This window comes from Schistocerca nitens, chromosome 9 (genome assembly GCF_023898315.1).
Source record: "Schistocerca nitens isolate TAMUIC-IGC-003100 chromosome 9, iqSchNite1.1, whole genome shotgun sequence".
Taxonomy (NCBI): Eukaryota; Metazoa; Arthropoda; class Insecta; order Orthoptera; family Acrididae; genus Schistocerca; species Schistocerca nitens.
Window position 1 is genome coordinate 173,688,953 of NC_064622.1, and position 72,089 is coordinate 173,761,041.

A 72,089-nucleotide genomic window follows, 5' to 3' on the forward strand; every position below is an offset into this window, starting at 1 on the left:
GTACCAAATTTTCTAATAAACGTGCTATGTGAACTGGTAGCCCAGAACTAACAAAAAAAAACACTAACTATTCTAAACACAAATGTTAATGAAATACAATTACACTTGCTGTCCCTTCAGGAATGAAACATATAAAAAAAATTTACACAATTACAAGTACAAATATATTATTCCCTATCTTGCGAGTCACACGGAATCATTTCATTCTGTGATTTTCTTGGGGTCAAAAAAGTTGCTGACAGGTTCCCCAGAAACACTGTCTCGGTGTCAAAGCTCTCCCATGGTTACCCGGACGAAAGTCTTTAAGTCACTCAAATTGGCATTTTGAACACACATTGAACAGTAAACTGTATCTCACATTAAACACAAATGTCATAGTCACTCTCAGAGTACCATCCACACGAATCTGGTCGTCCAAAAATGGCCCTACAACTACTATTACCCACAGTTCTGTCCTTTCAGTTCATGGTGTAATTAAAAGTCGTAAGTTCCAGCAAACAGCACTTATTCCCACACCAATTAAAGAAATGTCTCCTACTACAAATGCAAATGTCAATGTCCCACTTTAGTTTCTTGCATTCATACAATAATTAGTCACCAAACGACAACTGTCCTCTTTAAGTATACCAAGCGTCCCACATGCAATTCACAAAGCACACTTAACAAGTCACTGCCAAAAGTTTATGGATCCCACCGTTCAGTGGTCAAGACAAAACAAAACAATCGTCCTGTCTGCTAAAGACAAAATCTTTTCCACCACTCACAACGTGGAAACACCAGTCCTTCACTTTCCACCTTATGGAGACATAAGAGCAGTCATCTTGTTTCACGGCTCCACAGTCCAGTACTAGTTAATAGTTGCTGGTAAAAAATGCCCGCTGGACTCTGCCGCGCCTCGTTCATTCTGCCGTGGCGCCGCCGCACGAGCCGTTGATCAGAAGAAACCACCCGCTGTTGCCTCTGCGGGATACTTTCCTCAGTCGTAAGGGTGGTGGAACTTATGAATGGCCAGTGGTACGTGCGTGTCACCCCAGGCTGTTGACCTGCTGTAGTGGGCGCGTGGAGTGTACCCCGACCGGCAGTGGAGTGGGGAGTGCACCGGCTCTGTTGCCTCTCCCATGGCTACGACACCCAATCAGTCAGACCCTTCCGTGCATATCGCAACGTTACAGACAAAAGGATATTCTTACAGTATTTAAATGCTCATTGATTACATGTATGATCTATTAGATACACTGGTAATAAAAGAATCTTTGTTCCAAAAAACGTAAAATCATACACCCTAGTTTTCTACACATACAACATCAACATTTATCCCTTTTCTATATACGGCCCACACTTGTGCTATTGATTGTACCTGTCGTCCCTCATACAAAACATGAAAGTCTAAAAAAAAAAAAAGGAATAAGAAACAATCTATACAGCTCATAATTACAATATCATATAGTAGACTACTCTAACATCCTATCACAGTGAAAATATTAGAAACTGTTTATTCTAAAAATACAATATACAGTGAACCTTTGTGCTTGTGACAGACTGAAATTAATACCCCTTGAAAGTGTTCTAACAAAAAAATAAGAAATAATCTACACAGCTCTCAATTACCTACCACATGTTATTAAATAGTAAACTACTTTAACATCCTAACACAATAAACATTTTAGAAACTGATGACTCTAAATCTACAACATACAATGCACCTTTGTGCTTGTGACAGACTGAAATTAGTATCTGTTTATATATTTTACCTTTTTATTATATATATCAACATTTCTAGGACATGTATGTACCATCCACATAATGTCAGATCCTGACCTGCCATCGAGGTTCATCCAAATCAAACAATAACACAATAATGTTTTAGTTATGGATCGGTAGCATCCCCTTTACAGGAGTGTGCGTATTGATCACACTACTCTACGACTCTCACTTACCAGACATCACATTTTCCTTCTCATTCAATCCATCAATACACTAACAGAATAGGTCTAGAAGTCAGCTAACCTTAACACCACCACAGTCACGACAACATACCATACCTTTGCTCCCTTATACTCAACCACGTAACACATGAAGCTGTTTCGGAGATAGCGTTCCAGTCTCCGAATTCGTCCTTTCACTCTGGCACCTCTCTCCATCGGCTTACCTCTGCATTCACTTTACCGATTATTCATCCTGCTAAATATCAACTTAGAATTGCGACATTTCATCTACGAACAAAAAATACACAAATTATTCATCCTGCAAAATAACTGTACACATTCTTGGTACCGATTTGATTAGTCATACTGGTACCAGGCTTCAACAACAACAACAAAAATTATTTTTTTTCATATTGCAAATGTTATGGTAAGAATTAGATTTACACTTATATTACATCTTACGTCAGTATTCCACAACGTTCACCATCTGGATCTCATACTCCCTTTATGTCCCTTCACGTTGTGCAGTTGTCCTCATCTCTTTATTCGTATTTCGGCTCTCCGTCCATCCATTACTCCATCATTTCCTGGTCTTCCTTCGCCATTGGCATCAATCTCTATTGCAGCATACACAGGCCTCTCTGTAACATACATCTAAGACATCTCCACATTATTAATTCTACTCACCTTTATTTGCCACTGTTTCATCACGTCGAATCTCTCTTTATTAATCACACTGCTTCACGTCGCTTTTCTCCTTAAATATCACCTTTATCAACTACTATTTATCACGTCGCTTCTCTCACTATCTACCATCTTTATCCACTCATTAATCACCACGTCGTTTCTGCTTGATCCTTATTCATACAACAAAAAATACGTACATTCACCACTCTGTCGACTCCTGTTCATGACTCATTCGACCAGTCTATTCCGTCATACTTCCTGACATCCCGCCTGAAAATTGCTATGTTCGATTTGACCCTGCACAACGTTACACACCACAAATAAATACACTGACTATCTACCATAAATTGCCTACTTTCGATCTATCCTTAACTTTTCCATAATTTGATGTTAGAAATGTGATGAAGCCCACACGATTGTTTTCCCTTGATCGTCTCAATCAGTACAGCATTTTCATGGACAATCAGCCACACTCTGAATGGTCCACTATACACAGTAAAGAATTTGCTAGTTAGGAATCTAAGCTTACATGAAAATTAAATGTGTGCAGAGAATACAAGCTGGGAGAAATGGGCAGCCCAAGTGTTAGAAACTTTGGTGCTAGTGGCCTCTTTCCCTAACACCAGATTCCGAACAACCATACACAGCACCTCATTATAACTGTCACCACGAGAATGACATACTATATGTCAGACAGCAGCTAATCTAAAAACTTCGATCACATTGCTGATATTACCTGTAACAGCAGTATAAACGTACCCTATTCCATACAGATCACAATGTTTACTTTTTACATTACGTGTTAAGTACCTGCAATAATCAAATCACACTAATTAAACTGGACTCATTGGCATTATTACAACACATTTTTTTAGCAACTGGTTTGTTTTGAGGAAACAGTCTTTTACTTTAGTGTTCGAGATAAAAATTTGCAAATTTTGCTCTGAGAGACCAGCCTAACAGATGCCATTACTGGTGTTTTATTCTCTGATCAGAAGTATGATATTTGCATTCCTACATATCAGTAGAGTATGTCTGTTACATAGACAATTTTCAGTGCCAGCGGCATGTGTTTTAAGTCAAGATGCTAAGGGCTGATATGTTGGATTAGTTTCTCCTATTCTTCAATCCAATATGACAAGAATGAAATGCCAGGATTCCATGCTCTCCTGTCATTCTGATAGTTTCTGCCATTCCCATCCTCGACTCTGTCTGACCTATGAGTCGTGTCTCCATTTACGATGTTGCTCTCATTACCAAGTTCCTGTAACAAGTGCTGAAATGACGAAGAATCATCTAAGCCTCTGCCTGCTATCACTATATCCCTGCGCAATTTCACTGGCAACTTCGTTATACAAATCCTAAAGAGCTCCCCAGGTTCGTATGGCACATCCAAATACCTATTTCGTCTCAGCATTTCCTGATAGCACGCCACTGGATCTCTTATACCACCTTCGTTACAATTTGGCATCATCAATATGCTTTGCGTAACCTGGTCCTGCTTACTTCTCGACCAGAATTCATTTAAATAGTTACTAAAGTCTTTAATAACTTCCTGCATTTTCGCTCTAGCCTCGTCCCTCAAATGGTTACACACAAACTTCATTTTTAGGAGGAGTCCCCACGATGAAGGTAATGAATCTTGAAATTGAGACAGCCTTGGACTATACCCAGTTGGGTTTACCACCTGTTTTATCCAACAACCGTTCTTCTAACTCTCTGAGTTCGTCTTCCTCTTTCTGCCTATTTTCGTTTTTTGAATTTATCTCACTCTCCCTCTGCAATCTACCTGGTGGTGTGTCACCTTCGCTACTGCACGCTAATTGCAACTGTGCTAGTTCTTCCCTATGTTTCCTACTTATTTCTAATTGCGCCTCTTTAAGTTGTAACAGTGATTGTATCTCCCCCTGGTTGGCATAAACCTCTCGCTGCGTACTGTCAGAGCCTGTCTCGCCTCTTATACTGAGCTTTTCTACATCTGCACTAATCGTATTCATTCTGACCACTACCTCTTTGATTCGCTCGTCTGGCAACACGTCCCTATGTTCAGTAGTATCACTCTCTATTGCAAATATTCGTACCTCCAAATTATTAGCTTTTTCTTTCACGGCGTCACATACTTCCTTCAACGCACCCAGATTCTTCTCCCCCTCATATAACCGATTATTAACGGCGGGCAGATGCTCATCGATAACTGTGTGTAGCTTCCTCATTACCACTTTATTTCCCTTATCCAATGCCTCCATACTTTCCTTACTATCTTTATCCATCGCTTCCAATGTTTCCTTAATCTCCCTATCTCTCTCCTTATTACCTCTATTCATCGCTTCCAATCTTTCCTTATTATCTTTATCCATCCTCTGTAAAAACAGCAGTAGCATTTCACTGCATACCTGACCTAGTCCCGGCTCGCCCGCATCGTCAAGAAAAGCCCCCATTTGTGGACAAAGCCCACCGCATAAAGGATCACCTAGCCGCAGTCCGCTGAACAATTCAGCCCCTTCCGAGTGTTTGCCGTTTTCGCTCATTAACCCATGGTCGACAGCTACTTCCTGCCGCACTGCTACGTTCACGCCAGAATCACTATTCTCCATGGTGACTACACTTTTCGACTACGACCTAGTTACTACGGACATTAGGCAAAAAAAATTATACAACGATCTTCCAACCTTACATGACGTAGCAAGCGATTACATAAAACAAATAAAAGATCCTCACCAATCCAGAAAGAAAATGCAAACAAAAAAATTTTACTTCTTAGCGCTATCACAATACATTAAAAAAAAATCTTCAGCAAACCCTAACAGCAGAATCCTGTCAGGGTCGAAATTATGAGAGGCACCCACATGCCTTGCTCATACTGTGGCTTCAAGCAGTCAGGACTGCAAGATGAGTGGTCTGCCAAGCGAGTGGATTCATTCTTATGTATCGAGTAACATGAACTCTCGTACTCACAATTCAGTTACAAATTATCCTCCTGTGTGAATAATACGCAACGGAAACGCACATCTGACTATCAGTAATTTACAGAACTCTGACTGTTCACTACGCACTGGCAATACCACATTTTCTTTTTGTCTTTTATTTAACGGCTTTTATCAACACGTGGCCATCGCACTGAATATGAGTGGCGCACACATTATAAATTCTGGATATCATGACAACATACAATTCGAAGGAAAAGGCCACCAATCTTTTTCTTTTCACTATCTTATTTATTCCGATAAATTCTATAACCTAAACACACAAATTCTATAACCTACAACAATAACACATGAGAAATTCCGCCCAGTGGGCATGGCTTTACATTGGTGAATCTCTATCTTATGGTCTCATAACTATTTAACGCTACAGTGCACTTTCTGGATAGGATGTTGGATCTTTTATTATTTCTTACACTTCGACTCTCACAATCATCATCACGAAACTTTCCTCCAGACCGAGCAGTACAAAAGGAACACGCATAACCCACTAATCTTTTGAAACTACCTTGCTACTCTCCCATGCAAACCACACATACCCAAATTACATGACATACACCACACTACAACATGGAATACAATACAATAAATAGTCACAACACTATCACTTTCAGCTCTCCCACTTCAATTAGTATTTATCCCAGTTTCACATGACACTGCCCCACTTTGTAATTCTACTTTCCTACTATGAACTCTGGAGATATATGCACGTCTTCCTGTGCAATGCAAGCCAAGTGGCGTTGCTGGATAGACGGCCGACTCACCTTGCTTCTCTCTCAGAGTTTGAATCTAGCGTCACACGGAATCATATCACGCAAAGTAATATTAAGAACATATTCATCACACACGCGAGTCCTCAACTGATACCATAGACGAGTACTTCTCTTTATCCTTTGTCTCATACACAGATTGAGACTCACACAGTACTCACCACGTGGAAGTACTCGCCTCTAATTTCAAGTCCTGCACACGCCATTTCTTAAATATTTCAACTTATGGTACACACGCTATTTCTTAAATATTTCAACTTATTGTACACACGCTAGTAATTCAGCTAACTTAAGCACACGGAAGTATTTCAACTTATTGCTACACGTGGTTTCATTGTGACCATTGGTCACTTCCGAAGATTACTACAATCCCATTAATATTACCTGCCTGACATTTAATTCTCCCCACAAAAGTTCCTGAAATAGAGAAATTATTATTTCAAACTACTCTTAAATATTCCACATGCATACCATGTCTCCACTCTCTTGTCTTTACGGAGCACAACTAAAACAGGTCTTAACAGCACAAGATCCAGTGGCAGAGTGCTGAAACATGGCCGTTCTTCAGGTCCTCTCACACCTCTGCTGAAGTGGGGGAGTACCTTGCTACCGTATTGGTCAGCCACATTTCAGGTGCTCAAAGCTCAGGTAAATTTCATCTCTTTGGTCCCACCAAAGGTGGCCAAAGGATCGTCTCAAGATGATCATATATTCACATTCACTATCTGTGGTTAGCAGACGACCATACATTCATTCATTTCACAGATCTCACCAAACTGGATGTAGGGATTTATTTTGTGGGAGTGCACATGAGATCAATTAAATAATTAAATTTTCATTCTTTCCCACACTGGTATCCGGCTTCGCTGTATTAATTGAAATAGAGTTATTTTACAAAAAAATGTGTTGTTCTGACAAAAATAATGAAGTATGTTGTACCTATTTTCAATGTCGGGCGGTACTGTACCCTTTCAGCCGTTTATTTGAAGGTTTTTAGATAAGCATTCTTCCTAATTGATATTGTCAGTTACACTGTAAGTTCTCTTTCCACCATATCTATGCTTCCCTCTATAGCAAATTATCACAAAGAGTTTTCTTCTCGGTAGTGTTCTCGCTTCCCGTGCCCGGGTTCCCGAGTTCGATTCCCGGCTGGGTCAGGGATTTTCTCTGCCTCGTGATGACTGGGTGTTGTGTGATGTCCTTACGTTAGTTAGGTTTAAGTAGTTCTAAGTTCTTGGGGACTAATGACCATAGATGTTAAGTCCCTTAGTGCACAGAGCCATTTTTAGTTTTCTTCTGTTGTTCCCCTCATATATTTCGGCTCCTTTGCCTTTTCCATTGGGTGGAAATCTGATCATAAACAATTTGTATCACTTTATTTTACACTATTTGAACAATTTATTTTGGTAATGAGTAAAAATAAAAATCTATAGTTTTCTTTCCATTTAGGACGATTTTCTCGAACTGCTGTATTTAAAAAGTACTCCGTCCGATCAGAAAGTTTCAACACCGATTTTAGTCCTGGCGTATTAGCGACTTCAGCGCAGTAGCTACGATTGGGACTTGAACTGACACCTGTAAAGAACTGATGTGTGTTCTACCAGCAAGTCACGAGCAGGCAGGGTTAAGCAGAGAACGTGCGATCGTAGTGTGTCAAAATTATTGTGTCAAACCGCAATGGAGAAACCACTCCAGAACAAATATTCAAGACATTTTCCACAAACAGAGAAATGTGTTTGCAAAGTTTTTCCCGCACACACTGATTGCCGAACAGAAACAACGACACGCCTCAGCTTGTTTAAACTCGAATACAAACTGGAAAAAAATCACCACGAATGACGAAACTTGGTGTTATCAGTACAAACCAATCCCAAAATGACAAAGTGCGGAAATTAAAGAAGCACTTTCCTGACTATTTCAAATTCTACTACGAACGTTGTACTCTGGGAGAGCGTCTATGTACGAAAATCTTCCGGAAAGTAAAGAACTTTTGTTTTTCTACGGAGATTTTTATTTTATATAATTAAACGAAACTATATTCTATACACAATACGATATCCAAGCTACTTTTTCACGTCGTGACCATCAAAATTTAGCCACTTGTCATACCGTTGTACCTGTTTTCCTATGCCTTCTGCATACTCATCTGCCGTCTAGTTGTCGAAGCATCGATTAGCGGCTGCTTTGGTTCATCACCACTTTCGTAGCGATGTCTATACAAAAACATCTTTCGGTTTAGGGAGTAAGTAATAGTCTCTGGGAGCTAAGTCCGGACTGTGTGGTGTATGTTGAAACGTTTCCCACTGAAATCACTGACGCAAGTTCTGCGTCACTACCGCTGAATGCGGACGTGTATTATCGTGAAGGGGGTTGACTCCAGTGATTAGCATTCCGCATCGCTTGTTTTTGATGGTGCGGCGAAGCCGTTGAAGAGTCTGACCGTAGGCTACTGCATTTATGGTTTCATCTCTAGGCATGTGATCGATTAACAGGACGATCCCACAGTACTGTAGCCATAATCTTTCTTGTGCTCGATATTTGTTTCGCTTTTTTCGGTTTCTTTGGGTATTGCGAATGATGGCATTCCATTGACTGACACTTTACTTCTGGTGTGAAATGTGATATCCAAGTCTCATCACCAGTGACACTGTGATTCAAAAATTCATCACCATCCTTTCTACAGCGGCTCAGAAATGTCACACCAGCTGCCATTCGTTTGTTTTTGTGTTCGTCTGACAAAATTCAAGGAACTCATCTGGCATACACTGTTTCATAGCACAGATCTGCACTAACAATCTCGTACAATACAGGCCCTGAAGTGCCTGGAAGGAATGAGTGCAGTCCATTAATTGTAAAACGCCTATCATATTGGAGTTTAGTTTCAATCCTTGGTCTGAGTATATCAGTGTACCTGTAGTGAACGTTTTCAGCCCGCCATTCAACATGATACACCACTTACAAACAGAAGCTCCCTTAAGCACGTTACCTTAAGTATAGTTACCTGTCTTTGAAGGTGCTGTATCCATGTTGATTTATTTGGACTGGGTTTGTGACTGAAATTGAGGTTTCGGTTTGGTTAAGCTCAGAGTTCCACTTCTGAGTTTTATAGATAAGCCGCCACTAACATGTGGAACAGACGTAGCAGGGTTACCGCCACTAACCTGTGGAACCGTCATGCCCTTTGTCCAAATAACCTTGGACGATAGCTTTTATAGTATCCCAAAAAGCAAGGTTGCCTCTTCCGCTAGTTCCGCCGTAACGATGATCTTCATCTCCGCGTTCACTGTCGTTGAGAAACACTCACGGAGACCAAATCCAAAGTAAAATTTATGGGAGAATTGAGTACAGAATTGAAATAGACACAGGAATACGACCTGTGGATGTATTGTTCCCAGTGCTCTTCAATTGTGCTCTTGAAAAAGTTGTTAGAGAATGGAGAAAAGCAGGTGCACCAGCACACAAACTGGGACCAAGACGTAAGGGCATAGAATTAAGACCGTTTAGCATTTGCTGATGACATGGCACTGATCGCACAAGACATTACCGATGCACAGAAACAGCTAGAATTATTACGAGGGCAGGCAGCAAAAATAGGATTACAAATTTAATTTGAAGAAACAAAATTTATGACTGACATCAAAGATGCACCTTCTGATGTCAAAATTGGTAATAACTACATCTCTCGAGTAAAAGAATTTAAATATTTAGTTGAATGGATTGCAGAAAATTGTAATGAAAAGAAATCTGTCAGATCAAGAGTCCAGAAAATGGAGACGGCGTTTCAATTAACAAAAAACATTTATAACAAAAAGAGTCTCTCGTGGAACTGCAAAATACGACACTACACAACAGTAATTAAACCCGAAGCTCTCTACGCCTCTGAGACACTAAACCTTCAACATAGAACACAAAAAAAGGAATTAGAAGTGAAAGAACGTAAAATAATGAGGAAAATCCTAGGACCAAAAAGTAAAGAAGGTGTGCATTATCCAAAACCCAATGCAGAAATATATAAAAATATCTCCAAAATAACAGACACAATGCGCATGGGAAGAATTCAATTCATGGGGCATTTAGAAAGAATGGACTCAAACAGGTTAACGCACAAAATCCATACATTTTTAAAGAACAAAACTACAAGACCGAACTGGTACAAACAGACGGAAAAAGACCTGAGAGAATTATGGTCTCCAAATCTACACGACAGAAATGAAATCAGAAAAATCACAAACACACGGGGTTTTGTGGAAGAAGAGAGAAAAACTAACCGACATACGTGGTCTACGCAACGAAAGCTAGCCCATTCGTTGTTTATGAAGGAATACTGGGCGAAAAGGAAAGCCAACAAATGTTGATTATGCGTGGTACTAAGTGATCCATCCGCGAAGAAGAAGAAGTTACCTGTCTGTAAATTTCTACGAGTTGGCCTTTTTCGCGTGTTTAAAAAGCGGTTAACATTTCGCATTTCATACTTGGTTGGATCCTCAATTTTGTCACACAACTAAGCTGTAAGCAACCGTATTGGATCGTAGCTGCCGTCAAACTGAAGCGGATGAGTACCAAGTTCAGTGGTCGGCTGACGATGGTAGTGGTGGCAGTGGGGACGCGGTCGCTGGTCGCTTGTCAAAGTATGTAAACTGGAGGGAGGGAGAAACGAAAGGAGAGGGAAGGAATTACTGATGTCAGCTACATAGGGACATTAAGCGACATTAGCGGCAACAAGTGAAAATGTGTATCGGAGTAGGATTCGAACCCGTGATCTCCTGCTGACTGGGCAGGAGCGTTAACAGCTGCCCTACCCATTTCACAGCGTTATCGCCCCTAAGCAGACTACACACATGCTCATAAATACGACACAGATCTGTAAGTCCACGGTATTGGTGATAAGTTGAGAAAACCGTCCCGAAACATATGTGCTACAAAACTCCACCGTTTCCTGCGTATGTACCCTGACATCAATATGGGATATAATCACAATGCACACGTACACAGGCCGCACAACGGGTTGGCATACTATGGATCAGGTGGTCGACCAGTTGCTGGGGTACAGCCTCCCATTCTTGCTCCTGTGTCGTCGGAGCTCCTAAAGTGTCGTAGGGGTTTGAAGACGTGCAACGACACGTCGACCGAGAGCATCCCAGACGTGCTCGATGGGGTTTAGGTCTGGCGAACAGGCAGGCCACTGCATTCGCCTGATATCTTCTGTTTCAAAGTACTCCTCCACGATGGCAGCTCGGTGGGGCCGTGCGTTATCATTCATCAGGAGGAAGGTGGGACCCACTACACCCCTGAAAAGGCGGACATACTAGTGCAAAATGACGTCCCGATACACCTGACCTGTTACAGTTCCTCTGTCAAAGACATGCAGGAGTGTTCGTGCACCAATCATAATCCCACCCCACACCATCAAAACACGACCTCCATACAGGTCCCTTTCAAAGACACTAAGGGGTTGGTATATGGTTCTTGGTTCACGCCAGATGAAACCCGTCGAGAATCACTGTTCAGACTATACCTGGACTCGTCCGTGAACATAACCTGGGACCACTGTTGCAATGGCCATGTACTGTGTTCCTGACACCAAGTTTTGCGGGCACCCCTGTGACCAGGGGTTAGTTGAATGCACCTTGCAGGTCTCCGGGCGCATAAACCATGTCTGTTCAGTCGTCTATGGACTGTGTGTCTGTAGACAACTGTTCCAGTGGCTGCGGCAAGGTCCCGAGCAAGGCTACCTGCAGTACTCCGTGACCATATGTGGGCACTGATGGTGAGATATCGGTCTCCTTGTGTGTTGTACACTATGGACGTCCCATACTGTAGCGCCTAGACACGTTTCCTACCTGCTGGAATCGTTGCCATTACGTTGAGATCACACTTTGTGGCACATGGAGGGCCCGTGCTGCGACCTGCTGTGTTTGACCAGCCTCCAGTCGCCCTAGTATTCTACCCCTCATAACGTCATCAATGTGTGTTCTTTGAGCCATTTTCAGCACACAGTCACCATTAGCACGCCTGAAAAATTCTGCACACTTACTCGCTTCACCTTACTCTGACATGCACCAAGACAGCTCTGCGTATGTGTACTGCTGCCAGCGCCACTGTGCGACGACCCTAGGTCAAACGCACCGCATGGGCATACCCTGAGGTGATTTAAACCGGCAAACGGTCCACCAGAGCATTGTTTCACCATGTATCAGCATTATCCTTAATTTATGAGCATGAGTGTATCTCGGCTCGTCACACGGCCGACTCATATTCCCATCGAGCGTCACCTTCATACGTGCCACTCAAATTCCCGCACAATGTTGGACGTACTTCCCCATCCGCACTGAAGAAGGTGGATCTATTGTCCATCTAGGAGAAACAATTATATGAAAACGTGGTGTCTGTAACACTTATATCGATTAGAAGTGGGCTTATATATTATAACTGTGTATCTGCAATTATGGAGTGTGTATTCTTTGTTATTCAAAGTCCTTGATTTGTGACAGGTTTTGTAGCGTATATATGAAGAAAGCAAAACGATTTGTTAAAATAATAAATTATTATAATATTTGTATGTTCATAAAAAAGAAATGTTTATTGAATGCTGGTTCATGCTTAGGGCACTCGTATTTGTAATATACAGGGTGTTACAAAAAGGTACGGCCAAACTTTCAGGAAACGTTCCTAATGGCTCTCAGCACTATGCGACTTAACTTCTGAGGTTATCAGTCGCCTAGAACTCAGAACTAATTAAACCTAACTAACCTAAAGACATCATACACATCCATGCCCGAGGCAGGATTCGAACCTGCGACCGTAGCGGTCGAAACGTTCCTCACACACAAATAAAGAAAAGATGTTATGTGGACATGTGTCCGGAAACACTTAATTTCCATGTTAGAGCTCATTTTATTTTCATCAGTATGTACTGTACTTCCTCGATTCACCGCCAGTTGGCCCAATTGAAGGAAGGTAATGTTGACTTCGGTGCTTGCGTAGACATGCGACTCATTGCTCTACAGTACTAGCATCAAGCACATCAGTACGTAGTATCAACAGGTTAGTGTTCATCACGAACGTGGTTTTGCAGTCAGTGCAATGTTTACAAATGCGGAGTTGGCAGATGCCCATTTGATGTATGGATTAGCACGGGGCAATAGCCGTTTGTATCGAGACAGATTTCCAGAACGGAGGTGTCCCGACAGGAAGACGTTCGAAGCACTTGATCGGCGTCTTAAGGAGCACGGAACATTCCAGCCTATGACTCGCGACTGGGGAAGACGTAGAACGACGAGGACACCTGCAATGGACGTGGCAATTCTTCTTGCAGTTGACGATAACCCTAATGTCAGCGTCAGAGAAGTTGCTGCTGTATAAGGTAACGTTGACCACGTCACTGTATGGAGAGTGCTACGGGAGAACCAGTTGTTTCAGTATCATGTACAGCGTATGCAGGCACTATCAGCAGCTGATTGGCCTCCACCAGTACACTTCTGCGAATGGTTCGTCCAACAATGTGTCAATCCTCATTTCAGTGCAAATGTTCTCTTTACGAATGAGGCTTCATTTCAACGTGAGCAAATTGTAAATTTTCACAATCAACATGTGTGGGCTGACGAGAATCCGTACGCAATTGTGCAATCACCTCCTCAACACAGATTTTCTGTGAACGTGTGGCAGGCAATATTGGTGATGTCTTCATTGGGCCCCATGTTCTTCCACCTACGCTCAATGGAGCACGTTATCATGATTTCATACGGGATACTCTACCTGTGCTGCTAGAACATGTGCCTTTACAAGTACGACACAACATGTGGTTCATGCACGATGGAGCTCCTGCACATTTCAGTCGAAGTGTTCGTACGCTTCTCAACAACAGATTCGGTGACCGATGGATTGGTAGAGGCGGACCAATTCCATGGCCTCCACGCTCTCCTGACCTCAACTCTCTTGACTTTCATTTATGGGGGCATTTGAAAGCTCTTGTCTACGCAACCCTGGTACCAAATGTAGACTCTTCGTGCTCGTATTGTGGACGGCTGTGATACAATACGCCATTCTCCAGGGCTGCATCAGTGCATCAGGGATTCCATGCGACGGAGGGTGGGTGCATGTATCCTCGCTAACGGAGGACGTTTTGAACATTTTCTGTTTGAAGTGACGCTGGTACGCTCTGTTGCTGTGTGTTTTCATTCCATGATTAATGTGATTTGAAGAGAAGTAATAAAATGAGCTCTAACATGGAAAGTAAGCGTTTCCGGACACATGTCCACATAACATATTTTCTTTCTTTGTGTGTGAGGAATGTTTCCTGAAAGTTTGGCCGTACCCTTTTGTAACACCCTGTATAAAAGATGATGGAAGTCCTTCCGCAAAGGAAGTGGCACGCCGGGATGTTGAAGGTGGTTTTGGCGGTGGAAATGAGCGGCTCGTTGGTGTGAACGGTACGCAGTATGTGGCTAGCCGTAACACAGTACACTTCGGCGATGCCAAGAGAGGCAATTTGAAGCTGCTTTGTAAAGGATTTGCCACGAACGTGGATCTGGCTATTATTTGATATTCTCGGCATAAAGAAATGCCTCTTATACGTTGAAAATCCGACGCCAAGAGGAGATTTATATAGCAATCGAACATTAAGAGCAGTCAGTACATTCAGCCACCTTGTCGCTTCCCACTAATCTTCGCCACTGCTTCACTAACTTTATACATTCAGTAATGTATATGGGTATGGGGCAGTCAGTTTGTGTGTTTCTAGTAATAAGCACAAAAACATATTTGTGTCCAGAACCATAGTTTTTATCCTGATCACGAACCTATGCAGAGTCCTCACCTAAGTGCTACTGAAACCGAGTATCCTGTTTAAAATGAACAATTCTTGCATTCAAGTGTTTAAAAGTGATTTTTTTTTGTCAAATGTAAGAGTAGTAGTAAAAGTAAAAGTTAAAACCACAAATGTGAAGCTGGATAGGATTTTGCTAAAGTATCATTGGTTTATTACAAAGTCTAGTTCTGCAGGAATTCAGTGCAAGAGTGTATAAATATCATTGTCTAGAATACAGGATTCACAGGTGATAAAAAGGCAAATAAGCTAAGCTTATTTTAAAAACAGTGTGGTTTTGATTTATAACGTGAATGGTTCCTTTTTTGAGGTTAATTAAGCCCAGTGTTGCATTTATTGTCTTGTAAAGTAGTTTATGGAGACCCCATCATATTCTACACTTGTTCGAGAAAAATTGAACTATTATTGTTGCTGAGGAAAACCGATACATGTAGAAGAATTTAAACAGCGTATTTATGATATTATTCACCTTTATTTGTTTTCTTTTTTTCATATCTGTTGAGGTAAAAGCCCCCTAATGTCCAAATTTGGTTCTGCACTTCATGCAGTAACATTTCAGTATTTAATTAAGTGATGATCTTGAGTGTAGTTGTCATTAATATGAGGCTAGCACAGATTTGCTTCCTATAATTCACTGGTGTGTGCATTGTTGGTGCTACACACAGTGCAGAGTGCACTGTATCAGTCTGTATCCTGTGTGAGATTCAAAGGGAAATATTAATGAAAGTAACCTCAATAACCAACATTCAATTTTCTTAAACATATATTTGCAAATTAATTTGCCTAATTGGGCTGGCGACCGTTCATCTTTTTTCATTCACTTACGATTTTACCACTTTCATTAACTCCCAAGGTTAAAGTACGTTTTTTTCTGTTAATTTCAACACATTCAAAGTTATAGTCCGATACCTTTGTCCATTAGGCGTACGCGCGGTCAAAAATCTTAAAAATCTTCCGAGAGGGGAACGTTAGCTTGTTTCACGGCAAGCTTGTGTTATATGTTGTTTCGGACATGTCCCAAAAGATTAGACACCATTCATTCACACACTTGTCAAAACAAAATGTTCTTTACTTTCCGTACGACCCTCGTAGATCACCTGAAACATTACAGCCGCTACCTTAATGGTTCAAATGGCTCTGAGCACTATGGGACTTAACATCTATGGTCATCAGTCCCCTAGAACCTAGAACTACATAAACCTAACTAACCTAAGGACATCACACACATCCATGCCCGAAGCAGGATTCGAACCTGCGACCGTGGCGCCCACGCGGTTCCAGACTGAAGCGGCTAGAACCGCAAGGCCACACCGCCCGGCTCTACCTTAATGTTTGTCTATTTTATCTGTATCCAGTCTTTAAACTTTTTGGACTGACGGGTTTAACATACCTCAATATGGGCTGCGAATTGTGCTACAATAGCTTTCGACGTTAGTCAACGTGCATGCGGACACAAACGAGTATGTATGGCAGAACAGAGGGTGTTGCGTGAGTACCTGAGGTGTGCGGTAACGAGAGAGTATCTGATGTCAAATACATCTCAGCCATGCCCGCATTCACGAAAGATTTATCCTGAGCGGAAGCATGTGGAACAGTGAGCTGCCGTGGCATAATTACTGAGAAATGTATGTGTGATTATGGCGCCGTGAGGGAATAAATTATTTTCATGGACGGAGCGATACGCTGCACGTGATTGTCGGCTTCCGGCCGACACTCCGTGGCGTGCGTGCGAAGCCCCCACCCCCCTCCCCCACACATACATACATACATACACACACACAAAGACATTCAGTGCCAAGGGCTGGTAGTCACTTGGCATGTTATCTCCTTCTGATCAGTTGTTAGGTCCAATCGATGTACCCTGGTGGCGTTGAGATCTATTACTTTCCGTTAGTGCAACATACATTGACATGTTAAAAGTCGAATTTGAAGGAATATAATAGTCGCAAAAGTCGAAGACGAAAAATGAACACATCTAAAATAATGACGAATTAACTTCTTATTTACTCTGACACAGGGCTGTAAAAGGGATGCTTTGAAGCGCCATGTTGCAGGCGAAGGCGATGTCATGTTATTTTCGGATCAATAGGATCCGGAAACGAATTTCTTCTGAGACACATGAGTAACAGATTTTGATAACATCGGAGGCTTTTCCTGCTTATTGTTGAAGTGCGTGAAGTTACACAACAATTCAGTCGCTTATTATGTTTTAATTATCAAAGTGTTTCGTTACCAGTAACCCATCATCAACTGTTTTATGTGGACGCAGTTGATGTATCTAACGTAGTAATTTTTATGTAACTATGACGACGAAACGATTTCATTCCGACGAGCAGCTGGAAGAATTTCTAGGTGCTTCTGACTGTGAAGGAAGTTTTTCCGAAGAAGAAAATTCACCTTTGACGACAGAATTCATACTACACCTGAATCAGAAAACATTTCAGACTTTCATATCTCACGTGGAAAAATGCAAGTGCCTCAGTCAAAAAACAAAGAACCGTTCCTGTACATTGGAAGAGCATCCAAGTATGAACGTCGTAAAACTATCTCCTGGTCCAACAATATAGGCGACGATGGAGAGCTAAAAGTTATGCCTCTGAATTAAAGATTTTTAAATAAAACAACGTTTTTAACATTCTACATCTTTTTTCTTAATTTTTAAATAGTTATTTCTCAACATTGACATACTGGCGGCGCTCACATACACTACTGCCCATTAAAATTGCTGTACCAAGAAGAAATGCAGATGATAAACGGGTATTCATTGGACAAATATATTATACTAGAACTGACATGTGATTACATTTTCACGCAATTTGGGTGCATAGATCCTGAGAAACCAGTACCCAGAAAGGCCCGTACAGGCCCTGCTACATGCGGTCGTGCATTATCCTGCTGAAATGTAGGGTTTCGCAGAGATCGAATGAAGGGTAGAGCCACGGGTCATAACACATATGAAATATAACGTCCACTGTTCAAAGTGCCGTCAATGCGAACAAGAGGTGACCGAGACGGGTAACCAATGGCACCCGATACCATCACGCCGGGTGATAGGCCAGTATGGCGATGACGAATACACGCTTCCGATGTGCCTTCACCGCGATGTCGCCAAACACGGATGCGACCATCATGATGCCGTAAACAGAACCTGGATTCATCCAAAAAAAGACGTTTTACCATTCGTGTACCCAGGTTCGTCGTTGAGTACACCATCGCAGGCGCTCCTGTCTGTGATGCAGCGTCAAGGGTAACCGCAGCCATGGTCTTCGAGCTGATAATCCATGCTGCTGCTAACGTCGTCGAACTGTTCGTGCAGTTGGTTGTTGTCTTGCAAACGTCCCCACCTGTTGACTCAGGGATCGAGACGTGGTTGCACGATCCGTTACAGCCATGCGGATAAGACGCCTGTCATCTCGACCGCTAGTGTTACGAGGCCCTTGGGATCCAGCACGGCGTTCCGTATTACCCTCCTGAAGCCATCGATCCCATATTCTGCTAACAGTCATTGGATCTCGACCAAGGCGAGAAGCAATGTCGCGATACGATAAACCGCAATCGCAATAGGCTACAAATGGTTCAAATGGCTCTGAGCACTATGGGACTCAACTTATGAGGTCATTAGTCCCCTAGAACTTAGAACCAGTTAAACCTAACTAACCTAAGGACATCACAAATATCCATGCCCGAGGCAGGATGCGAACCTGCGACCGTAGCGGTCTTGCGGTTCCAGACTGCAGCGGATAGGCTACAATCCGACCTTTATCAAAGTCGGAAACGTGATGGTACGCAATACTCCTCCTTACACGAGGCATCACAACAGCGTTTCACCAGGCAACGCCTTTCAGCTGCTGTTTGTATATGAGAAATCGGTTGGAAACTTTCCTCATGTCAGCACGTTGTAGGTGACGCCACCGGCTCCAACCTTGTGTGAATGCTCTGTATAGCAATCATTTGCATATCACAGCATCTTGTTCCTGTTGGTTAAATTTCGCGTCTGTAGCACGTCATCTTCGTGGTGCAGCAATTTTAATGGCCAGTAGTGTATTTGCCAACAAGAGACCAGTTTGTCGATACCGTCGCTGTACAATGTTTGATGAAGCCACAACATCTTCAGTTTTGCTCGCAGCGCTTCGCCGGTATCAAAGTGAAGTTCTCGAAGACGTTTCTTAAGTTTTGGAAACAGATGAAAATAAGATGAAGCCAAGTCGGAACTGCATGGAGGCTGATCGATGACAGTGAACCAAGGACTCGGATTGTTGCAGGTGTCGCTGCGCTCGCTTGTGGCCTCTCACTGTCATGCTCCATGTGTTGATAACCTCTCCGTATTCGAAACTCGATTACAGCAAGCTACAATTTGGAGCGTTCTAGCGGCAGCGGGCTGCGAATATGTAGAGACGGATAGTAAGAATATAGAACGTTAATGACGTTTGTTTTATTTAAAAACCTTGAAAAGTTTTCACATAAAAAAATCGGAAGCATTAGTTCTCAGCACGCCCTCGTGTATCCAAAGTACGTGCAAAAAGCTTATGTTGACTGCTGGGAAGAACAACACCAAATTACACTTGAAGCTTATACTGGTTTGTTATTACTAGCTGGAGCGCATAAATCGTATGGTGAATCAACAAAGAGTGTATAGGATCCATAAACTCGTAGAGCCACCTCTCCTGCCGCAATGTTACAGACACCATTATGTTGCTGGCAACTCACATGTAGTCACGCTACAGTGACAAGTTTCATCGATGACCGAAAGACATCTTAATACCTAATAGGACTCTGCGAAAAAAATTGATGGAAATAGTTTTGAAATTATATAATTCTTCCGCATAATAACTTTTAATAATTTATGAGTATTACCTTGAATATAAGTTCTGTCAGTATGAACTGAGTTGCGCGGGAGTAGCCGAGCTGTCTCGAGCGCTGCAATCATGGACTGTGCGGCTGGTCCACAGCGGAGGTTCGAGTCGTCCCTCGGGCATGGATGTGTGTGTTTGTCCTTAGGATAATTTAGGTTAACTAGTGTGTAAGCTTACGGACTGATGACCTTAGCAGTTAAGATTTCACACACATTTGAACATCTTTTGAGTATGAACTTAAAAGAGGATAGCTGTATAGTTTTTTCAAGGAATAGGGAAGAGATATTTCTCTTGTTTTAAGGGTGGTCTTTTGTTAAGGCCCCGTACTGGATTTGTAAGTATTACAGAGATACACGTACACACACACACACACACACACACACACACACACACACACACCAATTCTCTCTCTCCAGCATTGCCCCGAGGAGCACAATTAGTGAAATCAGCTGACTTTCAGAAAGTACGTATTGTGTGACTTTGGGGGGGGGGGGGGAGGGGGACGGTGGTCTACATAAGCCACCATAGCTCTGAAAAACAAAGTCTGCTGCCTGACTGTATATGCCAAAATCTATGTCAACAGCGAGAGTGCGAGGACAAAATACGGAAAACACAATTTCATTAATTGGGAATATATTCTGAGCGGTCCAAAGGAAAGTGAACACACCAACAATTCATATTATTAGGTATACTCACTTTTAACAGTCAATCGTTTCTAACGCTTCCAGATAAATATCAATAACCATCAAAACATCAATTTTTAATGAATTGAACTCCATGTATAAAATAGCATCTAATATCTTATTACTCTACAAATGAGTTAATGTATTAAGGATTTGACGTCAAGCATATAAAATCTTTACAGTTGGAGAAGTAAAACCCCGTTTATGCTGGTGTACTTAGTTTCGGATTATTAAACCATAGTCTGGGTAATTGGGAGTCAGCTTAACACCTTAGTTTTTCATGCGTCTCAATGTATATGACGTTGCATCTCCTGAGCCATGTGCTGTACATTGATATAATTACGCAGCTACGTTCAGCGGTATATGTGGATACTGTATTCAATATGTGTTGCGGATAGACGTAGTAGTAGAAAAGTAATAAATGAAAACTTCACACCTAATGACGCAATTTTCCTCCATTAACAACGGAAAAGCAGTAAGCGATAATTTTCTTTCAGTATTTCATGGGGTGTATAAGTGCGTAAAATTTCGAAAATGTTTAGAATTATGTGTAACGTTTGTGGGTAGTCGCTAATTGCTCTCATTCCCATTGAAACGTCCCCTTAGAAAAATTATAAATGACTGTGCTTAAACTGACACACAATATTTTTAGCGCAACGCAATCTGACTTTCAGTAATCCTTACAAAAGAATGGTCCTGACTAACATTAACCTATACCTTTCATGAATCACTTACCTCACAAAAATCTTCATTACTCGAACTACTGCAATACAGCGAGTGCCAATACTGCCAGCTAAATAAAAACTAGTGAAGGCACTAACTACTGATAGGCATAGTTAGCAAATGAAAGATTTTGATAGAGAAGAAACAATGTATTTACCTTAATAGTGTTCAAAAGTCATAGTATATATACCAGTCCATGATATCCAATATTATAAATATACTCTTTCTGATGGACACACGTTCAGATCGTCCGCTCTCAAAATTCCGCCATCTCTCTCCCCACATCCACCACTGCTGGCGGCTCACCTCTAACTGCGCAACGCTACGCGCTGTTAACATCGAACTGCCCAACACTACAATAGCCAACAACAATGCAAACCAGCCACAGGCTGCACACAGCACAGCCAGTGATTTTCATACAGAGCGCTACGTGGCGTTACTATTAAAAAAAAACCTAAACAGCGTACTTACATAGCCCCTACGCTCCCCAAAAAAATTTTACAAATTGTTTTGGGTAGTGGCCAGTAATGATATGATAAAATTTTTCATAATTACAATCATAAAGATATCAATTGCACACACTTATTGATACAATGTTGGGCAAAAGCTAAAATTTTCTCACAGTCCATGAAGACAGTCCTGATCATTCATCACAGTAAAATTGCAGTGTTTTTCTCAAAGTCTGAGTAGTAAAAGAAAATGCACATGCAAGTAGTGGATTTCCATGCAGTCTGGAAGAAGTAGTGTTGTCCTTTCAACAGAAAGACAGTGCTGACCCTTGACATGCAGACAGGTAATGGGCCACAACAGAGCAAACCCACAGCAGAGTCAGTCGAAGTTTTGAAGAATATTGGTAGGTAGGTCATCACAGAGCAGACCCACTGTAGTCCTGGTAAAGAGTATGGTATTGGTGGGCCACCAGAGTTGCAGACCCACTGCAGTCCTTGTAGAAATAATGGTATTGGTGGGCCATCAAAGATGCAGACCCACTGTAGTCCTTGTAGAGATGGCCAGCAGCCATTTGCTGTGACTGTGCAGGTGCACAATCACCATCGAAGAGTCTTGCGGACAATATAGCAAGTCCATGAACCACCACTTGTGCACTCACAAAGTTTTTGAAATTGTCCTTAGAACCAGCAATGCTGTTAACCAGTCCCTTGCTGAATTATCAACACACGTGCAAACACTAACGGTCCCAACTTCTCACATATTGTGCATATACTATGACCAACAGAAACGTGTGCACTGAAATGAATGCTTACAAGTTACCAAATTTGCTGAACTGGTGTCCATTACAATTTTATATCATGAAAATACAAAGATACAGAAAACATAATTAAAAACGTAATAATGCGGATAACATTTGTAGTAATACAGGCCTTACGAAACAATAGAAAGAAACATATACATCAGTGTTAGAGGAAGTATGACATAAGTAAATATATAAAAGGTCAGAATAACTTTCGAAACATCAACTTCACACATGAGCATTAAAACAGAACAGAATAAATAGTGTCTAAACATCTTTACAAAGTAAATAACATAGTATTAATGCAAATTATATTTGAGGATAACAGTATTTCTCATCATATTGAATGTAGCTTGGTACTAGAAAAATTCAACAACATAAATCTTATTGGCTAAACTCATAAAGTACACAAACACATAGCAGAGTAACACAGGAGGAAAGGACAGGATTTGTTTTCAGTGTAAAATTTGGTACTGCAGTCCAACCCAAAACTTAATTCCATAGATTTTTCGTCTTATTTCAACATTTGTTTCCACCAAAAAAAAAAAAAAAAATCCTACCCGAGCATGCTTTCTATATTTATAAGTTCACATATTTCTTACCTCATTATTTATTTTTCATTATCTTACCTCATCATTTATTTCCAAGAAAATCCTACCTAAACCTGTTGTCCCTAAACCCTACTTTTTTGCTCATATCCTCTTTCAAAATACTTTTTTTGGCCAAACCATTTTCTTATAGCTTCTCAATGCATTTCTTCCAATTTATCACAACTCGTTCTCTTATATAGCCTACCCCATCTTAAGCTAACTTAAATCTACTGAGCTCAGATGCTAAACTAAGGGACAAGGCAATGCAGCAGCACAAAACAATTAACACAAACAGCAATGACAAAAAATATATATTGGCAAAGCTAGCAGCAGTAAATCTAAATTAGCAAAGCAATTGCAATATTACAACTAATATAAGGCACTGTGCAGCAAACAAGAAAAATAAATCAGTAGTAAAACTGGCTTAACAGAGTAATACAAAGTGAAATTCAGTAACATTGTGCCTGGCAAACAGCAGCAGCTAATGCAGTAACTTATATCTAATCATGACAAACCCACAAGCAAAAAAATAGTACACTTAAGACAACAATACAGATAAGGGAAATGTATATTCACATCTTAATGTCTATGTAACTAAAGTGGTGCACAACAAAAACTTATTCTACAAAAAATTACCAAGTACTTGAAAAGAAAATTGTGTATGAAGTTACTGATATTAGTCCCTACTTATTGTTCTTTCCTTTCCAAGTGCTCCTTTTTCGAAGAATGTGGATCATAAAATTATTATTTAATAGATCTGTTGACAGAATGTTTTCACATTAGCAAATGCATTAAATTTTATTTTATAAAATCAATGCTATAAGGCAGCTAGAAACCAGATATCAACTGAAATAAGCAACTATGTACAAAGTAAAGCATAAAAATATCATTCAATAGTCATGTGACATTTCATAAGTTAATAGAAATTCTCTCCACTCTCGTAGAAAGACACTTGTCATAATCAGCTGTAGAGCTGTAAGAATATTTCCCATCAGTTTATAAGCATTTCAGTAAGTAGCACAAAGTACACGCTCCACAATATAATCATATGTTTCCAGGTAATGAGCGTGTCGTATTTGCGATGCTTTCTACAAAGAAATGTCAATAGGGAGGTTAATGGTCTCTCTTTTTTTTCCACCTAATGGCTTTTTCTCCAGGCAGGTGGCACAGCTGGGCGTCCACGATGCATCACGTGAAGGTCACTTAACTTTCTTACCGAAATATTTACTACAGCAGTGACAGTCTCATATAGAAAATTTCACAGGTCGAGAATTTGCGTTACAAATGTGTAGAAAAAAAATCCTATAAATATAATAGTGTCCAAAATATTTTCGACAGCATTGTAATACATTCACGCATGTACATACATTTCATAATTCTTAAAGTACGATTCTTCGTTTCCAACATCCTTTTCCACAAATCAGAGTCCCTAACCACTACTCATTATTCCTTACCTTATTATACATATACATATTCGTCGACACTTCTTCTATATTTCAACATAAGAAATACGTAGCATAATCAAATTCCTCATATATGGTAGCATCATCTTATTGATCATAAACATACCTAAACAGCATAATACACATTGTCATCATAATAATAACATCATAAAAATTCAGCCAAATCTCAAAAACGTCGTAGCTTTCTGCAATGATTTCAAAACCTAAAGAAAATTCTCTGCTCATTTCAGTAGTGTCATCTACCACAAACGTACTTCAAACATCATTATCCCATACCAAATACATCATTCAAAGCCCTCATAGTACCACAATGGTTCCAAAAAAATATGAACAGTTCACAAAGTAGAGGCAAAATACAATTTCATAAGTGTGAAGTTATCCAACGGTGTAGTTATGAAAACATCTGTCACTGATGCAGTAAAATAAATGTTTGTCTCTCTCAGTTAAATGATCAGATAGCTGTATAATTTATGTGTTAGAGAAATATGGTACCGATGAGTAAAGTTGTATAAGCAAATGCAATATTAGCTAGGGCTCCTGGCGCTTGCCAGACACATGGTACACAAAGTAAGCGTGTAGCCCCCTGAGGATTAATGTAGTTATACCCTCAGGTGTTACAGATTACAGAAACGGAATGAAATGTATCACGGAAACTTTCTTTGTAATTCAAAAATCTTTAAAAATAAATGTTTTAAGTACAAAATTAATCACTCAAATGCGTGTACTGCAGCGCTAAATTGAGCGTCTTGTTGTAACATAATCTCTGTCATTACTTGAGGATAAAAAAGTGCGAAGTGTCGTAATTATCGTCGTCCATAAGCAGATATAAAACAGATACACCGCAAAAGCAACAATGTAAATTGTCACTCATGAGTAGCGCCGTGATATAATCGTGTAGCTGTCACATAAACTAACCACTGTGTCATCTGGTATCTCTCAGAAAGTACTTTAAATCCAGAATGTATTTTCAAGTAAACCAAAATGTTGCATTAAAATCTCATTAGCAGTACCTGTATATGTTCTAAGTGTGTAAGCCTTATAGTCGTTACGTAATCGTGCAACTAACAAGCAATAATGTACACACACAATAACACTGTGTTGGCATTTGTAATTTCTGTTTAAATAAGTTCTCCTGGTTCTTGACTGGATATTTAACTTCAAACATTGTTGCATGTTAACAGTTTCTAAGTCTGACAATGCATACTAGTAACGCGAAGTGAAAAGTTTTTTGGCAAAGACAAAGTTAAAAAGCGAATTATCCTTCAATAAACGGTTTTACATGTGAAATGTGGTGCAAGCCTTTACTCTTCCTACTATGCAGAGCTCCACCTTCAACGGAATTATCATGTGGTGTATGGTACATCGGTAAAGAATGCTCAAATTTTTCTCAAGGTTAGCGCCTATGTTATTTTTCTCTGAGCCAGCCAGCGCACGTGGCTTCTGCGGTGCGAGTCATTGTCTGCTATCTCTTTGTTGGCATGCGTCGTTATTGGGATTAGGAGACCTAACTTCTGCAAATTCACCTTGCAGTGAGGGCCCTGCCCTGTTTGAATCCCGCCAGTTCTGATGAAATTCAGGTCTGTCGTTACGATTGTATCGTCTGTCGTCATGTCGCTAGATTCCACAGTTTCTTTCTTGTCGGTCACATGGTGGAGAATTTCTCCCTGAATCGTAACTGCACGGTGGACCGTTGCGTCTGAAGTTATGCTGTCTCCCTTGATAATAATTGTTTTGGTTCCCATATTGTCTGTTTCCATGGTTATCGCTATCATATTCATTACTACGGAAATGCGATCTTTCTCTGTAACTATTTTTACTCTGCCAGTGGTTGTCATGCGGGTGGTGTCTGTTTTGGTCATGATTTACGTTGTAAGAATAGCCTTTTCGAGTGCAGTTATTATTTCTGTCATCACGGAATTGTGATGGATGTGACCTGTAATTGTTGTGCTCCTGTTTTCGCGTTCCGCGATTGTCAGTCTCAATTTCCTATTCTTGTAACAGTCCCTGAAAAGCTTCAATGTCGTCTTTTCAACGCCCTGCCAAAATTATATGTCGTAAATGTTCAGGAAATTTGATTAAGCAAATGCGGATGAGTTCTGAGAGGCTGTAAGGGTTTGACAGGTACTGATTCTTGTGCAACATGTCTTCAAAATATTTCACAAGACTGGAAAATTCGTATTGTTCGAAATGTTTCATCATTATGATGCTATGTTTTACTCGGTCTTGAGTGGCTTGAGACCAATATGCTGAGAGGAAGGAATGATAAAATTCTCCTTCACTGTGGCAATCGTGAGTGACCGATCGCATTCTTACAGCTGGTTCATTCTCTAAATAGCCACACATAAATTCTAATCTGTGCTCTAATGACCAGTTGGGAGGAAAACAATGAGAGAATTGATGAAGCCACGCTTGTGGATGAATGTCGTTGCCAGAATTCTTAAATGTTTTGAATTTACGTGTGAACAGCTTATAGTCAAAATCATCGTGTCGGCGAGTCGCATGTCGGTCATTGTTACGTCGTGTCGGGGGTTCCATATCAAAATTCGGTGCACCTTGCCAATTTCTTTCATAATTTCCGAAATGCCCTGTGTTATTATTTTGTGGCTTTTCCGTATTTCTATGTCCCTCTTCCCGTGTTGGAGCGCAAGTGTCCTCTGAAATATGTAATTCTTGCATTACTTGTGCCAACTGATCTTGTACTTCCCGGATTTCTCTTTTGTGTTGCGTATCACTGACCTTAAGACTTATCTTAAAAGAAAGATTAAGGAAAGGCAAACCTACGTTTCTAGCATTTGTAGACTTAGAGAAAGCTTTTGACAATGTTGAGTGGAATACTCTCTTCCAAATTCTAAAGGTGGCAGGGATAAAATACAGGGAGCGAAAGGCTATTTACAATTTGTACAGAAACCAGATGGCAGTTATAAGAGTCGAGGGGCATGAAAGGGAAGCAGTGGCTGGGAAGGGAATGAGACAGGGTTGTAGCCTCTCCCTGATGGTATTCAATCTGTATATTGAGCAAGCAGTAAAGGAAACAAAAGAAAAATTCGGAGTAAGTATTAAAAACCATGGAGAAGAAATAAAAACTTTGCGGTTCGCCGATGACATCGTAATTCTGTCAGAGACAGCAAAGGACTTGGAAGAGCAGTTGAACGGAAGGGACGTTGTCTTGAAAGGAGAATATAAGATGAACATCAACAAAAGCAAAACGAGGATCTTGGAATGTAGTCGAATTAAGTCGGGTGATGCTGAGGGAATTTGATTAGGAAATGAGACACTTAAAGTAGTAAAGGAGTTTTGCTATTTGGGGAGCAAAGTAACTGATGATAGTCGAAGTAGAGAGGATATAAAATGTAGACTTGCAATGGCAAGGAAAGCGTTTCTGAAGAAGAGAAATTTGTTAACATCGAGTATAGATTTAAGTATAAGGAAGTCCATTCTGAAAGTATTTGTATGGAGTGTAGTCATGTATGGAAGTGATACATGGACGATAAATAGTTTGGACAAGAAGAGAATAGAAGCTTTCGAAATGTGGTGCTACAGAAGAATGCTGAAGATTAGATGGGTAGATCACATAACTGATGAGGAGGTATTGAATAGAATTGGGGAGAAGAGGAGTTCGTGGCACAACTTGACGAGAAGAAGGGATCGGTTGGTAGGACATGTTCTGAGGCATCAAGGGATCACAAATTTAGCATTGGAGGGCAGCGTGGAGGGTAAAAATCGTAGAGGGAGACCAAGAGATGAATACACTAAGCAGATTCAGAAGGATGTAGGTTGCAGTAGGTACTGGGAGACGAAGAAACTTGCACAGGATAGGGTAGCATGGAGAGCTGCATCAAATCAGTCTCAGGACTGAAGACCACAACAACAACATCTCTTATGTGTCAGTGAAGGCTACAGATCTAGTGTCACTGAGATCATCATCCACCTTTGTAGATAAGTTAGTCAACTGATCCGAAAGTTCGGCTACTTTCTCCGATAGTGAACTGATTTCCTCAGTGTGTTTTTCTGAACCAAGTTTCAGAGTGTCCATTTGTGTTGAAATCGTATCTTTGTGTTTTTACGTCATTACTGACTTTTTGACACTTCGATTCGATTTTATGTAACTCAGTAGTTAAATCTTCACGTGTTTGTTCAAGTGTGATGTCTACCTTTTGAAGATTTTGTTCCATTGCATCTAACTCTTGCTGTGTTTGTCTCTGGTGTTATTCCATTGTGTCTAACTTTTGATGATTTTGTTCCATTGTGTCTACCTTTTGAAGATTTTGTTCCATTGTGTCTAACTGTTCCTGTGTTTGTCTCTGTTTTTGTATCATTTGTTGCATTAATTGCAATAATAATGTATTAATGTCTGGAATCTGATCCTCTATGCTATTCGGCAGTGCATTTGCACCGGCAACATTCACACTTTGACGAGCAGAAAATGTGTCTCGACTTATTTGAGAAATCGGTGAAGACGCAAAACCTGTATCTACAGTATTTGCAAGATTTTGTCCTGTCATTTCGGATTCCTGAGGCGAACTGTTGCCCACCGATCGATCGATAATGCTTCCCTGTTCACTAATTGTTTCACTGTCTACACCATTATTCGCAGCCCGCTCCATTTCCCTATGCACAATTACCAAATTACTAGTTTGAACATTAGTTAATTCATTACACGGTGGCGCTAACACACGGCTTTCATCTTCACTGTCATTTCTCGGTTTACTTTGGAGCCTAGTATTACGTTTTTCACACGCCATTACAAGAGCAAAATAAGAAAACACATTAACATAGCACTGAAAATAATATCTAGTTAATTGCAAGCGCAGCTGCGAAATACTTGGTGTAAATCTACATGCATGCCACAACTGTTTTACTGTACAACAATGAAAAACTACAACTACAAAGGAAATTCTCTCTATAATTACATGCTAGCAACAAACAATAGTTACACTAATTACACAAACTACAAGAAAAAAATCAGAAGATTCCAGTGAGGTATCCTGGCAGGGTCGACATATGAAACGTCCCCTTAGAAAAATTATAAATGACTGTGCTTAAACTGACACACAATATTTTTAGCGCAACGCAATCTGACTTTCAGTAATCCCTACAAAATAATGGCCCTGACTAACATTAACCTATACCTTTCATGAATCACTTACCTCACAAAAATCTTCATTACTCGAACTACTGCAATACAGCGAGTGCCAATACCGCCAGCTAAATAAAAACTAGTGATGGCACTAACTACTGATAGGCATAGTTAGCAAATGAAAGATTTTGATAGAGAAGAATCAATGTATTTACCTTAATAGTGTTCAAAAATCATAATATATATACCAGTCCATGATATCCAATATTAAAAATTTACTCATTCTGATGGACACACGTTCAGATCGTCCGCTCTCAAAATTCCGCCATCTCTCTCCCCGCATCCACCACTGCAGGCGGCTCACCTCCAACTTTGCAACGCTACGCGCTGTTAACATCGAACTGCCCAACACTACAACAGCCAACAACAATGCAAACCAGCCACAGACTGCACACAGCACAGCCAGTGATTTTCATACAGAGCGCTACGTGGCGTTACCAATAAAAAAACCTAAACAGCCTACTTACACCATACAATGGGTGAATGTACTATGGGTAATATGTGCGCTGTGAATTACACTGCCTGAACACATATACACAGTTTGTAACTCTAATACTTGACTTACTGATTTGAAACTTTAGCAAAAGATTTCACCCCTTAATAAGAAGATTACGACAGGATTTAATCTTTAAAATGTTGTTGTTGTGTCTTTAGTCCAGAGACTGGTTTGATGCAGCTCTTCACGCAACCCTATACTGTCCAAGCCTCCTCATCTCTGAGTAACTATTGCAATCTACATCCTTTTGAATCTGCTTAATGTATTCATCTATTGGTCTCCCTACCCGCTTCCCTCCGATACTAAACTGGTGATTCCTTGATTTTATGTAGCAAAACATTTCGAAAGCTTCTATTCTCTTCCTGTCTAGACTATTTATCGTCCATGTTTCATTTCCATTCAGAAAAGACTTCCTTGACACTTAAATCTATACTCGATGTTAACAAATTTCTCTTCTTCAGAAACGCTTTCCTTGCCATTGCCAGTCTACATTTTCTATCCTCTCTACTTCGACCATCATCAGTTATTTTTCTCCCCAAATAGCAAAACTTGTCTACTACGGTAAGTGTCTCATTTCCTATCTAATTCCCTCAGTATCACGTGATTTAATTCGACTACATTTCATCATTCTCATTTTGCTTTTGTTGATGTTGATCTTATATCCTCCCTTCAAAACACCATCCATTTCATTCAACTGCTTTTCCAGATCCTTTGCTGTCTCTGACAGAATTAAAATGTCATCACCGAATCTCAGAGTTTTTATTTCTTCTGCACGGATTGTTATTTCTACTCCAAATTTTTCTTTTATCTTTTTTACTACTTGTTCAATATACAGATTGAATAACATCGGAGATGTTATTCAATCTGTCTTGCTCCCTTCTCAACCACCGCTTCCGTTTCGTGCCCTTCGACTCTTATAACTGCCATCAGATTTCTGTACAAATTGTAAATGACCTTTCGCTCCCTGTATTTTACCCCTGCCGCCTTCATAATTTGAAAGAGAGTATTCCAGTCAACATCGTCAAAAGCGTTCTCTAAGGCTACAAATGCTAGAGACGTAGGTTTGGCTTTCCTTAATCTATCTTCTAAGAGAAGTCTTAGGGTCAATATTGCCTCACGTGTTCCAACATTTCTACAGAATCTACTGATCTTCCTTGAGGTCGGCTTCTACCAGTTTTTCCATTCGTCTGTAAAGAATACGTATTAGTATTTTGCAGCCATGACTTATTAAACTAAGAGTTCCTTAATTTTCACACCTGTCGACTCTGTGCAAAAGTATTTAAGGATCACTTGGTTGAAATGCCATCATTTACCCCATTACGACGCAGGAAAGTGAAAGGTGGGCTCAAAGGTACCTACAAGCTTCCTCTCTAATGGTTACACTCCATGAAGACCAAATAATGTTCTATTGGTTTCCAGCCTGACTACGCCCATAGAGAAGGTGTCAGAAACGTCGTTCTGTTACACATCGTACTGCAAACTGTTTTCGACCGCGAAATGGTGTAAATGAGTGCCCCAAGAAGAGTGATGGTTTCATTGACCCAAGTTATATCTCATGAGGCCTTTACATTTCGATTCTAAGCGGCCGTGTGTCTGAAATGTTTTCCTTGGCCACGATTAAGTAAACTGCGTGATTTCAACTCTGGGGTCGCGGTTCTCACATCCATCGCTTAGGCGTCAAGAAACTGGAGGACCTATGAGTGTGTGATGGGGTGAGGAGGGTGCGGGTAGGAGGAAGAGGTATCTTCCAACCGTGCTACACGTCCACGGTGCGGTTAAGCAAAACTGTGGTGAAATTTGGTGCTAATGTGATATCATTAACTAACCTTACTTCTCACGTGAACTTCGGAGCACTGGACATCTTTTCGTATGTGTCGACATCTTGCTATTTTGAAATATCACCGAGCCCGAGTATGACGTCACAGGTGCCACGCTTTTAGGCTATTATAGAAGAAAGTGGTAGACACATTTGTGCCAACTTCCACACCTCAGCGATGCAATGGGAAAACAGATGGGGTTTCAGAAATAGTGACTCTTTAATTCTTTTCTGCAGAGTACACTGATGAACCAAAACATTGTGACCACCTGCTTAATAGCTTGTTTGTCCGTCTTTGGAACGGAATATATCACTGATTTAGGTATCACTGATCCGGTGGTTCGTAGGTAGGTTTGTGGAAGTATGTGGCATTAGATGTCTACACGTAGGTCATGTAACTCGCGTACGCGGTGATACCACCCGATAGTGACCCACATGATTTTCATAGGATTTACACCAGGCGAATTTGGTTGCCAAGACATCAAAGTGAGTTCACTAGATGACATCGCCGTCGGGGAACACATTAAACATGGAGCGATTAAGGTGGTTCAGAGTTTCCAGCGTGTCTTCCATTACTACTAGAAGTTCCATGCAAGCCAGGAGAATGTCGCCCATAGCATAATATTATTCCAACCAGCCTGCATCCATGGCGCGGTGCACGTTTCGAGCCGCCGTTCACCTCGATGACGGCGTTTACGGAGACGACCATCGGCTTAGTAAAGCAAAAATTTGATTCACGCGATGAGCAGACACGTTTCCATTGATCGACGGTCGAATCCCGACGGTCCCGAGGCCACAGATCTTAACTGACGATGTCGTTGGGTCAACATGTGAAAACGTAGGGGTGGTCTGCTGCGGAGCTCCATGTTCAACAAAGTACGATGAACCGTGTGCTCCGAAACACCTGTGCATGCACCAGCGCTGTGCTCTTTCGGCAGAGATGCCACAGATCACCATCTATCCTCCTTTTCAGATCAGACAAGCCTCTGAATCCCACGTTTTGTGAAGAGTCGTGAACGCCCAACCATTTAGCACCAGTGGTAATTTCATTGTCCTTCTATATTCTTTCTGCAGCTGCTCACGACAGTAGCACGTGAACATTCGACCAGCTTCTACATTTCCGAGATACTCGTTCGAAGGCTTGGCTTAATAATAATCTGTCCTTTCACAAGGTCGCTTATCTCAGTGGATTTCCCCATTAGATATTCACATCTTCGCTAGAGAGATCCCCATCCGTGTCTGCTGCGCTTAAATACTTTTCACATCACGTTACGTGTCCGCAACATCACCAGGAGGCGTCCAACCTCGATGTGGGCAGTGGTCATAATGTTTTGGCTTATCAATGTGTAAGGAGTACCGAAAGCCAAATTTGTATTTTCCCGGGAAGCAATTAGATGATCAAACTGTAAATGGGAATATATGAAGCAGTAACTGTTCAGTAATATTGGTTAGAACAGTATTACTAACGTCCACACATTTAACACATGCGAGCCGGTGTGGCCGAGTGGTTCTAGGCGCTACAGTCTGGAACCGCGCCACCGCTACAGTCGCAGGTTTGAATCCTGCCTCGGGCATGGATGTGTGTGATGTCCTTAGGTTAGTTAGGTGTAAGTAGTTCTAAATTTTAGGCGACTGATAACCTCAGAAGTTAAGTCCCATAGTGCTCAGAACCGTTTGAACCATTTAACACATTGTTATTTACAAAACATTTGTCTTACGGTAAGTCCATACACAAAACCGTCACAACTGTTGCTGACATTTAAATGTGGGTTAATCTTTTCAGGCAGAAACGAGTACCAACACGGCTAATGGTTACCAATACGAAATCTCTTATCCGCACTCCATTAAGTCACACTAGAAGGGAACATAATCAAACCTGCGGAAAAAGTAAGCCTTACAATGTCACCGCTGGTAGTGGAAGTGAATCCTGCTATAAAGCACTTCTTGAGAGGCGGAAGCCAATTACAGGACACCCATCTCTCATGCTGCCTAATTTTGACATTGATTTTCTGTAGTTCGTTTCTTAAAATTTGTTTTCTTGTGTCAGTCAGCCTTGTCTCGACGTCGAGCTACTACACCGCACAACAAAATTAAAGGCTCACTTTTTCCAAACCAATTAATTGCCTCCGACTGCGACGATCAAGCTTGAAATTTAGCTCAAAGGTGCCTACAGCCATCCTCCGTAAGAATGCAAATGCGAGATGATCTGCGAATTCACTCTCGGGCTCAGCGACGCTTCAAAGGGCAAGATGTCGGCACAGCTCAAAAGTCGGTGTGAGCTGTAACCTGGATTAATAATGTCACACTGGCAACAAATTTCACTAAAATTCTGCCCAACGCCTTCATGGATGTGTCAAAAGATTAAAAGGTCGTCACAACCCACTCCCAGCATTTAACCCTTTCCTTTGACGTCTCTGTGATGGAGGTCAAAACCACAATTTCACGCTATTTTGTGTGAGTGGCCCAGAGAAACATTTCAGACACACCGCTGCTCAGAACCAACTCGAAAAGCATTAGGGGTAGCATAAAGGGCGTCAATGAAACCACTCCTTTCCCTGGGGCGTCGATTTCCAAACAATTCGTGGTCGAAAATGGCAGTTCGCAGTGCGATGAGCGACAGGAAGTAATTCTTGATAACCTTTGCCACTATTGATATCTTCAGACGTTTCAACCGTTCTCTAAGAACGTTGTGGGTGTGCTTCCACAATGAACGTGATCTCATCGCTTTGGTGTGTAGCGCGACTGCAATTTTGGCTCTCGTGTAAAGATTATAACAACTAGGGACCGTTCGAAACCATTTTACGGAATTTGAACGTCATACGAAGCATCAAAGCGTACTATGTTTTCTCAACCATCCTGTTTTCCTGCCTCCTGTTACAAGATCAGATGCTAACACACATGTCCAGGTGTGCATATGACAGTGAGCTACGCCGTCACCACCAGCGTCTAACTCCTATATGGAGGCTATTCACAGTCAACGATTGTGAAGCCAGTCGCCTTCTGTGCACTTAGGCTCCAGAAGCTGCAGGCATTCGCCTGACCTGGAGATTGTGTACAGAATACCTAGTCTACATACTGTTCAGTCAGATTGTCGATGACTGCCTCTTGAGGGCGCCCATCTCCCTGATGTGACGCGTGTTTGAATCTAGACTGGTAGCCGCCTGGCTATCTTGTCGCTGCCTTGTGGTTTATGTGGACCACCTTGTCGCTGATTATCACCCAGAGTGGTCAGACACCTTCGACGTAGATACTTCTGAGGGTTATGGTTTGAGTGCCAACTGGCCCTGAGCCGTCCGGCAACCTGGACGGAACTGCCATTCAGCAACTGCTGACGTCAGCAGGCGACGCTGTCGGGTCACGCAGCTGCCCAGGCGCACCGCTGACGACGGCTCGCCCAACTCTATGGCCGACTATGTCATCTCGGGACCAACAACCATCCCTCCAACGGCGACCACATCAGTATACCGAAATTAAATAGAGGTCCAATTCAATCTGGGGTATATTACTAGAGGTCAGTCGCTCTCTTCCAGTCAACACCATCATTTTCAACCCAGATACAGACGAAGGAACTGATGCCTCATTCTGATTTACGTATAGCCATTTCTTCCATCACTGCTGTGTTCAGCACGTTGCCCCAGCAGCTCTATGCAAAACAGCATGCAAAGCACTTAGCATGACGTCACACGAAAATCCTCCAAAAGAATCACCAGAATGAGTCTCACACTCATCATCTAAAAGCTATTCTGAATGACTCTCTCAATAGCCCCCTAAAATGTGTGTACTTACTACACTCCTGGAAATGGAAAAAAGAACACATTGACACCGGTGTGTCAGACCCACCATACTTGCTCCGGACACTGCGAGAGGGCTGTACAAGCAATGATCACACGCACGGCACAGCGGACACACCAGGAACCGCGGTGTTGGCCGTCGAATGGCGCTAGCTGCGCAGCATTTGTGCACCGCCGCCGTCAGTGTCAGCCAGTTTGCCGTGGCATACGGAGCTCCATCGCAGTCTTTAACACTGGTAGCATGCCGCGACAGCGTGGACGTGAACCGTATGTGCAGTTGACGGACTTTGAGCGAGGGCGTATAGTGGGCATGCGGGAGGCCGGGTGGACGTACCGCCGAATTGCTCAACACGTGGGGCGTGAGGTCTCCACAGTACATCGATGTTGTCGCCAGTGGTCGGCGGAAGGTGCACGTGCCCGTCGACCTGGGACCGGACCGCAGCGACGCACGGATGCACGCCAAGACCGTAGGATCCTACGCAGTGCCGTAGGGGACCGCACCGCCACTTCCCAGCAAATTAGGGACACTGTTGATCCTGGGGTATCGGCGAGGACCATTCGCAACCGTCTCCATGAAGCTGGGCTACGGTCCCGCACACCGTTAGGCCGTCTTCCGCTCACGCCCCAACATCGTGCAGCCCGCCTCCAGTGGTGTCGCGACAGGCGTGAATGGAGGGACGAATGGAGACGTGTCGTCTTCAGCGATGAGAGTCGCTTCCGCCTTGGTGCCAATGATGGTCGTATGCGTGTTTGGCGCCGTGCAGGTGAGCGCCACAATCAGGACTGCATACGACCGAGGCACACAGGGCCAACACCCGGCATCATGGTGTGGGGAGCGATCTCCTACACGGGCCGTACTCCACTGGTGATCGTCGAGGGGACACTGAATAGTGCACGGTACATCCAAACCGTCATCGAACCCATCGTTCTACCATTCCTAGACCGGCAAGGGAACTTGCTGTTCCAACAGGACAATGCACGTCCGCATGTATGCCGTGCCACCCAACGTGCTCTAGAAGGTGTAAGTCAACTACCCTGGCCAGCAAGATCTCCGGATCTGTCCCCCATTGAGCATGTTTGGGACTGGATGAAGCGTCGTCTCACGCGGTCTGCACGTCCAGCACGAACGCTGGTCCAACTGAGGCGCCAGGTGGAAATGGCATGGCAAGCCGTTCCACAGGACTACATCCAGCATCTCTACGATCGTCTCCATGGGAGAATAGCAGCCTGCATTGCTGCGAAAGGTGGATATACACTGTACTAGTGCCGACATTGTGCATGCTCTGTTGCCTGTGTCTATGTGCCTGTGGTTCTGTCAGTGTGATCATGTGATGTATCTGACCCCAGGAATGTGTCAATAAAGTTTCCCCTTCCTGGGACAATGAAATCACGGTGTTCTTATTTCAATTTCCAGGAGTGTAGTTTCGTTCTTCTTCTGCTACTCTCGTCCTCTGGGGCACCGAATTTCTTGTCGTATCGCCTTGTCATTTGTGGGCTGAATTTGCAGTATCCCCTAATGAATAATCGACGATGGGTTACTCCATCATGTCAGTCTCAATTACAGGGTGACAACCTTTTCGATTTCACTTGTCCGCAGCTCGTGGTCGTGCGGTAGCGTTCTCGCTTCCCACGCCCGGGTTCCCGGGTTCGATTCCCGGCGGGGTCAGGAATTTTCTCTGCCTCGTGATGACAGGGTGTTGTGTAATGTCCTTAGGTTAGTTAGGTTTAAGTAGTTCTAAGTTCTAGAGGACTGATGACCATAGATGTTAAGTCCCATAGTGCTCAGAGCCATTTGAACCATTTGATCTCACTTCAAAAAGTCCCAGGGTGGCGGCCAGAGTGGATGATGCGGACTTAGGTGACGTTTCCACGTTAGCCCATGTCATCTCCAAGCACCCAGCTTACACATCGAATCTTATTGAGAAACATCTATGAGTGCGTCGAGATGTTTCCTGCATTCCTTAGTCACCAAGAAGACTCTAGCTCAACAATACGTTCGTTCTTTCGTCCCAGGAAGTCCTTCAGGCTCATGTGTTATGTCATCTAGAACGTGGTGACATCCGTCAGTTGTCAGTCAGTCTTTAACCCTTTCGTGGTTGGTGAATACACGTATCACATTAATGAAATTCGCAGTTTTTGTAGCTAAGACGTCTATGTCGCTTATCAGTGTATACCGACAAGCTTTTCGATCTTGGAGGGAAATGTTACGTTTTATGTGCTGGTTATATAGAAAGCTGGAAGCTATCAAATGGGTGGCCATGTGTTGCTAAAACTCACAATGCATCTGTTTCACAAAAATTAAATGAAATCACCGTCTCCTCCTTTCGTACAATGTCCGAAACGACTAACTGTGTTCACTTATACCTCAAGACATTTTTTTGAATCATTACTGTTCTCCTCAATAATTTCATTGGTTTGTACATCACTTGAAGTAAGTGGGATGTGTATGCCCCATCAAACTTAACACAATGTGAAAAAAGAAAAAGAAAAAAAGAATACAACTGGTAAGTGCTACATCAAAGCCATCTTCAAGTCTAATGTTGCAAATCTGTGTGGAACATGTCATGTTTTTCATTGTCATGAGAAGAAATCTGCTTCCAGAAAGACTCTTCACGCTGCAGCGGAGAGTGCTATAACGATATGTTTACGTAATGTGTATACATAAACATACAGTTATAAATGTCCCCGTTCGTAGTCGCTAATTATAACAATATGCTACTTTTGTGCTGTAACATTTAGCTATAATCAGCGGTGGAAACATTTGCGAACGCCGACCGTGTGCGGCTGTTTCTTGTTGGATCGTCTGATCAGTCGGAAGTTGCATTGCAGAGGAGAGTAAATGCCTATTCAAAATATAATTATTTTGGATAGCTCAACATGAATTTCCTAAGGGACCGTAGTTTATCATGCATTTACCAGTAGAATATGGCGCGGAGAAAATATTTCGCCGCATGCAACTTCCGTCCGAACTCGACGAAAAAATTCGTGACTGTGAACTCTCTATTTGGCAGAAACATAAAGAAAATTAAATAATTTCATGAAGAAGTGAGACATAGATTCTATATTAAATGAATAGTCCATACACCAGTTCCATTTAACTCTGAATTTATGGCAATTAATAGACGAACTTACACTGCAATGAAGGATTTAGCATGGATGCCGTTTTGACTGGCACTTCTCGTAATAAAAACAATTCCTTTGACGTTTTCACATACACGTCGCACAATAAATCTACTGCTAGGCACTTTTAGTATTACACATTTACTTTACACTAGAACGATATTATTTTTAACAATAATAATACGGCGGCAAGACATGCGCGTCCGACACAAGTTACAGGAGACAAGAGAAGAATGAGTAACTGTTCATCGAGAATATCTCGTACCTCAAAAAAAAAAAAAAAAAAAGTAAAAGTGTTCTTCTTCTGTCCGTTTTTCGCGCCGCGGTTTTCAAAGTCAATAACTCACTGCATCTCGGACGGCGCTTCGACAATAAACAAGTTACGTCACAGGTCGTTCACCTTTTACATTTTCGCAACATTATTTGCTAACTGTAGCTGTTGCCGAGCGACTGTTCGATTAATTAATGATTTAAAATGATAAGGCAATCACATAATGTTACAGTGCCCAGATTTGAAACTTTGTGGCAGGTTAAAATTGTGTGCCGATCCGGTGCTCGTACCTGGGGTATTTACACTGTAGAGCCAAAGTAACTGGTACACCTGCCTGATACCGTGTAGGGTCCCCGTGAGAACGCAGAAGTGCCGCAACATGAAGTGGCATCGACTCGTATGAACTAGTGCTCGAGGGGACAGACACCATGAATCCTGCAGAACTGCCCATAAATCCGCAAAAGTATGACGGGTTGAAGATCTCCTCTGAAAAAGACGTTGCAAGGCATTCCAGATATGCTCAACAATATTTATTTCTGGGAAGTATGGTGGCCAGCGAAAGTGTTTAAATTCGTCAGTGTGTTCCTGGATCCACTCTGTAGCAATTCTGGGCGTATGGGGTGTCGCATTGTCCTGCTGGAATTGCCCAAGTCCATCGGAATACACTATGGACATGAATGGATTCAGGTGATTAGACAGGATGCTTACGTGCGTGTCACCTGTCAGATTCATATCCAGACGTATCAGGGGTCCGATGTCACTGCAAATGCACATGCCCCAAACCATTCAGAGCCTCCATCAGCTTGAACAGTCCTCTGAGACATGTAGGGTCCATGGATTCATGAGGTTGTCTTCACACCCGTACGCGTCCATCCGCATGATACAATTTGAAACGAGACTCGTCCGACCAGGCAACAACAGTCCAATGTCGGTGTTGACAGGCTCATCCGAGGCATAAAGCTTTGTATTGTGCAGTTATTAAGGGTACACGAGTGGGCCTTCGTCTCGGAAAGCCCATATCGATAACGTTTCGTTGAATGATTTGCACGCTCATACTTGTTGATGGTCCTGCGTTGAAATCTGCAGCAATTTGTGGAAGGGTTGCACTTCTGTCACGCTGTACGATTCTCTTGAGTCGTCCTTGGTCCCGTTCTTGCAGGATCTTTTTCCGGCCGCAGCAATGTCGAAGATCTGATGTTTTACAGGATTCCTGATATTCACTGTACATGCGTGAAATGGTCGTACCAGAAAATCCCCACTTCACCGCTACCTCGGAGATGCTCTGCCCCATAGCTCGTGCGTTGACTATAACACCACATTCAAAGTCAATTAAATCTTAATAACCTGCCATTGTAGCAGCAATAACTGATCCAACAACTGCACCAGACATTTGTTGTCTTATACAGGCGTTGCCGCCCGCAGTGTCGTATTCTGCCTGTTTACATATTTCTGTATTTGAATACCCACGCCAACACCAGTTTGTTTGGCGCTCCATTGTACTTTCATGAGCTAGTGAACTACCGAGGGCTACGCAAGCGCTACTAAAGACACGTCCTCACAGCTTTACTTCCTCTAGTACCTCATCTGCTACCTCCCAAACTCCGCAGAATTTCTCCTGCATACCTTCGTTAGACTGACACTCCTCTTTTGTGACTGATTCGTTATATTTTCTTCCATATTTTTCATCTTAATAAAACCCATGTATATACAAAGAATTAACTCTGAAATGCCTACGTTCAAGCGATAATATGGACCTACCAAGGTTCGTGGGAAATTGGAAATTCGTGGTAAGATCTTATGGGCCCAAACTGCTGAGGTCATCAGTCCCTAAGCTGACACACTACTTAACCTGACTTAAAATAACTACCCCGCGCGGTAGGTTCGTGGGTCACACACCTCAACGATATTCAAAATAATATTATCCTTTTATTTTTTTGGTTGGTGTACGCGTGGTATTGATCATAACGGAAGGCAATTTTTGTGCTTTTATTTTTCACGTATGTGCAAAAGGAGTTTCAACCACGAAAGGGCAAAACAGGACACGTGTACGTCTTTTGTGACTCCGTGGAAGGTCTCACAACAAGGTGCACACAAAGTGAGATCCTTTCGTCCGGAGCACTGGGCTGCGAAGTATTACAAGACGTACAATGGGTATAAGACTTCCTACAGAAGTTTCGAATGTAGAAAAAATGTAACTACCTAGTTGCAGAGAATGAGGCCCAAACAGCAAATTCAATAAATAAGTAAATAACTATTAAAAATAGGGTTTAAGGTAATAAGAATAAATGTGCTTGTACAATACAAACAGTTTTCATATTAGCGTGCAATCATTGCTGTCTAGAACGCTATTTCAGTATTTTGTAAATTACTTGCTCTTTGGATCTCTCTGTACTGCAAACTGATGCGGCGAATGATATTTGTGCTCTTAGTTCCATCTACATCAAGTGTACCAAATTCCAAAACAATTGTTCTGAGAATACTCGATTAGGTAAGCGGAAGACTATATGAGAGACTGAAACTTTGGCAGTATACCCGAAACGTCTCAATGTGTCTATCTGCGGAAGTCAGCACAGCAATGAAAATGTAATCAACATTAATTACAGTTCTACATCTACATCTACATCTACATGATTACTCTGCAATTCACATTTAAGTGATTGGCAGAGGGTTCATTGAACCACAATCGTACTATCTCCCTAAAATTACACTCCCGAACAGCGCGCGGGAAAAACGAACACCTAAACCTTCCTGTTCGAGCTCTGATTTCTCTTATTTTATTTTTATGATCATTCCTACTCATGTAGGTTGGACTCAACAAAATATTTTCGCATTCGGAAGAGAAAGTTGATGACTGAAATTTCGTAAATACACTCCTGGAAATTGAAATAAGAACACCGTGAATTCATTGTCCCAGGAAGGGGAAACTTTATTGACACATTCCTGGGGTCAGATACATCACATGATCACACTGACAGAACCACAGGCACATAGACACAGGCAACAGAGCATGCACAATGTCGGCACTAGTACAGTGTATATCCACCTTTCGCAGCAATGCAGGTTGCTATTCTCCCATGGAGACGATCGTAGAGATGCTGGATTTAGTCCTGTGGAACGGCTTGCCATGCCATTTCCACCTGGCGCCTCAGTTGGACCAGCGTTCGTGCTGGACGTGCAGACCGCGTGAGACGACGCTTCATCCAGTCCCAAACATGCTCAATGGGGGACAGATCCGGAGATCTTGCTGGCCAGGGTAGTTGACTTACACCTTCTAGAGCACGTTGGGTGGCACGGGATACATGCGGACGTGCATTGTCCTGTTGGAACAGCAAGTTCCCTTGCCGGTCTAGGAATGGTAGAACGATGGGTTCGATGACGGTTTGGATGTACCGTGCACTATTCAGTGTCCCCTCGACGATCACCAGTGGTGTACGGCCAGTGTAGGAGATCGCTCCCCACACCATGATGCCGGGTGTTGGCCCTGTGTGCCTCGGTCGTATGCAGTCCTGATTGTGTCGCTCACCTGCACGGCGCCAAACACGCATACGACCATCATTGGCACCAAGGCAGAAGCGACTCTCATCGCTGAAGACGACACGTCTCCATTCGTACCTCCATTCACGCCTGTCGCGACACCACTGGAGGGGGGCTGCACGATGTTGGGGCGTGAGCGGAAGACGGCCTAACGGTGTGCGGGACCGTAGCCCAGCTTCATGGAGACGGTTGCGAATGGTCCTCTCCGATACCCCAGGAGCAACAGTGTCCCTAATTTGCTGGGAAGTGGCGGTGCGGTCCCCTACGGCACTGCGTAGGATCCTACGGTCTTGGCGTGCATCCGTGCGTCGCTGCGGTCCGGTCCCAGGTCGACGGGCACGTGCACCTTCCGCCGACCACTGGCGACAACATCGATGTACTGTGGAGACCTCACGCCCCACGTGTTGAGCAATTCGGCGGTACGTCCACCCGGCCTCCCGCATGCCCACTATACGCCCTCGCTCAAAGTCCGTCAACTGCACATACGGTTCACGTCCACGCTGTCGCGGCATGCTACCAGTGTTAAAGACTGCGATGGAGCTCCGTATGCCACGGCAAACTGGCTGACACTGACGGCGGCGGTGCACAAATGCTGCGCAGCTAGCGCCATTCGACGGCCAACACCGCGGTTCCTGGTGTGTCCGCTGTGCCGTGCGTGTGATCATTGCTTGTACAGCCCTCTCGCAGTGTCCGGAGCAAGTATGGTGGGTCTGACACACCGGTGTCAATGTGTTCTTTTTTCCATTTCCAGGAGTGTAGATCTCACCGCGACGAAAAACGTCTTTGCTTTAATGACTTCCATCCCAACTCGCGTATCATATCTGCCACACTCTCTCCCCTATTCCGTGATAATACAAAACGAGCTGCTTTTTTTTTTTGCACCCTTTCGATGTCCTCCGTCAATCCCACACGCAACATGCGACTTATAGAGTGTTACACAGCTTACGCTGCCTGCAGTTATCGATACCGCTCCCACATTTTAGATATTACGCGTTCTGTGAAAACAATGTTTTTCCTAGAACTTCGTAAAACACATAAAATATACGTATAAATGAGTAAGAGCAACTTTCTAAATCTAAAGTCCGTGGACTCTCTGTTACACACTCAGAATCCAAAAGCAATGAAAATGATTGCACCGAGTGACATGATGTAGTATTTGAAATGGCAGGACTCATATTTGCGAGAAATGGCGTTCAAAAGAAATTGTTTCGAAATATATGCTCTTTTTCTGGCTCGTTAGTAGTGTTTGTTATCATTAGACAACAACGTCATTTATTACTTCATATAGCAATATTTAATAGTTGAAACAAAATGACTCTAAACAGAAGGCCCAGGAAAGAAAGTTCACGCAAACTGCAGGAAGAGTTTTCATTTTCTGCTTAAAGTGCAGTTAAGTTGCCTGGACTCTCTACGACATGCTTAGATGTTGGTAACAGTGCGGCGATGAAGCGGCCGATCATGAGCCATATTCAGGTAGCGAATGAGAATGTAGTTCTTCAATTTTTTTTTCTTTTCGCAAATGAAGTTACGTTATATTTAATTGTTGTCTTGGTGACCCAGATTTTTTAAAGTTTTACCTTTCGTAAATGAAGTTAGCTAATTTTGTTTTTCACGAAGGAATATAGATTTTATATTATGCGCAATTAGCGATGTGTATTAGGTATCATATTACCGAAAATTTTTTGGATGGTTATATATACCGTGATTTATTCTGACGTGATAGTCTACAGTAGCTGAATATAATTTTTTTAAAAAAGGTGGAAGATCGTACATTACTAGAGTTTCATTTAATGTTTGTTGACTTGGAAGGTTTCCCGATAACGTAAGCAATGTTGGTTATGGTGGATTATAAGATTGGCTACATATTTAGTGTATGTCTTTATGAAGTTCATTTGCGGGCCTATTTTAGGAATTTTTGTGGCTGATGGAAACTCATATTGAGTCAATTTAGTTTTCGGAGGGTGGGTACGGAAAGAATATGCAAACAACATTCATCTGAAACGCTTCTCGTTAGGAGAAATGATCGTTCGGATGTTGCTCAACGGTGTTGTCGGAAAGAAGGTTCACATCTCTTTCGTCTCAGTATACGCGAATGCAGTTGGTTTCCTGGTACTCAACTATCAATTACTGATATTTTGAAGCTTACACTTATCTGGGTCAGCAAGTGTACCCGTACTTTCATAGCTTTAGAACTAAATTTTGTGAAACTCACACTGGTAGACAGGAGGAGTTCTGTTGAGAGACGTATGTTTTAGATTGTGTTCGTCATGGAGACCTTCTTGGCTGTTAAGGGAAGTATGTCGAGAATGATGAATCCAAATTTGTGAAGAGGAAATTCCATAGAGGAAAGCAAGTTGTAGAAAGACGGGTCTTCCATGGAGTGTAAAGAGGCAGGAATAAGTGCTTCTTTGAAGTAGTTTCGAGGAGAACGTACAGCATTCTTCTCAGGATTCTGAAAAAGTATGTTTTGCTAGGATGTACTGTTATTTCCGACTGTTTCTCTTCATACAGGTGCCTAGGTGATGAAGGATTCGCTCATCAGCCGGTGGATCATAGCCTCCACCTCGAAGACTCATAGACAGGTGCACACACTAGTAACACGGAGGGCACGTGGTCGGTCACCAGAAGGTCTCTCCGTACTCATAAAAAGTCTGATTTTTATTAATTCGAGTACATGTGGAGCAGGCATAGAAGCCATGCGAATTACTTGTTTGTGACATTTCTTGAAGCAGTTAAAACGGTAAATAATTCCAAGTGAACATCTCGTCGTTTTTTTCTTTGTTATTTCTATTTATATTTCTATTACAAGCTAAATATGTTACTAATTACACTACTGGCCATTAAAATTGCTGCATCACGAAGATGACGTGCTACAGACGCGAAATTTAACTGACAGGAAGAAGATGCTGTGACATGCAAATGACTAGCTTTTCAGAACATTCTCACAAGGTTGGCGCTGGTGGCGACACCTACAACGTGCTGACATGAGGAAACAACAGTTGACCGGCGTTGCCTGGTGAAAAGCTGTTGTGATGCCGCGTGTAAGGAGGAGTAATGCGTACCATCACGTTACCGACTTCGATAAAGGTCGGATTGTAGCCTATCGCGATTGCGGTTTATCGTATCGCGACATTGCTGCTCGCGTTGGTCGAGATCCAATGACTGTTAGCAGAATATGGAATCGGTGGGTTGAGGAGGGTAATGAGGAACGCCGTGCTGGATCCCAACGGCCTCGTATCACTAGCAGTCGAGATGACAGGCGTCTTATCCGCATGGCTGTAACGGATAAAGCAGCTACGTCTCGATCCCTGAGTCAACAGATGGGGACGTTTACAGGACAACAATCATCTGCACGAACAGTTGGACGACGTTTGCAAAATGGTTCAAATGGCTCTGAGCACTATGCGACTTAACTTCTGCGGTCATCAGTCGCCTAGAAGTTAGAACTAATTAAACCTAACTAACCTAAGGACATCACACACATCCATGCCCGAGGCAGGATTCGAACCTGCGACCGTAGCGGTCACGCGGTTCCAGACTGTAGCGCCTAGTACCGCACGGCCACATCGCCCGGCCACGACGTTTGCAGCAGCATGGACTATCAGCTCGGAGACCATGGCTGCGGTTACCCTTGACGCTGCATCACAGACAGGAGCGCCTGCGATGGTGTACTCAACGACGAACCTGGTTGCAAGAATGGTAAAACGTCATTTTTTCGGAGGAATCTAGGTTCTGTTTACAGCATCATGATGGTCGCACCCGTGTTTGGCGACATCGCGGTGAACGCACATTGGAAGCGTGTATTCGTCATCGCCATACCCGGCGTGATGGTATGGGGTGCCATTGGTTACACGTCTCGGTCACCTCTAGTTCACATTGACGGCGCTTTGAACAGTGGACGTTACATTTCAGATGTGTTACGACCCGTGGCTCTACCCTTCATTCGATCCCTGCGAAACCCTACATTTCAGTAGGATAATGCACGACCGCATGTTGCAGGTCCTGCAGGGGCCTTTCTGGATACAGAAAATGTTCGACTGCTGCCCTGGCCAGCACATTCTCCAGATCTCTCACCAATTGAAAAAGTCTGGTCAATGGTGGCCGAGCAACTGGCTCCTCACAATACGCCAGTCACTACTCTTGATGAACTGTGGTATCGTGTTGAAGGTCCATGGGCAGCTGTACCTGTACACTCCATCCAAGCTCTGTTTGCCTTAATGCCCAGGCGTATCAAGGCCGTTATTACGGCCACAGGTGGTTGTTCTGGGTGCTGATTTCTCAGGATCTATGTACCCAAATTGCGTGAAAATGTAATAATATGTCAGTTCTAGTATAATATATTTGTCCAATGAATACCCGTTTATCATCTACATTTCTTCTTGGTGTAACAATTTTAATGGCTAGTAGTGTACATTTCGAGGAATGAGAAAGAGTTATGAATATGAAATAAACTTGTGTTGTTCGGTCCACTTCTGTTTCAAAATTCTTTTACTTGATGTACAGAAAAATCACGTTTCTTCTACTGTTTGCAGTGTGCCATTAGGTAGGGACCTAATACCACAGCTTCCAATTGTACTACTGCTTGTGAAACATAATTTCATGTTAAAGCTGTAGACGTGGCTGCGTTGTCAGCGACAGTTACATGGTCGTTAACAAGTACAGTCCTCTGTCGCAAAATTGAAGTCTTTTTGACCTAGGTTTCGGCCACTTCTAAGAGTGCCTTCATCAGAAATAAAACATTTAAAACAAACATGTCACGTTTAAAAATAACTATTAAGCCATATAGCTTTAGTCAAAAAATATTAAAATAAAACACATAAAGGCAGGCCTCTAAGGGCTGCACCACATGTAGTGCTTCGGTAGCATCAGACAGGCTCCCTAGTTAGCAATTTCTGGCAGATGGACGTTATACCAAAAGTGTCATCTAGTAGCCGCAAATATGTACCAGCTACTTAACATTCCAAATATAGACAGGTGAAATTTGTAGTACGTGAAGGAAGATGCAATATTTTATCTGACAGCAGCAGACATGGTAACAATTTGCTTACATAAGAGCTCAGAAGTACAGTTTAAAGGCAGGAAAACGCCATTGCAGAATTAGAGAAGCAGCTGAATAACTCAGCGAATAGAAAAACGGTATAACATGAAATGTAGTTAATATAAACCATTTAGTGAACAAGCAGTTATGAATCGATTTAGATAGAAGAAATATTTCGGTAACTGCAGGAGGGAACACGGAATCAAATATCATGTAACAGCTTTATACCGTTGAAGAAGCCTTTATTAAGTAATTTTAGCTGCTCTTTAAGAATGAGACCAGAAGTTCGAGAAAGATGTTTCAAAATTTCTAATTCTTCGAGAACATCTAATCTACGCCCTTTCCAGTGTGCAAAATGTTGATATCGTGAACAGCTTTAGGAGCGTGACATGTAATTAGAAGGTGGTCAGCAAAAGACGAATTTTGGGTGTTAGTATCATTTTTTCTTAAAAGATGTTCTTTATATCTGACTGTAAAGGCACGTCCTGTTTGTCATATGTAGCAAGAAGAGCAGGTGCCGCTAAGAATCTTATAGACACCAGAGTTTTTCAAAGAGGAATGAGTCGTTTTTAAATTATGAATAAAATTTTGTTTTCAAGCTATTATTGGTTGAAAAGGCGACATTACGGTTGTATTTATTACGAAGAAGGCGTTGGATCTGATAGGAGATGGGCCCCAAGAAAGGAATAGGATAAAAATTCTTCTTCAAGCTGGACTCAATGTTAGATGTGGTGAATGTAGTAACTCTTCTTACAGTTTTCTTTTTAAGGATGTTATCCACTATGGCAGGTTCATATACGTTATTAACCGCTATCGTTTTGGTTATATTAATTTCTCCCTAATTTTTTTCTTTAGAGAGTGGAGTAGAATTAGCTCTGTGAATAGCAAAGTGAAAGAAAGCGGTCTTATGAGATTGTGAGTGCATAGAAGATGCAGATACGATCTGATCGGTATATGTTCCTTTACGAAAAACATTAAATGAGATTTTATCTTCTTCTACTGTAAGCGTCAAATCAAGAAAATTCAATTGACAGGCCTCGTTTTCGAGTTCGCTAGTGAAGGATAGTTTCTCGTGAAGTTCATTGAAGAGATTGAAAATACGGTCAATGCCATCAACAGGTCTTTTGTAGATGACTAGAATATCGTCGACATATCAGAAATAAGAGAGAATGCTTAGCGTTTTAGCCGAGAAACAGTTGAAGAACTTTACTTCTAGAGAGTTAATGAAAATGTCAGCAAGGATACCAGCTAACGGATTTCCCATAGCGGGACCATCAGGTTGCTGATACAATTGTTTATTAAATTCAGAATAGTTTTATTTGACTACGGCTGTAATTAGATTAATAAATTCAGTGATTTGTTCGTCTGAAAGTTCTTTTTTATTTTTAAAATGACGTAAATTTTTTTCCACGACTGTAAGCAGTGGCCGAAACCTAGGCCAAAAAGACTTCATTTTCGCGACCGAGGGCTGCAATTGTTTTAATTTTATAATTTAGATGTCTCTTATTATTATTGTAAGATTCTTATAAGAACATGTAATCAGCATTTAATCTAACATGCAAGCTAATAGCATGGGTACAAATACCTTGCAATTTCTTACGATTATGTTACGAAGTCGGAGTCTATGGTTAGATTGGAACATTATAGTACAGCTTGCTTAACAAAACTGCTTGGCTGTTTTCTGACAATATGTGGCGATGTTCGAGGATGTGGATATAAAGGTACCCTAACAGCACAGCTTAAGTTAGATTGAAACGAGCAACTATCACACTTGCTTTTGTCGTGTTTGTTGCAAAAGCTTCACTGTTTGCTTAGAATATGAGATTATTTGCGAGGATGTGGTACTTCAGTGCCACTGAAACGAGCAGATGTCGCATTTGCAGTCTTGCTTGCAAAATATGCTTCGCCGTGTTCTAAGAATATATGACTATTTTCGCGATTGTGGTTAGAAAGGGCCCTAATAGCAGAGCTTACCTTACTACGAGTGAAACGAACACCGGTCGTACTTACGTGGAAGTACGTTTACAGTATTCGATGCAACTACATTATTGAACAGTGGGCATGAAATCAGATTTATTTACAGTGTGAAATAAATGATAATTCGTAACATGTGACGATTTTCGTATACTCGTGTATGTCGTTATATTCCACATAACTGCGAGTGAAAAGCACAGCGATCGTATTTATAGCCCTGTTTGCCGTAATTGCTTTACAGTTTTCAAATAACGTACGCCGATTTAGGAGGTTGTGGTTAGACAGGAACGTAATACGACAGCTTAAATTACTGTGAAATAAAGTAACAGCAATCACATTCGTGTCAAACAGGAGGGACAGTGTTCGATGCATCTATTTTGCTGAAATCGCGGATAGAAGGCAATTTGTTTACAGCGGGCAACAAATGGAAAACTAGAAGCCTATTGGCTACCTGCATCGCGTTCCTCAGTGCACATCTTTCTTTCCCGGGATTCATTGCGACGGTCGCCAATATGTATGTCCCGACATGTCTCGTATATGTATATACGAGTATATATATCTTATCCGCTGACACCGTAACTGCAAAATATTTAACCAAGCATTTAAAGTGGGAGGACTCTTATTTGCGATAAATGAGATTCGGAACAGACTGTTTCGAAATATATGCACTTTTTTCTGATTTGTTAGTAGTTTTCACTATCATTATGCAACAATGTAATTTATTACTTTATGTAGCAATACTTAAAACCCGAAACATAAATTTCTCTGAACTAAGGACGCAGAACAGAAAATTCACGTAAACTGCAGAAGAAAGCACTCATTGTCTATCGAGTGCTATCTAGGAACTTCAAAAAATTATTTGATACCGGTAGTTGCTTTCCGAGATGTTGCTAGTAATTTTAGTAAGTACGCTATTCACTATCATTCTGTCCTCAATATTCTTACGCCATTCACAGATAGCTGGGTTTCGACACAACAAAACCGAAATTTCAATGTAGGCCGGATATGAAACAGCTTGCCGTCGCCATTTTTCCAGGGAAATGAAAATAAAGAAGACGACGTCTAGTTAAAGTGACTCCTGTTTACTAAACTTGAGACAGTATATCGACTCAGTAAAAAGTCTATCAGCCTTCCCACTTTCAAGATCGGTTCTCTTGGAAGAACCATTACAAACAACAGTACTGGAAATCAATAATATTACAGCAAGGCAATGAAAGAACACGTTTACATATACACTGATTAGCCAGAACCTCATGACTACCCGCCTATTAGCCGGTATGTACACCTTTGTCACAGATAACAGCGAATCTGCACACACGACTCATCTAATTCCCGTAAATCCAGGGAAGGGGTCAGTAAGCTATGACGTTACGTTCAATCACATCCCAGATGTGTTCAATTGGATAAAGATATGGCGAACTGGGAGGGTGGAGAGGGGGGAGGGGCAGCGAATCAATTGGAATTCGGCACAATTTTCCCCCTCGAAAAACACACCCAGCCTTGTAACATGACGCATTATCTTGTTGAAAAACGCCACTGCCGTCGGCAAACATGGTCGTTATGAAGGAGTGTACCTTGTGTGCAACCAACGTGCAATATTCCTTGGCCATCATGGAACCTTGCACGAGCTCCACTGGACCCATGGATGTCCACATGAATCTTCCCCGGAGCATAATGGAGGCGCCACCAGCTTGTCTCTGTCTCGCACTACAGTTACTAAGGAGCTGTTCCCGTGGAAGACCGGCATGATGAAGAAGCACCAGGATTCATCAGACCACCGTTTAGATTAGATTAGATTAGATTATTTTTCGTTCCATAGATCCGTGCTGAGGAGATCCTCGTGGATGTGGAACATGTCAATTTTTTTTAAGCTGAAATAACAATACTAATAGTATGAATATATACAATACATCATTTGTTTCTATTAAAAAATTCGTAAATGGAGTAGATGGAGTTGCCCACTAGTAAGTCTTTCAGGCTCCTTTTAAACTGATCTTTATTTGTAACTAAATTTTTTATGTTTGCTGGCAAACTATTGAAGTTGAGTGTTCCTGAGTAGTGGACCCCTTTTTGAACTAAAGTAAGTGCTTTTAAGTCCTTGTGCAGATCATTTTTGTTCCTGGTATTGTATGTATGAACTGAGCTGTTTGTTGGAAAAAGAGATATATTATTTAGGACAAATTTCATTAATGAGTAAATATACTGAGAGGCAGTAGTTAGTATACCCAGTTCTTTGAAGAGGTTTCTACAGGACGTCAGTGAATTTACTCCACAAATAATACGTATTACACGCTTTTGGACTCTGAAAACTTTTGTTTGACTTGAAGAGTTACCCCAAAATATTATACCATATGACATTATGGAATGAAAGTAGGCAAAGTATGCAAGCTTTTTCATTTTTATGTCGCCTATGTCTGCTGACACTCGAATTGCAAATACAGATTTGTTAAGGCGTTTCTGCAGTTCTGTGGTGTGCTCTTCCCAACTGAATTTATTATCAAGTTGTAATCCCAGGAATTTAAGACTGTCAACCTCTTCTATCTGCTCTTCTATTTTATGCATATGCTGGGTGGAAACCTCTTACAGGTTCTGAATTGCATATAGTGAGTCTTTTCGAAGTTTAATGTCAGTGAGTTGGCTTTAAACCATTTATTAATATCCATGAAAATATCATTAGCAGATCTTTCTAGAACTACACTTGACATACCGTGCCAACATGCAGTGTCTATCATCGTATGTCTATTTCAGTTGTAATTTCCGATGTCGTGGCGTTAACATTGGCACATGCATGAGTCGTCGGCTGTGGAGGCCAATTTTTAAGAGCGTTCGGTCCATTTTGTGTTCAGACAAAGTAGTACTCCGTCCAGCATTAAAGTCTGATGTTAGTTCCGCCACAGCTGCCCGCCTGTCCTGTTTTACTGGTGTGCCCAACCTACAGCATCCGACATCTGCAATGAATTGTGGCCGCCCAACCTCACGGCGCCTGGACGTGGTTTAATTTTGATTTCGCCGCTCACCGCTCACCGCAACACCCCTCTAACTACCGACAAGTCGTGCAGTTTTCCAAATACTCGTGATGAGACTCCGAGACATCACAATCTGCCATCTGTGAAACTCCGACAGACCGCGCGCCTTCCCCATTCTACACAGGGACAGAATGCTCTCTGAAACTACATGTTCTATGCGCGTGTCTGACTAGTACTCATTCCTCTCCAGAGGACTCTGCTATCGACTGGACGGGTTTATATTGATAGTAGGCTGGTGGTCATAACGCTCTGGCTGATCAGTGTAGTTAATGCAACGGTCTAATATTAGGGTGAATGATGTGAGAAGATTACAACATACTTACCAAATACATTTATTTACTCACATGTTTGTCCGTGCTAGTCCTTGCGCCTGATATTATCTTGTCTGCCTACAATGACGATCGGTGATACCTGAGCAATGGACAAACTTCCATTCGCCGTTTCACTACTGTTTGCACTGCCAGCCCATTCACTGCAACAGCTTGAAGGAAGAAAAAACGTAGCCTGTTCGCCGTTTGCTGGGATCAGTTGGCAAACAATGAAACAAATCTTACGGTCCGTTGCTACGCAACAGCATATAGTCGCACAAGGTTTCAAAGATGTTGTTTAACGTAATGTCCTTGTAATGTTGTGAATGAATTGATCAAGAATGGCACACGAAGCAGTAAAGTAATATTTCCTTAAGTCTTAAATGAGAATATCTAGGAATTTCACTAAAGCGTTTTTTAATCATTTTCCATCCTCAATCTTTTCTGAAATTGCGAAATTATTAGTGAAAGTGAAAGCAGCTCGTATCTCTGAAATATTCCGAATTATTTGTATGCCTTTACGGCTTGTAAGGTAATTGACTTTAAGGCGGGTCACATCTACACCTCTCAGCCAAGCTGGTCAGTACCACGTAGAATCGTGATTTTAGTCATTCACTCATTGGTTCGTGCCCTCGTTCCTTTCCCATTGTCTATGAAAGCGTCTCGAATATTTCCATCAAGCCATGGTCTGGCTGCGTTAGTAATTACTATGTGGAAGACAGTAAAAGGATCATTTTTTCGAAACACCGGTACTGTCTTCCATTATTACGTAGAAGTTTGAAATTGGCCCAAAGGTTCTTACAATCTTCCTCAGTAATGGAGGGAATGCGTGGTGCCCTGGGACCTCACCCTCGGGCAAGGCGCCCTTCAGACATCAAGGTGTAGACAAGTGCGAAAAAAAAGGCCAGAGCTGTGAAGTTAGAAAGTGGACTAATAATGTCTCATTGGCACGAAATCTCAACACAATTCTGCCCAATGGGAGCGTGGGAGTGTCACACGACGGGAAAGTTGCTAACCGCGTCTTACCGACACGTCACCCCTTCTTATAACGACATTGCGCTGGAGGTCAGAACCGTGGCACCCGACGTTGAACACACACAGATTTCTTATGGACGACTGAGGAAAACATTTCAGACATATCGCCGATCGGAACTGAAGCGAAAAGGTCTTACGGGGTGGTATAAATGGCGTCGGTGAAACCTTCCCTTTCGCTGGGGCGTCGATTCCCGCACATTTCGCGGTCGAAAACGTGAGTTCCCAGCGTGACGAAAAACGGGAAGACGTACTTGAAAACCTTTGACACTGTTGACACTTCCCGGAGGTTTTAACCCTTCTCAAAGGACTTCGTGGGCCAACAACCACAACCAACGTGATTGCACACCTCTGAATTGCAGTACGACAGCAATTTTTGCTCTGATCTTTGGAGGACCCTTTCCCGTTTTATTTATTATGAGCAACTCTTCCGTGATCACACCTCAGGAAAGTGCGAAACAGGAGGGCTGAAAAAGCATAAATACCAGTTGCTGCTCGTGACGGTACAAACCCCCGTTACTAGATGAATATTTCTAGTATGCAAGGATTGCTTTGTGGAGAGCGAGCGCGCGACATGGTGCGCGATTCACGGAAGAGCGTGGCGCGCCCGCGCAAGATTTGCAACGGTCGATCGGACGCATCGGTCGCCGGGAGGTCACGTGGCCTGCAGCTTGGGGCATTGTTTGGTTTTTCGCGCATTATGTGAAAACTATGTAACTTACGGTGAAGAGCGATACGGCAGTGGATTGTGGTCAGCAGTATGCACCTTCTGAAAGATCGATCATTATTTCAAGTCACGAGACGCAAAAGTTATAGTAACCTCAAAATCGGTTAATACCACGAATACTGAAAGATCAATAAAAATAGTAAATGACAACTTACAGGGATGAGCGAGCACTCATTAAAAACGTTTCGTCATAGCAGATCGAGTGCCGTGGTCATATGTTAAGATTCATCAATAATTAAGCCCGTAATGTGCAATAAACAAAGTTTGAGCGAACCATTATATAATATTTTGGGTGGCATCACACGTATTTTAAACTACTTAAGTTATACTATACACTTAACTTGCAATTGGTTTCATTGTTTGCAAATTATTATTAACATTTATCGCCCATAATTAATTAATGATTACAGATATGAAGATTTTCAACAGCGCAATGTGTAGATCGCTATAGATTACGTCTAAAAACGGTGCTATATGCAGTTCTATGTTAAAACTTTGCAGCACAGATGTCAACAAACTAATTTGCGCTAAGTGGCGAAATTTTGCAGAAACTAAAACTTGATTTTACGGGTGATAGAATAATCCAAGAAATTAATGTACCATAGTAAATGAGATGTACTTTTTATCGCGGTTCCGATGGTGTACTTATTTCTGTTGAGGGATGTATGTATCAAAATTTGTAACCTTAACTGGTGAGAGTGATTCATAAATAACCAGGGGGTTGGACATCCGAGCCTATAAAGCGAGCGGCCATCTTGGCCAGGGGTCAGTCGTTGGTCAGTCGTTTTGGAGGGTGAGTGGTGAGCAAGCCCACTTGAGGGTGGCCCATGTGGTCGTTTCAGTAAGAATTTTTCGTGCCGATTTATTTCGACAAACCGTATTGTTTAATAGTGCAAGTGTGCAAGCATCTATTTGGTGAACTAGAAGTGCTACGATTATTTGTGTGAGTACGATTTACGAGGTATACATCGTCGTAAGTGAACATGTGGCGAATTGTGATTTTGAGCCAAAACTGTTAGAACAAAGAGGACAGTGGGACTTGTGGTTCTGTTCGAATTATTTGAATAATTTTCGTTTATAGCAGGCTACATTACTGATATTGTGGGTTCGGAGTCAAGTTATTATTAAAATAAAACTGTAAACCGTCTCACCAGTGCTAATTTCATTGTGTGAAAGAAAAGGACAGCGCCAATAAATAGTGATTTAACTGTGTCGTGAGAAACTGATTTTAGTATAATAATCACCTAGTTCTTGTTCCCTAGCATAAACTGTACTTATGTCTGAGTGAATAATTAATTCAAAAACTATAACAAATGCGCGGGTGTGGAAGTGTACTAATGCACCAAGTGTGGAAATCATCCCCTGAGACTTACGTGAGAGCCAAAATTTCCAAAAACATTTTTTAACTACCATTTGTATACGCACATTCATGTGAACTCTTTTCAACCGCACTTCTTTATTTCACCGGCCCGTCGCATGCTTCGCATTACGTTCAGATTTGGTCGAATGGTTTTGAAGGGCCAGTAATGGTTCTTCCCTGCACACCTGGGCAAAGATCGCAGTCGCAGTACACATCAAAGGGATGCGATCACTTTCAGTGTGGTTGCTAGCCCACGAAGTTCTCACAGAACGTCCGGGAGATGTCCGCAGTGTTAAAGATTGTCAGGAACGTCGACCTGCTGTTCAGCGCACTGCGAACTGTCGTTTCCGACCGCCGCGAAATGTGTGGGAATCAGTGCCCCAGGAGAAGGAGTGGTTTCACTGATGCCCTTTATGCCAACCCGTAAGGAGCGGTGGCTTGTCAAAATGTTTTTCTCGCCCGCCCGAAGGAACCCGCGCGATTTCGGCGCTGGGCGTCACGGGTTCGGATCTCCATAGCAGTGTCGTTAGAAGTAGGGGTTAAATGTGGGTAAGAGGGCGCATGACGACTTTCCCATCCTGTGACACGTCGACGGTAAATTTGGGCAGAATTGTGGTGAAATTTGGTGTCCAACACTTCAGTGGAACTTCGGAGATCTGGCCTTTTTTTCGCTTGCCCCATCTTGGTATCCGAAGGGTCGCCGAGCCCGAGGCTGACGTCTCATGGCGCCACGTTATTGGAGTTTTACAGGGGAAGGTTGTAGGCACTTTTGAGCCAAATTTCCAACTTATACGTCGCAATGAGATACAATCACTGTCTCTAAAGAAATTGATCATTAAGTTTGTTGCGCAGTGTACTTTTGGGGCAATATTTCGTATAAAGGAGCACATTTATACGGTATTTTACTAAATCACGTATTTCGTTAACTTAGTTCCATTCAAAGATTGAGAGGAGGCTTTCAGTACAGGCGAAGAGCGAAGGCAAGGAATACGACGACACCTCCACCACGAAGTTGCCATGGTGGAGGACGTCTATCAGAGACTCACATGAAGCTAGAGACGTAGAGTAGGGTGTGTCCGACCTTTCCATTCACGAACTGAGAGAGATACAGTGGGTAGGACGGAGACACCTGTGCGTGAATTAAGGATAGCTGTTGGGAACCTGTGAAGCGTCTTCGACGTTAGTAAAACTTATCAGAGTTCAGTTAGTTATTCAGAGTGTTTAAAAGTCGTCGTTCTTCCTTACCAGCCTCGACTGTTGCTCAGGCAGCTGCGTGCTGTATTCCAGCTGACGTCCATAGTCAGCTCGAGGCGCACGAGAAAGACAAGCCGGGCGCGTACGTCACAAAGGTAGTCCTGAACTCGCTCGCACGCTCAGCTCAGCAGACAAAATGCGTTTATAGACCTGTTAACTCGCAGCTGGGCGTGTAAGTACTAATGTGAATTACATCTTCCACTGGAATATGCTATTATGAAGTCTTACTGATTAACAGTACTATAGCAAAATTTAAGATCAATACTCGATATAAATGGTATAACGGCTTGTTTATAGTTTATTGTCTCTTCTGCTTAACAGTACTCATTACATGCTGGAAGTGGTGCCTTACGCAACTGATAATGATTTTACTATGATTTTATTTTATTGTACGCCAGTACAACCGTAACAAATTATAAGTTGACCCATGAACTTTCCATCATTATAGGACTAATGACAGTAAGATTCCATAATAGCGGATTCCAGTAGAAGATCCAGTTTTCGTTTGTACAGACACGCCTAGTTACGAGTTAACAGGTGTAGAAACGTAGTTTTCCTGCTGATTTGAACGAGCGAGCGAGCGCAGGACTACCTTCGTAACTAACCCGCCGCGGTCTGTCTTTCTCATAGGCCTCGAGTCAGCTCAGCGGTTGCGCGCCCAGGAGAAAATATCAGCGACCCTAGGGCCGCGGCGGACTGACGGCGAACAGGTGCGTACGTTTCGGGGTGGATGTCCCACTACAAATTCTACTGTTGCCTGAGTACTGAACAGAAACGTGGACCCCCACAGGCCCTGTTGCTGGCTTCCGCGTTGAAGTCCGGTGTTGGCAGCACTGTGCAACGGAGTGTTGTCGGAAGACAGTCAGTTTCTCCGTCAGCAGATGGTAGGCGGCGAGGAGCATGAAGTTCACCACGTGAAGGTGAACTTCGGTAGTTCACACGCTGTGCTGTAGAATCTAGGAGATAGAAGGTGTTTAAGAGAGTGCAAAAATTTAACAGGACATGGATGTTCCACTGAATAATTTGAGGTAGGGAACCATGGAAGATGTTCTACTGAATAGTTTGAGGTAGGGAATCAGGGGTCGGAGGAGCTATCTTAAGGAGATAATATGAATAAAATCTTATCACTGTGTACTTTTTTATTTACATTAGTGACAATTCACTTGAAAAACAATTGACGCAATGAACTTACCATTTGTACTTACCTTACAAAATTTACTGAAACTGACGGCCATCAAGCTAAATGCAAGCATGTCATCGGCGAACGAGATTCTGACGCACCTTGACAAATATCCTCGGTGTGTTTCGAATCAAACCACAGGCAGCTACAATTCTAACAACTAATTCCATCTCCTTATCCACTGGGGTCTCACACACAAGTGACTTTACATGTCGCCATAGGAAATAATCAAGGGGATTCAGCTCAGGTGACCTCGCAGGCCTTGCAATAGAATCTCCTCTTCCGGTCTGAGTGAGCGTGAGTGTGAAATCTTATGGGACTTAACTGCTAAGGTCATCAGTCCTTAAGCTTACACACTACTTAACCTAAATAATCCTAAGGACGAACACACACACCCATGTCCGAGGGAGGACTCGAACCCCCGCCGGGACCTGCCGCACAGTCCACGACTGCAGCGCTCTTGACCGCTCGGCTAATTCCGCGCGGCTCTTCCAGTCTACCGACCAGGAATACAGCATTGAGATGGCTGCGGACATGCACACTGAAGTGAGGCGGCGCATCGTCATGTCGTATCCACATCATCTGATGAACAGCCAAGGCTACGTTCTCCAACAACTCAGGCACCACTCTTTGCACGAACATCAAGTGCAGGTGGCCATTCAGGTGGTCAGGTAGAAGATATGGCTTCTCGTTTCCTTGTAGGAAATAAAGAATGAACATGTAAATAAACAGCACAGTACGTGTAAACTTATACGCATGATAGTTGTAAATAAGCTGGAAAACAGTAATACTACACAAAGCGGCAGACAAGTTTATTTCCATAACTCCTTAAGCTGACTTCTGCCACACCAGGTTCCCTATCTCACATTGTTCAGTGGAGCATCCTCTATGTGCTGTTACATTTTTGCACGCTCTTAGGGACACACTGTGGAGATTCACTACAGTATCGCAGTCGTAAAATGGAATGTTATTATTGTGGCTGCCATTGATCCCACTGATCAAATCATGACGAGAGCTGGAGAGCTGGACGAGTATATAAAGGGAGCTAACGTGAGGCAGTCACGCAAAGCTCCGTTCGTGATGACCGAATGTCTCCTCCTTATTCAACTACATTCACTTAACAGGCTCTTAACTGCTGTGTCGACCCCTAGCAACGTGCTCTTAAGGGAGAGAACAGTTCTCACAACATCTCTTACGATCAAACGAATATGCTCGTCTCGCTTTGGTTTTATGTTGAGTACGTACCCGGTAGACCGTGTCGTCGACCTAACCCACTTGCGATATACAGGCTTACGTCCCACTTCCGCCTCTGCGCCTGGCATCACTTGCATTTGCCTGTGGCAATGTGAGTGAGTTTTAGTAAAATTTTTCTAGTTTCTGCTCCTTACTATTCTGAACAGTAACAGGGGTCTTCCTAGAGCCAAGGATTCGTTCCTTAAGACTGTAAACAGCGCCTCAGAAGCTGTCAGCGTGCAGCGGCAGCGGCTGCCCCTAGACGGGACTCAGCCAGCACGCGTGTCCGCGCGGAGCAGAGTGTCGGCGCAGAACACAGCGTCCGCTAATTTGTACGCCATGAAAATGCATGAGCTGCGCTGTGCGGCGAGCTGCGCGCTGCCGCGCTGCTAACTCGCGCGGGCGCGGCGAGGCCCGGCCCTGCGGTCGCTATGATCCTCACAGCGGACGCCGCGCCCCGCGCAGATTGGTCGTAACGAGCAGCCAGCGACGGCTCTGTGTGTGTGTGTGTGTGTGTGTGTGTGTGTGTGTGTGTGTGTGAGTGTGGATGTGTGTCCTCGTCCTAGTGACGCTGCCGTGGCTGGCCCGGGCGTCCCAAGCAACGCCGTCTGATGTACGTACGGAATGCGCCTCACCGCAGAGCAATGCTACTGATTACTCCTCTGCCGCACTGTATCAAAGCCAACTCGCGCGACGGTTCAGTCTAGAAGCCGATTATTAGGCACTCAGTACCGCCTAGCGGACGCTGAGACCTCGTAGGTACCGGGTGATCAAAAAGTCAGTATAAATTTGAAAACTGAATAAATCACGGAATAATGTAGATAGAGAGGTACAAATTGACACTCATGCTTGGAATGACATGGGGTTTTATTAGAACCAAAAAAAAAAAAAAATACAAAAGTTAAAAAAATGTCCGACAGATGGCGCTTCATCTGATCAGAATAGCAATAATTAGGATAACAAACTGAGACAAAGCATAGATGATGTTCTTTACATGATATGCTCAATAGCCGGCCGCGATGGTCTAGCGGTTCTAGGCGCTCAGACCGGAACCGCGAGACTGCTACGGTCGCAGGTTCGAATCCTGCCTCGGGCATGGATGTGTGTGATGTCCTTAGGTTAGTTAGGTTTAAGTAGTTCTAAGTTCTAGGGGACTGATGACCTCAGATGTTAAGTCCGATTGTGCTCAGAGCCATTTGAACCATTTTTTTATGCTCAATATGTCAACCATCATTCCTCAACAATAACTGTAGTCGAGAAATACTGTTGTGAACAGCACTTTAAAAGCATGTCCGGAGTTGTGGTGAGGCATCGGCGTCGTATGTTGTCCTTCAGCATCCCTAGAGATGCCGGTCGATCAGGATACACTTGCGACTTCAGATAACCCCAAAGCCAATGATCGCACGAACTGAGGTCTGAGGACCTGGGAGGCCAAGCATGACGAAAGTGGCGGCTGAACACACAATCATCACCAAACGACACGCGCAAGAGATCTTTCACGCGTCTATCAATATAGGGTGGAGCGCCATCCTGCATAAACATCGTACCCTCCAGCAGGTGTTTATCAGCCAGGCTGGGGATGATGCGATTCGGTAACATCTCGGCATACCTCTCACCCGTCACGGTAGCAGCTACAAATCCAGAATCGCGCATTTCCTCGAAGAAAAGAGGTACAATAACGGTAGATGTCGTAAATCAGACCCATACTGTGACTTTCTCGTCGTGCAATGGAGTTTACACGACAGTTCTAGGATTTTCGGTAGCCCAAATTCTGCAGTTGTGGCGTTGACAGACCCTCGGAGCGTGAAATGAGCTTCGTCGGTTCACAACACGTTACTCAACCAATTGTCATCTTCCGCCATCTTTTGAAACGCCCACACCGCAAATGCCCTCCGCTTCACTAAATCGCCAGGTAACATTTCATGATGCCGATGGATTTTGTACGGATAGCATCGGAGGTTACGCCTCAGTGCCAACCAAACAGTAGTGTATGGAATGCTGATGCGACGTGCAACTGCACGAGCACTGACTTTCCCGTGCATAGACGAACCCGCTACAGTCTCCATTTCTTCCTGAACTGTCTCAGCAGCATTACGCCTTGTGCTCGGTCGGCCACTACGGGGTTTATCGTCTAATCAACCCGTCGCTTCGAGCTTCGAAATCATTCTCGCCACAGTTGCATTTGTCAATGGACCTTTACCCGTTCGAATCCCCTTCCTATGGCGATAGGATCGTAACGCTGAACTAACACATTCCCATTCTGATAATACAGCTTCACTAAAAGCGCCTTTTCAGGTAACGTCAACATGCTGCGACTGCTGGCGCATCTGATTCTGTCTCTCATTACAGCTCTTTTTATACACGATTGTCATGCGCAGTCACTGACGTTTTGCTGTCCAACGCCACCTGTCGGACATTTTGTGAACTTTGTTTTTTTTTGGTTCTAATAAAACCTCATGTCATTCCAAGCATGTGTGTCAATTTTTACCTCTCTCTATCTACATTATTCCGTGGTTTATTAAGTTTTCAAATTTATACTGACTTTTTGATCACCTTGTATATCACTAATCGGTGCTCTCCTGGAGTATGCCGGAAAAAGTAATAGTTCCACTTTCTGCCGACAGGTGACAATATAGCGCTGTAAGCTTTCTGAATGTGTGATGTTCCCTCTTATCACTTTGTTGTTATTGTTGTTGCGGTCTTCAGTTCTGAGACTGGTTTGATGCAGCTCTCCATGCTACTCTATCCTGTGCAAGCTTCTACATCTCCCAGTACCTACTGCAACCTACATCGTTCTGAATCTGCTTAGTGTATTCCTCTCTTGGTCTCCCTCTACGATTTTTACCCTCCACGCTCCCCTCCAGTACTAAATTGGTGATACCTTGATGCCTCAGAACATGTCCTACCAACCGATCCCTTCTTCTAGTCAAGTTGTGCCACAAACTCCTCTTCTCCCCAATTCTATTCAATACCTCCTCATTAGTTACGTGATCTACCCACTTCAGCATTCTTCTGTAGCACCACATTTCGAAATCCTCTATTCTCTTCTTGTCCAACCTAGTTATCGTCCATGTTTCACTTCCATACATGGCTACACTCCATACAAATACTTTCAGTAACGACTTACTGACGCTTAAATCTATACTCGACGTTAACAAATTTCTCTTCTCCAGAAACGTTTTCCTTGCCATTGCCAGTCTACCTTTTATATCCTCTCTACTTCGACCATCATCTGTTATTTTGCTCCCCAAATAGCAAAACTCCTTTACTCCTTTAAGTGTCTCATTTCCTAATCCAATTCACCGAGCGAGGTGGCGCAGTGGTTAGACACTGGACTCACATTCGGGTGGACGACGGTTCAATCCCGCGTCCGGCCATCCTGATTTAGGTTTACCGTGATTTCCCTAAATCGCTCCAGGCAAATGCCGGGATGGTTCCTTTGAAAGGTCACGGCCGACTCCCTTCCCCATCCTTCCCTATTCACATGAGACCGATGACCTCGCTGTCTGGTCTCTTTCCCCAAAACTACACAACCCCCCTAATCTAATTCACTGAGCATCACCCGACAGAATTGGACTACATTGCATTATCCTCGTTTGCGTTTTTTGAGGTTCATCTTATATCCGCCTTTCAAGACACTGTCCATTCCGTTCAACTGCTCTTCCAAGTCCTTTGCTGTCTCTGACAGAATTACAATGTCATCGGCGAACCTGGACGTTTTTATTTCTCCTCCACGGACTTTAATACCTACTCCGAATTTTTCTTTTGTTTCATTTACTGCTTGCTCAATATACAGATTGAATAACATCGGGGACAGGCTACAACCCTGTCACACTCCCTTCCCAACCGCTGCTTCCCTATCATACCCCTCGACTCTTATAACTGCCATCTGGTTTCTGTAGAAATTGTAAATAACCTTTCGCTCCCTGTATTTTACCCCTGCCACCTTTAGAATTTGAAAGAGGGATTGAGGTAACTGCAGCTATAGCCGACCGTGCGTCTGTTTCTGCAGCCAGTGCTTGATCTGCGTTACGGGAATTGTCTCTTCCCTGATCAATACTTCAAAAGTTTTTTCGACTCATTTTACAATGGTATCGCTACAAGATTCAGAGTGTGTACCAAATGAAATCTCAAGATGGGGTACAACACTGTGATTTTGCCCTTCGTATTTTGGCAGGCATGGAAATGGAAGACTTGTGGCCGGGGAATACTGTTTGGGCGGAAGAGGCACACTTTACTCTGCATGGTGCAGTGAGTGCACAGATTTATCTCGTATGGGATTCTACTCTACAACTTGTTGTGCAGGAACACCCACTATACTCTGCTTATGTGACTGTGCCTGGTAGGTGAACTGTGACTTCTGCACATTTTAAGGACCTCTTTGAACAAGTTGTCATTCCAGATTTGCTAAACAACAACTGTGTCCACAACACTATTTTCATGCGAGATGGAGCGACGACACTTGTTACTTCCTAGGTCAAAAATTTGGTTCGAGAAATCTTTGGTAAAGACCACATCCTCTCCAGGCATTTTCAAGGTGTGTTGCCTTCCATATCCTTTGACTTAATCCATGTGCCATCTCGTTGTGGGAATACTTGAAATGTCATGCCTATCAGGGATTTGTCTCGACTCTTCCTAACCTGAAGAATTGCATATGACGAAATATTGCTCTGATTACACCGTTTATGCTGCGACCTACTTTCACCCATGCCGTATTATGGATGCAGCATTTTGCTGAGACAGGAGCCCATATAGAACACACGTTGCAACTTGTGAAAATGTCATAATAAAAGTGCCGTAACCACACTTATCATGTGTTCGATCGTTCCACTGCATTTTTCTTGCAGTCACACTACATTCTGTCCGCAGCTCGTGGTCGTGCGGTAGCGTTCTCGCTTCCCGCGCCCGGGTTCCCGGGTTCGATTCCCGTCGGGGTCAGCGATTTTCTCTGCCTCGTGATGACTGGGTGTTGTGTGGTGTCCTTAGGTTAGTTAGGTTTAAGTAGTTCTAAGTTCTACGGGGCTGATGACCATAGATGTTAAGTCCCATAGTGCTCAGAGCCATTTGAACCACTACATTCTGCCTGCTTGCAGCATCGTATTTCACCTGGTGGCAGAAAGTGGGACTATTATTTTTTCAGCATATTTCGCAAATTCACCGCTTAATGCAATTACCTGCGGTGTTTCAGCGTCCTGCGATGTATACACACAACACTGCAGCACTCGGAACACTGCCAGTTTAATTATAAGCAATCGATATACACTCATCAACCAGAACATTACGACCATCTACCTGATAGCCGGAATATCCGGCTTTGGCTCAGACAACAGCGTCGGCGCGTCTTGGCCTGGAAGCAATGGGCCCTTTGTAGGTCACTGAAGGGAGCTGGCACTACATGTGCAGTCGCAAGTCGCCTAGTTCGCGTGGACGAAGGGCTCCGACAACACGTTCGGTCACATCTCAGGCGCGTCGATCGGGTTCAGATTCGTCGAGCTGGGAAGCCAGAACATCAATTGGAACACACCACTGTGTTCTTCGAACCAGTCCATCACACTCCTTGACTGGTGTCGTGGCGCATTATCTTGTTGAAAAATGACAATGCCGTCAGGAAAAATCATCGTCATGGTCTGCAACCAGTGCACGAAACTGCTCGGCCTTCATGTTGCCTTGCACGAATTCCATTGCACTCATGGATACGTACATGAGTTTTCCGCAGAGCATAATGGAGACGCCGCCAGCTTGTCTCAGTCCTGCAGTATAGGTGTGAAGGAACTGTTCCCCGGAAGCACGACGGATTCGCGCCATCCCATCAGCATGATAAAGAAGGTATAGGAATTCATTAGATCATCTTACGCTCTGCCACTGCGCCAGTATCCAGCGCCTACGATCAGGTGCCCATATCAGTCGCAATTGCCGATGTCGGCTGCGAAGGCTCATCGCTACGAGTGTTTACTGCACTGTATGCTGACACACACTGGCACTCTGCCCAGCGTTAAAGTCTGATATTACTCGTAGTTCCGCTACAGTTCTCCGCCTGTCCTCTTATACCAGTCTGTCCAGCCTACGACCTCCGACATCGGTAATGAAGAGTGACCGACCAAGCCCACGACATGTGTTGAATACGCTCACCACAACACTCCTCTAACACCCAACTTGTGCAGCTTCCGAAAGGCTCGTGCCGAGCCTCCGGGCCATCACGATCTGCCGTCAGTCAAACTCCCTATTGTACACACGGACAGCACGCTCACTGATAGTACAAGCACCTGGCGTATGTCTGACTAGCACCCATTCCCCACCAGGTGACGCTGCTCTCGCCTGGACCAGTTTATATGGATAACAGGTCGATGGTCATAATGTCCTGGCTGATCAGTGAATAACTGGAGGAGAGACGAATGGGGAATCATCCTATCGCAGATACGGGACGAAAACTTGTAAATCCACTGACATTAGCAACTTGGAGAACGGGTAGATCATTGTGACCCGGCGGCTGAGAACGAGCGTATCGGAAACGGTGAATCTGTCCGCTTGCTGTTGTCGTGAGCACAAATGGAAAGTATTCAAACGACGGTGAAACCAGTAGTGTGTATCTATGACTAACTCTATCCACGCCTCTTCACAGACCGTGGAAAAAAATGTTCAAATGTGTGTGAAATCTTATGGGACTTGACTGCTAAGGTCATCAGTCCCTAAGCTTACACACTACTTAACCTAAATTATCCTAAGGACAAACACACATACCCATGCCCGAAAGAGGACTCGAACCTCCGCTGGGACCAGCCGCACAGTCCATGACTGCAGCGCCTAGACCGCTCGGCTAATCCCACGCGGCCAGACCGTGGAGGTCGGTAATTTACCCCATCTGTAAATCAGCAAAAACACCGATCCGTGACAGACCTGACAACAGGGTGCCGTACCGGTTCTGCCGCAGGTGTGTAAATGAGAGAGAGGCCGACTGTCTGGGTGTGGGCTACGTTATCTATCGAAGATGGAGGATGTGGACAATAGCAGCTGCGGTTCTGGTGAAAATACAACTACTTTTTGTTAGTTCTTTACTAATTCATACAGTTTAAGACCTCCTTCAGATTCTGTTCCATTCTCTGGTGCTGTCCGGAGTTCCCTCGTAATATTCCGGCGTCGTAGCTGCTGCCGTTGACGTATGTCGGAACACAGAGCGCTGCGCTGGAGGCTCGGGTTGCGAGGTGAGCTGAGACGATATGATGCGGCCGCCCAACGGTCACGGGCGGCCACCAGGACTTTCTAATGCGGAAGGTCACGTCGTTCCAGTGGCACGAAAATGGTGGGGCCCGGAATCGAAGTCTGGAATAACGGTGAGGAACGGAGGGGAGGGTGGACGGGGGACGGATGGCGCCGTGCTTTCTGCCCGGGCTGGGCAGACAGTCAGAGGTCCCTTCTTCGCGGACCGGTGCTGGCAGAGTTCACAGAGAGGATTCCCACTGACACACAGCAGCGCCGGGTGTGCCCGCTGCCGTGACGTATTCGGTGGGGCCAGCGTTAACAGCTGGTTCCCGGCGCTGAATTCCCAGAAGGGCTGCGTTTGTGGGCCACTGCGAACCATCTGGAACAGGGCAATGATCGGGGTCTGGCGTAATCTTCGATGACGCGGAAGTTAATCGAGCCGGAGTGGCTTCTTGGCAGCCGGCCGCTGTGGCCGAGCGGTGGCTCTTCAGTCCGGAACCGCGCTGCTGCTACGGTCGCAGGTTCGAATTCTGCCTGGGGCATGGATGTGTGTGTTGTCCTTAGGTTAGTTAGGTCTAAGTAGTTCTAAGTCTAGGGGACTGATGACCTCAGATGTTAAGTCCCGTAGGGCTCAGGGCCAGTTGATTTTTGACTTTTTGCCACTGACACCCCGGACGTTGTCACGGAAGTCTTGTTGGTACTGAGGGGTGCTGATCAAGCAGGAGCGACGGCCGGCTGCAGCGGATGTCCGTGGCTTGTGGCCGGATTTTGACGCTCGTGGTCCGAGCTGATCGCGCACTTCAATGACCTCTCTGTAATTCTGGGATCCGACCTCTGCTCCAAGTTCTAGTACAGTTTTGTCGCATTACAAGTGTTTCGGGGAACACCACTCAGCGCACATTGTTGAGCATGAGTCTTCGCAGCAGACGGCCCCTACGTTTTCCATGTAGGCCCAAGGACATGTCCAATTGCGTTTGCAGTTGGCACGGCATGTTTGAGACTGGAGTGTGGATCAAGGAAATGTTTCACCAGGCCGGGTGAAAAATATTTTTTGTTATGCTAAAACGGTGGCCGAGTCTGGATATACTATCATCCAGGGAAACTGTTGCTTGAAAAATGCACTGCGCCATGGACGTAAACCGATAAGTGCAGCATTTGGTATGGGGGACATTAAAAGTGGTTTCCACGAGACCTGTGCTAGTAATCGAAGGTATCACTACAGTTATGGACATGTTTTGCGGACCCCCTGCATCCCTTCAGCCTTCATATTTTCTCCTTTGGCGATAGTGTCAAAATAGCAGGATACACATGGCTAGAAAATTTATATATTCGTTTGTGGAGCACGAAAGTAAACTGGCTTTTATCCCTTGACCACCAAATTCACGTGATCTGAACGCAATAGTATACATGTGGGACGCTTTCGGGAAACTCATCCCCCACAAACCACTGGGCCGTAATTTTCGCGAATTACGTGGCCCGTACATAAACATTTGGTGCCACATACCTCCGGAAACCTATAATGTTTTACCTTATTGGCATATGTTTGTTTCTCTATATACTGTAACATGTTATTTCTGGACCAAATGAGATGAGTCTTCGGAGGATCAATTACCCGTTTTGCTTTTGCATTGGGCTGTAATTTTATATTTATTTGAGTTTCACTCGGTAGACATTTTCTTGCGATTTCAAGCTAGTATCGCCTGAAGTCAGTAATTCAACGAGAGGCCGTTCCAGGAAGCATGGACTTAACTGCCAAAACTGCGCACCCCTGTCCCTAGAAAACTAAAATTCTGAAATATTTTTCTTCGCATAGTTATGAAATTTTGTAATTTCTGAGATAGGTTTAATAAAAATGAAGTGTTACTGAAAAATATTCCTCAACACAGCTATATAAATGAAAAATGTTGCACACAGAAAATGAGATGTATCACTGTAGTAGATAAATTACAAATCTAAAAATACTGAAAGTAAAACAAAATCTGTGTCTTGTTGTTTAGGGCAGCTATTGTATTTTAGTACGATTCATAACAAAGAGCAGAATTTATTTCCTCCTCCTTAATTGTTAATGTACAAAATTACTGACTCGAAATAAAAAAAAATGCTACGACCAAGTGGTGAGACAACATTTCTTACCCAGAATTTAGTTTTTAACCCAATTTTACTTCAGATTGTCTTTGAGCGAAGCAAACTCGTTGGTCACGTCACTGAAGTCAGATTAGGAGCTATGTCGTATCATCATCTTTAATTTGTTTAAATGTGTTGAGAAAATGCTGCCACTACTGGAATGTCACAAATATCCTCAAAGGAATTCCTCTCCTGGTTTACTATGAACTCGTCTTTCCTTTTTTTTCTGGTCAGTTTTTGCCCGCATCTCGTGGTCGTGCGGTAGCGTTCTCGCTTCCCGCGCCCGGGTTCCCGGGTTCGATTCCCGGCGGGGTCAGGGATTTTCTCTGCCTCGTGATGGCTGGGTGTTGTGTGTTGTCCTTAGGTTAGTTAGGTTTAAGTAGTTCTAAGTTCTAGGGGACTGATGACCATAGATGTTAAGTCCCATAGTGCTCAGAGCCATTTTGAACCATCTGGTCAGTTTTCGCGCCCACTTTGTACTTGTGCCCTTCGCAGGCGCCTATCTCACCATGGCCTCGGTACGGCCCTGTCCATGGGTTCTCGTTGATCACTGATGGATTGTTTTTTATTAACCAGCGGCAGCTGTGCTCTATCGGAGATAGACAGTTCATACTGAACGATGTAATTAGAGTTTACTACGTTCGTTCACATTACGAATCAGATGTTGCGAGGTGCCGGGGTGGAGAAGAGTTTGAACCTCTTTAATTATGATGAATTTTGCATGAGAACGAGACATGCACTGGACCCCCTCCTTATCTACCACCTAATTATTTATGCGCTCAATGGTAATAGAAGGAAATGATGGTGGACCCTGCTAGTTGGTAAAATAAGGAGTGCATACTCACAATTATTTAATAAAAATCGTAATCTACTCACATAAAGAGAAAGTTATCATAATAAACAACAGTAAACGGGATTCAGTATATATCTACGAAATGATACGTGGCTTAAATATTACAATGAGATTTATTATACATCAGAACATAAAGGCACGTGATTATCGACACAAATAGTAGGTTAAAGGATAGGGTATTCTGAACTACTATGCGAATAAGAGTTGGCACGAGAACAAGGGCTCCTACTCTCTGTGCTGCAATAGCTTGACGATAATAACTGGAGGTCCTAATCAATCAAATATTACTCTCTCGACTATACTGCAGTCACGCGATTAGTAGTGAGAGCTCACATGGGATCACATGGAGAAACAAGCAAGGTGGACTTGTGGCAAAGCGAGCGTGCGTGCTGCTGAGGACTTCAGTATAAAATTGATAGGTCCTACAATGCCGGAGCCGCAAAATATTGTACCAGTACTGAAATCAGCAGAACGTCGTCGGTAGGCAGCATCCTGATGATGTAGGCGCTGACTTCTGCCTTCCAATAACTCTGTTTCAACCCCTGGCCTCGAAGGCTGTCTGAGAATGCTAAGTTCTGCCGAAAAAAGTGTGACTAAGTCGCAAGACAGTCCGACTCCGACGAAGATCAGATTCCGCATCCCCTGCGCCCGTACAACGCAAGAGCGAAGCTAACATTGCTCAACTCCGTACTCTCCTCGAAAACTGCGAATCAGCATTCAGTGCTGATACCAAAATTCCCCCACACTGTCTCAGAACATCATTCACGCCAATAGCGACCGTTCCCTCCAATTTCGAGCAGGGCTTTATGGCGTCAGCTAGCCTCAGTTTAAGGTGACCAATCATGCTTCTGCTATTTGGCTGAGGGCACTGAACTTGCCGTTTGACTGGCTATGAAAACAACCTGTCTAGACCACCGGCCATCCGGCGCCAGACAGTCTCACCCAGCAGGGCACGATCCACAAGTATTCTCAGAATCAAGAGGACAATGCAGTCAGTCGGTGCGAGGAGTCTTCGTTCCAGACGCGCCAGAATGGTAAACACATGACACTCAAGACGTCTCGCGGGTCGTTTTGCCCTGCATACAATAGGCGAAACTCGACCGACGTCAGTCGTTCCGCCAGGTGCTTCAGCCAATTGTACGAACCCCTCAGAATTCGGGGAAATGCAGCCCCCAATCGGAAACGCAGTGTGCCGCGTCCTCCGATGTGCTCGCCTCGCACAGGCCACACAGGGAAGTAACCCAATATGTATAGGAATCAAGTGAAAATAATTTTGAGCGCTCAGTACAAATACTCTCATTACAATAACCTTATTCGGTCTGTTACCACCGTGGAATGACATAGAACATTAATAAAATTGATGAAAATGAGAGGCGACATGCAAAAGAGAGCTTGGAACCTCTCAATGTTACAAAAATACTTGCGTTTAATATGAGATACAACATTTAGAAGTGGCTGTAATAGAAATAGTAGAAAGCAGTAGTAGCTATAGTTGAAAAAATACACAATCAATATTTTTTGTGAAGAATTGAGCAATGAACACATATTACATTCTGGTGGACTTGAACTACGCCACTGGCAGTAGTGAATGTGAGAGATGGATGTTAGAAAGGGAGGAACAGGAAAATAATGGAAACACAAGTAATGAGGATTTTGGGGGTGGAGGGAGGGGCGAGGTAGAAAGTGGTGTTACTGATTGAGAGCGTATATAGAAGAAGATAGAAGCATTTGCTTTTTTGTTCGACAGAGCGAAAACTCATCATATTTTTCAATTTTTTAGGGAGAAGTTACGATGTTGCCAGAAGGAAGAGTTTCGGCTTCTGTTTAAACTCAGCCGGGCACTGAACTGAGCGCAGCGTGCGTGATACCT